Source organism: Chenopodium album, chromosome 26, assembly GCF_948465745.1.
Source record: "Chenopodium album chromosome 26, dcCheAlbu1.1, whole genome shotgun sequence".
Classification (NCBI taxonomy): Eukaryota; Viridiplantae; Streptophyta; class Magnoliopsida; order Caryophyllales; family Amaranthaceae; genus Chenopodium; species Chenopodium album.
The window spans coordinates 4,269,929-4,342,017 of record NC_137859.1 but is presented as its reverse complement, the minus strand read 5'-3'; the positions used below and the strand labels follow the sequence as shown (position 1 = coordinate 4,342,017).

The window sequence follows — 72,089 nt, the reverse complement described above, 5'->3', positions numbered from 1 at the left end:
CATCTTCTGCGACTGACCAAATACGACTAGCTTTAGCGAGTCGTTGGTTGGAACCCACCGGCATTCTTTGAGTCGACGGAGGGTATTGAGGTGTCTCAGGCACATTTTCTTCTTGGCTATCATCGTACTGAGAGTTACTTCCTTGGTAAACAGGAGGTGATTGCTCGTTATCAGTGTTTTCAGTTGGAATTTGTGGAGGTGTTTGTTGTTGTGGAGGATTTTGCAGAGAGGTGTTGCTCATTCTTTGTAGGAAAAGTTGAAATTGAGGTTGATTCATGAAATTCTCATCAAAATCATTACAATTTTGAGAAAAAAGTGAGTAAAAGGGGTTATTGGGATCCATATCTATTTTTTTTTTTATTAATTTCAATAACTAACACAATAATAACAATAATAATAAGAATAACACAAATAATAATAATAATAATAATAATAATAATAATATTAATAACAAAAATAATAATAACAACAATAATAATATTAATAACAATACTACTAAAATAATAACAATAATAATTATACTTCCAATAATAATAATAATAATAATAACAATAATAATTATAATAATAATAATAATAATAATATTAATAATAATAATAATAATAATAATAATATTAATAGGATGACTAATTAGGAGGGAGAAATTGAGAGAAAATGTAAATACAACAAATTTATGTGAATTTTGGAAATATGAAAATATAGGCAAAATGGGTCTCTATTTGTAGAGAATTTTTTTTTCTAGCCGTTGGTAAATTTTTTTTTTTTTTTAAATTTTAAAAGCCCAAAATAACGGTTACAAAAATATAACCGTTGCAATAATCAGGAATTTCCTGATTGGTGGAAGCCCCTGACAGGACACGTGTCAGCGCCTGATTGGGCGTGCTGACGCGCCTGTGAGGGCTGGCAATAGTATTTTTTTTTGCTTTTCCCACCCTCAAAACGCTGCGTTTTGAGGTTAAGCGCAGCACACGCTTCCTCAAAACGGTGCGTTTTGAGGCGGGCTGAGCAAAAAAAAGGGCTGCAAATAGCGACGCACGTGGGGCCCACTTTTCCTTGGTCAGTTTTTAATTTTGCCCAAACTTTGATCATTTCTTGTTTTGCCCATGGGCATTTTCTATTTAGCCCATTGTTGGGATCCAATATTTTTGCCCAAAAACCCAAAAACTCCCCATGGGCAAAAAAAATGCCCACTAGTGGCAATGCTCTTAGTGAAGTGAACTATAATTCCACCCTTTTAGCATGAAAAATTGCAAGTTGTTGTAGGCTTGTAGCCTTATCAACAAGAGTAACAAAATAATAATAAAAAAAAAAAATCTCCAAGATTAATAACCTCAATTACGAGATATTTATTAAAAAAAGGATTTCTGGAACAAAATACTCCACTTTGTACCAGTGAAAATTTGCAATGTAAAACACAATAAATTTATGAATAATTTAGCAGAAAAATTTCACAACCATGTATGTATATGAATAAAAAAAAATATACTTTGCCATGAGCTTTATTTTGCCCTTCACATACATGCGATGACATGAAACAATACACTTTAATTCAAAAGGACGTACGATAAACAACTAATAATCGAAACAACAAAATTTTGATATTTACCATTAAACTTCATGGAAAAGCAAAAATAACTTCACATTGTAATTTTATACAAATACTTGCACAGTTGCACATATAATAAAAGAAAAAACCATAATTCGAATGTATTTTCATCCCATTCCCATGTAAATGCCTTATTCTATATACCAAATTACTCGTACCATTTAACAATCCACTAATTGTGGTGCTTATGCCTAACCTTACGGTATCAAAACTTGGCAAGCACACACCTAATCAAACCATCAACAAATCCAACACAACACCTTCTAAAAATCCAATCCAATCCAATCCAATCCAATCCAATTACGGAGTACCAACAATACCATTGACGTTCGACCACTGGTACATTCATACTAGAAGGGGCTTGTCCTGAATCTGATACATTTCAACACGAACAAATAATCAAACGTCATACTCGTACCATCGTGCCATTCGTGTATAGTCAATCTTTCCATGCAATCGTGCACCCCAAAACCCAATCAATCTAATTCAATTCAGTTCAACTCAATTCGACGAATTCAAAGCAAAGTATCATTGATCATGATCACAAACAACATGATCATCATCATCATCATCATCATATCTTTGAGAAGGGCTTCTCCAAAAACCCGTATTACTAAAACGGTCCCACATCTGTTTATCCAACTCAACCGCTGATCCATCCGTCGAAACTTTAATCATCTCAAAAGCCTTCCAATCAAAATCCGACACTTCATCCACATAATTCTTATTGTGCGACTCACCTACACTAGAACCCCCCTCTTTCGCTTCAACCAACACCCTTTTCTTCTTCTTCTTCATCAACAATTTTTGTCGTTTCTTCCGCCACATCCGACGGCAGATAGACGCCGGTACTTTATAAACGGCCAAGATTAAACACTCCATCAAAACGCAAGGACAACAACATGATACGACAACGCAGTTCGCCGCTGTTCCTCCGGCGACTTCTCCGACGTTCGATAACGACTTTTTCCGGGTTCTCGCCGGTGGTTCCGCCGGAGTTAGGGTTCCGGCGGGAGGAGATAAATGGCGATTTTGAGGCATTATTTGTGTTGATCGTAAAAGAATTCGACCCGTCATTCGTAAGAAGAAAAAAGAAAAATGGTGGAAAAAAAGAGGAGAGAGAAAATGGAAAAGGGAAGAAAAGAAAAGAAAAGACGGCAAATATCTGGCGTGAATGTGATTATATAGAATTTTGGGATTTTGGGTTTTCCTGTGATTTTGGGTGAAAAGAAGTTACTTTGATTAATTGAATTTTAAATTTTAATTAGTAATGAAATTGGATTTTAATTGGGTTGCTTTCTTTGTATTTGACCAGTGTTAAAGTGATTAGTTTTTTTGGGCAAGTATTAGGGTGACGTGTGGCAAAGAAACGGTTTATGCCCGTTGTTGATTGTTTGGGTTGATTATTTTGGGGATATAAGATGGTGGATAACGACGTGTCTATGCCAGTTGGCATCACCGGAGGACTGTTTTACTCTTTCCATTTTTATTTGTTTTACTCATTGAGAACAATCCCATTGTGTTTTTAATACGACAAATGATCGTATTTAGTTCACCTCGTATTTACTTATTTCAGTAAAAATAAGTTTAAATTAGAAAAAATAAGTTCAGAAGCAGATCGTCGTATTATGTGCAGTTTTTAATCGCTAAATATCTTTTATTTAATGATGAAAAATTATGAAAATCACATATTAATAAAATACACATTTTAATAAAATACACGGCATTACTACGAATCTAACAAGACCCCACTTGATATATTTTTTCCGTATAGATTATCGTATATCTAAGTTTAAAGTTTGGTCAGATATGACATTTAGATCAGATCAGATTAGATAAGCAAAAATAAGGTGAACCAAACAAGCCTTTAAGCACCTATTTTTACTAATTTTTTTACGGAGTAAAGCGTTGTTCTTATGGGCAGGCAGAGCATATTTCAACCAAACAGATTTCACTCAGAGAAGCACAATAAAACAGATTTCACTCCGCGGAACAAAGCAGTGCAAATTTTAACAAAGCTGAACAGCTTTAAAGAACAAGGCCTGATACCAACATACATGAAGTAACAAATATGTTGTGGGACTAATCATAATGTATACTCCGTATTTTATTAAAATAAGATAATTTTTACAAGAAGGTGATATTTTGTAATATGAGCATTTATTGATAAGGGTCAAACATATATTATAACATGGATAAAAAGTGCCAATGGATCACATTAAAAAGGAATAGGATTTTGGTGTAAGTTTGTAACCGTGCAATTAATTAACTTTTGTTGCTAAGTTTGACTCTTGTTATGAGGTTTTTAATTATCATGATTCTTTAATAAAAGTGAGCCAATATAGGTCTATGGTATGTGGTACTTATTATAAAGGCGTGATGTATGAGTCAAGTGTCACCTAATCTCAAGTACAAGACATATAAACTTATGCCTCAAACTTTATTTAATTAATGCTCTATTCATCTAACCTTATTCATAATTATAAAGACTCACCAGAATACATTCAATTTAAGGGCCTGTTTATAAAATATTCATTTCAGTTCAGCTGAGTTCAGTTTAGTCAATGAGAACAGGCCCTAAGGGTGTGTTCTATTCACCTGATTTTCACTGATCTGAACTTATCTTAACTTATCTGAACTTATCTGAACTTACCTGAACTTATTTGAACTTATCTGAACTTATTAGACCTTATTAAAACTTATTTTAGATGTAATTTGTACTTGGTTAACCCTTATTAAAACTTATTAGACCTGATCTGAACTTATCTGAACTTAACTGAACTTATCTGAACTTATTACACCTGAAATAAGTGAAAATAAGGTGAACAGAACAGACCCTAAGTGTAGTGCAACTGTGCAAGGAGCACTCATTGCATAAACTGATAAACTACGTCATTTACATAAGCTCTAAGTGTAGTGCAAGGAGCACTCAGTACATAAATTACATAAACACTCAGTAGTAATTAGGCGAATATTACACACACTAATGAAAGAGGAATCGGACCTTGTTAATTGTTATGAGTACTTATCTTTATACTAATATAAGCCAAGCCTATAAGGCATATTCAAGAATCATTTACCAAATTAAATAGCTTAACCAAATCTTACTTTCAATTAGCGTTGCTAAACACTTGACAATATCCCATTTCAATAATTGCACAATGCTTTAGAAATTAGTAGAACCTACAAAATAAAATACTCAAAACTCAAATAATGATTATAAATTCATAGTAACTAGCCTTTTGGCCCGTACAATGTACGGGTTGTTACTTGGGTTAATCATATTCATAGTAGGTATGCTTTTATACAAAGTAATTGTTTCATTTCTAAAACTTAAAAGAAAAAATAGTGAGAACATGAAGGAATTTAGTTAGATATATATACATGAAAGAATGTGGGATATGAAATGACATATTAATTTAAATTATATTTAAAGTCTAGGATATGAAATGACATATTAATTTAAATTATATTTAAAGTCTAGGATATGAAAAGACAATTTTTATAAAAATTCATATGTTTATGTAATGTATACTAATTAATTGAACATTATTTTATTATGGTGAAAATGAAACACTTTATTTTCTTACTTGAATTTGCAAGTTGCATTAAGATTTAAATATACATATTAAGAGAGGTGTCATGTGGCATATAGGGTGATGAGTGACTTGTGAATTGTGATGCCATGTGTCATATGAAAAATTTGTGGTTTGTGTTTTTAAATACTAAGTATAGATTCACCAATCAAGTATACCATAAAATAAAATTATTTACAACAATTTGTATATACACTTTTTTATCCCCAATTAGTGGCGGCCCACCATTCAAGAGCACTTCCACACCAATCTTACGGTGAACACAACCGCACATAATTACATCACCCCAAGATTCCCAACCAAATTTTTCCACCAAAAAAAAAAAAAAAAAAAACTCAAGAAAATCTTTGAGAAGAACTTCTCCAGAAACCAGTATCATGAAACTGTTCCCACATCTTTCGTTCCAATTCCACTGTTGATCCATCAACCGAAACTTTGATCATCTCAAATTCCTTCTTATAAACCTCTGAAAATTCATCAACAAATCCAGTCTTATAGTACACCTCACTCACACCAGATCCTACCTCTTTCGCATCTTCTAGAAGCCCTTTCTTCATCTTCTTCCTCTTCATCATCTTTCGCCGCCGTCGCAGCATCCGACGGCAGAGATTCACCGGAACTTTATAGACGGCTAGGATTATGAACTCCACCAGAATACATGGACAACAGCAGCAAACAGCGACGCAATTCGCCGTCGTAACTCCGGCAACTTCTCCGACATTTGACGACGATTTTTTCGGAGAAGTTAGGGTTTCGGTGAGAAGCGGTTGATGCCGAGATGACGCCATTGTTGATGATTTGATCACGATTTGACCGGTCATAAGAGAGAGAATTTGACGAACAAGATGAATTAATACTTCAATTTCCAATAAAAATGGTGGATTATTGAGAAGAATTGAGAGAAAATTGATGAAGAAGTGAATAAAATTGAAGTAATAGCAGGAAGAATAATAAAGAGTATTTGGGGAGAGAGAAAAAGGGGGGAAGAGGTGAATATATATAGTCCACTCCGAGCGGGTGCCTTTACTTTCGGTTATTAATTAATAATTAATTTATCGTTTAACTTTTATCACTACTGCTCTACTACTGTTGGTGTTGGTAGATTTTTTTTTGGATTTAAAAAATATCGGGGGTTTAAGTTATTCTGTGGTTAAGATTCTTTTGATCTTAAATTTTTTATTTTTTATCTCTCCGTCCCTTTTTAAAAAATTATATAAATATATCTTAATTTTTCCAATAGGTGAAGAATCAAAGTAGGACTCCGTATAAAGAAATAAAAGAATGAATGAATAGAGATAATATTTTATTTCTCAAAAAAAAAGAAAAAAAGAATAGGGATAAAAAGATTAGAACAAATTAAAAATGATATCATAAATTTGTAAATTTGATTTGATTTGATTTGAGTAAAAAAACTGATAGTATATCTTAGAGCATGTTAAGGTACCATATTAGTTTGAGTTTTATTTATTTATTTAATTTTTTTTTGATTTTTTTTTTATTTATTTATTGGTTTAAGATTGATGAAATGGAAAATTAATTGTAAAATTGGTTGCGATGTGCAGCATGTGGTCATTTGAAGAGCTCCACTTAGTCTCCGGCCTCCACGTAAATAAAGGGTATTGTTGTATCAGGTGCAAAGAGTGGTGACTGCATTGTGGACATTTTCGGTTTGAAATCCATGATTAGATAATGTTAGGGCCTATAATTAGTGTTTATATTGTATAGTTAACGGGCCTATTTCTTGAGCCCTAATCTCTTGTATAAATACGCTACTCTACACTCTAATGAAACTACGGAAATTATTTCGTGACATGGTATCGGAGCCAAAATCATTCTAATCCCTAAAATTAATTTCTATTTTCTAAACTCTAATCCCTAAATTAATTTCTATTATAATCTCTACACAATCAATTTCTGAATTTTTTTTTTTTTTTTTCCAATCAATTTGATCGATCAATCAGATTGTTCCCCAGTCAATTTCTGAAATTTTGGGTTTTCCCCAATTTGATTTCTCTTTGCTGTTCTATTGCTTCTTCTTGTTCAATCATGGCAATTGACAATAAGATGATGTCTTCCTCTACTTCTATCGCATACACTGATGCTCTGCCCTCTACTTCACTACACAAGCAACGACGCAAATTAAATTTGTATTGCACTCATTGCTATCGAACGGGTCACGTTTTTGATAATTGCTTTCTTGTTCATGGCCTACCCGAATGGTGGATGAACACATATGGACGCTCGGCTGCTTCTCTGCCTCCTATTGCCCTGCCTGCCACTACTCTTCCTTTCCCTAATGCTGCGCCTCTTCTTCCTGCTGCTGGGCAGCCTTCTTTGCTGCAACCAGAACAGTCCGCGACCAGGCTGCGGGCTACTGCCTCCAGCCGCGACCTGGCTGCGGACCTTGCTGCCCAGCAGGTTTCGGCTACGCCACACACTTGTGGCTCCTTCCTCTTCTACACACTCGCTGCTCCACGCTTCTAACAAACCTCCTGCTACTCTTGCTCATGCGACAGCGGCAACTACTCTTCCCACTGAATTTTTGACAATCAATCAGTGTGGTGATTATTTCTCTTTTTCTTGGATTATTGACACGGGTGCTTCTCATCACGTGACGGGTGATGAGTCCTCTCTTTGTGATGTTCAAATTATTCTACCATGCCCGGTTAGTCTTCCCGATGGAGCTCAAGCAATCGCTACAAAGGAGGGCCGCGTCTTTCTAGCGGACGGGATTACTCTTGAACATGATCAATCCTCGGGGAGATTAATTGGAGGCGGTGAACGGATAGATGGACTATATTATTTCCGGCGTCTCCCAAAAGTATGTGCACTCCCGGGTCCGGAGATTTCTACATTTGAGTTGTGGCATTGTCGTTTGGGGCACCCGTCGGAAAAAATTGTCAAATTGCTTCCTGCTATTCGAGGTACTACTGGTACTAAGTGTTTACATAAATCTTGTGAAATTTGTCCTCTTGCTAAACAGACCCGAGCCAGTTTTCCTGATAGTGATAGTCGTGCTAGTCGTATTCTTGAAATGATTCATTGTGATTTGTGGGGACCATATAACACGACTTCTACTTGTGGTGCTCATTATTTCTTGACGATTGTTGATGATTTTTCACGTGGTGTTTGGGACAAAACTGAAGTTTATTCTTCTTTTTGCTCTTTCTTTGCTATGGTTAAGTGTCAATTTGATGTCCATGTTAAATGTGTACGGAGTGACAATGGCACAGAGTTTAAACCCATGATCCCATATTTTACTAAAAATGGCATTCTCTTCCAAACCTCTTGTGTTGGCACACCTCAACAAAATGGTCGGGTAGAGCGTAAACACCAACATATATTGAATGTGAGTCGTGCTTTGATGTTTCAAGGTAATTTGCCGATTACTTTTTGGGGTGAGTGTGTCCTTGGGGCGGTTTTTTTGATTAATCGTACTCCTTCAACTTTGCTAGCTAATAAAACCCCATATGAAATTCTCTTTGACAAAGAACCTGATTTTGATGCTCTGAGGGTGTTTGGTTGTCTTTGCTTTTCTCATAACCAAAAAGCTAAGGGTGACAAATTTGCACCTAGGAGTAGGAAGTGTGTGTTTGTGGGTTATCCTCATGGCAAGAAGGGTTGGAAGTTGTATGATTTGGAAACTGGTGAAATTTTTGTCTCACGTGATGTCAAGTTCTATGAGAATGAATTCCCCTTTGTGTTTCCTAGTGATTCTCTTGATGCTAATGTGGATACCGAGGGTGTGTCACATGACAATGTGGTAGTTGATCATGATTTTTTGGATGATTTGGAAAATGTGTTGGAGGTCGGTGAATCCTCTATAGACCCCGAGTCACCACACGCACCGAGCACCCCTGCCACCGCTTGTGATGCCGCTACCACTACATGTGCTGCCCCCCATGCTCCTCACACTACTGCACCTTCTGTGCCCTCTACTACTGCTTCTGCCTCGGAGGCTGCTGTGAGTCTCTCCTCTGAATCATCTCTTGATCTTGATCGTGGTCAACGACATAGACATCCTCCGGGTTGGCATCGGGATTATGTTGCACATACTATTTCTGTTCCGAGTCCATCTATCACTCCTGGTTCACCGTCTACTCCATGCTCCTCAGGTACTCCCTATCCTTTAGCACATTTTGTGAATTGTGATAAATTTTCTGTGCGACACCGTGTATTTATTGCAGCTGTTGATACGATGGTTGAGCCTCGTAATTTCAAGGAGGCAATGCAAGATGAGGGGTGGAAAGCGGCTATGCAAACAGAAATTGATGCATTAGAAAAAAATGGCACTTGGGTAATGGAAAAATTGCCTCCGGGTAAGAAAGCTCTTGGGTGTCGATGGGTTTACAAGGTCAAACTTAATTCTGATGGCACACTCGAGAGATTGAAGGCTCGTCTGGTTATCTTTGGTAATCATCAGGCTGAGGGTATTGATTACAATGAGACTTTTGCTCCCGTTGCTAAAATGGTCACTGTTCGTGCTTTTCTTGCTGTAGCTGCTGCAAAGAATTGGGAATTGCATCAGATGGATGTCCACAATGCATTTCTACATGGTGATCTTGATGAAGAAGTTTATATGAAGCTTCCCCCTGGATTTCATGGCTCTCAACCTGGTATGGTGTGTCGTCTTCTGAAGTCGTTGTATGGTCTTCGACAAGCACCTCGTTGTTGGTATTCTAAATTGGCCGCCTCTCTGAAACGGTACGGATTTGTGCAATCGTACTCTGACTATTCTCTTTTTACTCTGCAATCTGGGTCTATACAACTGAGTGTTCTGGTGTATGTTGATGATTTGATAATTTCTGGTAATGATTCTTCTGCGATTTCAGCATTCAAGTCATACTTGAGTGACTGTTTTCATATGAAAGATTTGGGTGTTTTGAAGTATTTTCTTGGTGTTGAGGTTGCTCATAGTCCGGAAGGCATATTTTTATGTCAACGGAAATATACACTTGACATTATTGCAGAGTCTGGTTTGCTAGGTGCTCGTCCGGCAGGTACTCCTATTGAGCAGAATCATACTCTGGCGAAATCAGAGTCCTCTTTCTTTTCTGATCCAGAGCAGTATCGACGGCTTGTGGGCTGTTTGATTTATTTGTCTTTTACTAGACCGGATTTGGCATACGCGGTGCATATTTTGTCTCAGTTTATGCAACAACCACGACAGGATCATTGGGAAGCGGCTCTTCGTACAGTGCGGTACTTGAAGGGATGTCCGGGTCAGGGAATTCTTTTGAGTTCCGATTGTGATTTACATATTACAGGTTGGTGCGATTCAGATTGGGCGGGTTGTCCCTTGTCGCGTCGTTCCATCACTGGATGGTTGGTATTTCTTGGTGCTTCTCCTGTATCCTGGAAGACTAAGAAACAGGAGACTGTGGCCAAGTCTTCTTCAGAGGCCGAGTTTCGCTCAATGTCTAAAACTACTGATGAGTTGAAATGGTTGAAGGCTCTTCTTCTGAGTTTGGGTGTCTCGCATCCCCGTGCTATGAGTTTGTTTTGTGATAATCAATCTGCTTTGTACATTGCGAAGAATCCGGTTTTCCATGAGCGTACAAAGCACATTGAGGTGGATTGTTATTATCTTCGTGATGCGATTCAGGATGGTATCATTAGTCCGTCTTATGTGAAGACTACGGATCAATTGGCGGATATATTCACCAAGGCTTTGAGTAAAAGCCAATTCATGTATTTACTTGGCAAGTTGGGCATTTGTGACTTGCATGCTCCAACTTGAGGGGGGGTGTTAGGGCCTATAATTAGTGTTTATATTGTATAGTTAACGGGCCTATTTCTTGAGCCCTAATCTCTTGTATAAATACGCTACTCTACACTCTAATGAAACTACGGAAATTATTTCGTGACAGATAATTTTGTATAATGGTATGATAATCTTAAAATTGGCCTTTATTCTAGTATTATACTTATCGTTTTTATATTGAAATATTTTTTGTTTACAAAAGTTTAACGAATAAACAAACTATTACAATCTATAAAAAGTTTGCTCTAATATATAAAGGAGTCTTACTAGCTTCTCTTTACAATGAGAACACAAATTAAACTATAATTTGATATTGAGTGTTGAATCTTGACGGTTTAAAACTTATGTCATTTACATGTGAACATGATTTCGAAATACCACACGTAAAAATATTATAAACTAAATTAAAGCATATTGATACTCCATATTGCAGCTTGATTATATATTTCGAAATACTAGAAAAAACTAGAATCTTTAATTTGTAAAAGTATAAACCATGTCAAAAATAGTATGATGTGTTGTTTGAATTACAATACACCATTGAGTTAATTGGAATTCTTAGTAGGATTAGGTTACAAGAACTATTAATTACTAAGGGTTCGTTTGGCATCGTTGTGGTTTTCTGTTTTTTGGTTTTTTGTTTTTTAGAAGTATATTATATATGTCACACAATGAATTAAAAAATATATAGACTTATTAAAATCATGATAATTTTGAAAACTGACAACAAAAAAGTGGAAACACCTTTTTCTTGTTTCCTGTTTTTGGTTTTCAAAAAAACAGAAAACTGAAAACCAAAAATGATGCCAAACAAGACCTAAATTATCAAACATTGATTTGAGAAGCATCAAGGAAATGATGAGGAAGTATGAAGAGGTTGGTGGAATAGAAAGAGTGGGGTATTAATGTATAACAGTAAGAAGAAGAAAATGATCGAAGGTGCAAGTAGTAGTAGTAACATAGATGGATCCACGTAAGTAAAGAGAAGTGGTACATATCTGGAAGGTCTGTTGGTAAGATGTTTGGGTTGACTAGATTGGATTTTGGCTTGATTCGTGTGGTGGTGGTCAGTCCTACTCATGTTTTCAGGGACAGGTCTAATCATCCATCTCCCTCATTTCATTTTACCTATCTATTGTTCCTTTGACATCTGCCACCTGTCATTTTACTTCTTGTCCATCAAATTTTTTTTACAAAATTATTGAAAGAAAATATCAATATACGGGTCTGTTCTCATTGACTGAACTCAGCTGAACTGAACTGAGCTGAACTGAACTGAACTCAGCTGAATTGAACTGAACTGAACTGAATATTTTATAAGAGAAGGAAATTAGGAGCTGAACTGAACTGAATTGAGCTGAACTGAACTGAACTGAACTGAACTCAGCTGAATTGAACCAAACCGAACTGAACTGAACTGAATTTCAACGTAAGAAAACAGGCCCTAAGTAGAGATGAATGTGGGTCAAGTCGGGTCCATAAGCTTTGGTTGGATTAGGTCCGGTTTGGTGGTTCGGCTAAGCCCACTCGATAGTGAGTGACGTCTAATGATTATATTTTCAAAAGGGTGGCTCAAGTACGAGCAAAGCTCACGTGTCACCGGAATTGTGTCATTATACAAGTATAATTTTGTTTAGAATCATAAGCCAATTGAACTTATTTTGGTGTGTCAAGCTATTGTGAATGTGTGTTGTGGTTTGTGCTGAGTTTTACAAACCAAGCACGACCTAATGCCATTTTTACAAACTAGCCGAGATTATATTATGAAAGAAACTTAAAGTTGAACCTAATCGATAATAATTCTTGTACATGGATTTATTAAAAACTTGGAATGAAGTGTGCCAAATATAGATTTAACTTATCTCATGACCTCATATTTAAGATCGATAAAAAAATTAAACCTAGCCTTAATTATATTCGTATTGTTTAAAATTAACTCGACCATGACATAAAATATTAAATAACACGTTAAGCCTCTCAAAAGAAAGTCATTAAGCATGCATTATAGAGAATCAAAGTTTTATTTTTTATTTTTTATTTTTTTTAAACAGAAGGAGTAATGTTATATGACAACAGGATTAATTAAAAGACACCACTCAAACTAATGCTATCTTTCTTTTTCTTTAATTTGGCATTCGTAGTCGTAGTTGTTAATTACTTGAATGGCGGAAGTACACACTAACACAGCGTCCACTTATCTAGAGTACAAATTCAGCCACGAAAATAAAAAGAAGTTAATCCTAAATTAAATAATTAACCGCCAAATTTAATACTGAAAGTAGCTAGTTTGAGAGCTATCCGAGTGGTATTTAAATTGCTGAAAATAACAAATCAATTTTTTTCTTGAAAAAAAATATTTGAATGGACTGTATTTTTTTTACACTTTGGGAATTTCTGTAATGAGCTTTCAAAGCAAATACTTTGTGAGTCGTGATAATGAGAGAAGCATAAAATTATTGAATAGTATGAATACTAGGTTCAAATATTATATTGGTAATACGAATTATTTGTTTTTATTTATTTTATCATAATACAATGTACTAATATATTACGGAGTATTGTATAATTTTGCATTACATGTACCATGGGAGTAACTAATAATAAGGTCTTGTTGTATTGGTATTGTCGTATTGGTTAGGTCTTTAAACTTAGCTTGCTTGTATATAGGTCACAAGTTCTCACTACCGAGTATAAATATTTTGTAATGCTCTTGAGGCTCTTTCATACAAAAAAGTAAAATAAAATTAAATAATGATGCGTACACAACTAATATATGCTAGTAGATAAATGATTGTACCTTCTTGTACATGTAATAAAATTAAAGCAATTACCCAATGCCTACATAAGCAATTAATCATTATACATTTTTAATTATCAGTTTATCACAACTTTTATCATACGCCAATATGTTATATTTTACAAAAATTAAAAAACCCGTTACCATTTCAGGTAGTAAATATACATGACACAAACACGAAACACCTACCTATGCAAACCTGCAACGTGTGTGTACAAATTAAATTGATATACGGCGTACTAATCTTTGATTAGAGTATAATATATAATTAGTAATACTAATAAATAATAGTAGCTCCTAATCATTGAGGGGGTTCATCTACATCGCGTAAAAGCTTTGTTATGAGATGAGATCATCGCCAGAAATCTAGATGTTGACAACATAACAACACATACAAGCTTATATATACATATACATTATACAGAATATATACAATTCATTCATAGATTGAATTATGATTTTATTGGATAATATAATGCATGCCGATTGCCGACTATGATAAATTATATACGCAGTATATATTAATAGATAAATATATCAACAGTATTCCAATAATGTATCAAGTAGTTAGGATATAATTTGTACTTCTATACATTAATAATTGTTCAATAATTATATAGACAATTATATTTCTATCTTTTTCAATAGAGTGTCAATCAAGAAATAACTTAATACGAAGGAACGAAGTACCTTGTTTATTTTGACCAATTAATAAAAGAAGAGATAATATATACGAATACTCGAATTACATACAAATTTACATATAAATCAAGTTACGCTAAGACTAAAAATACTTAAATTATATGAGAAATATTGAATAATAATCAAGACTATTACCAACATGACAAATATTTCTACAAGTCTAACTTTAGATCAGATTATAAATCAGTAGACTCCGTACAATGTACTTGGTATATACCTTGTTTTTCAAGTTTAAAAATTTTGGACTACTATTGAAATTCACTCCTTTAAGTAACTAGTCAATATAGTTTTGGAAAGCTCTTTGGCTTTTCTCTTACTATTATTATAATGTAATCATAATTAGATGAATATAATAAAGCAAATTGAAATTTATTCTGATTTTCTATTAATATACCTAGAATTATTCATATACAATAATACAAGTACGTATATTCTTTTGAGTATTTTTCGTCCCCCTAACCTTGTGCAAATATCCTTTCCAAAAATAAAAAAGCTTCAAATTTCCTCCTTAATTAATTTGTATTAGGGTTAATAATTCTTCTAATTAGTACATAACATGACATGCATATTGACATGCATATGGAATTATGGAGTACCAAGAAAACATATATATTCTCGTACTCTCCATACTTAGATACTCCTTTCGACCCTAAATAGAAACTCAAATTTTCTTGGACACGGGGTCACTGATATGAATTATAGTCGGATTAGAGTTGACTAAAAAGAAATTAGTGAATAATATTAATAATAGGCAATGTTCTTATAAGTTATAGGTCTTATAAATAAGCATATAATTTCATACATCAAGGAATATTAATGTCACCCTAGCAATCTCAACCAGTCGAAATAAAAATGATAATGGAAAAATTGATACATGTCACAATCTTATTAAAAATAAGCAAAGCTGATTAGTATAAAATATGTTTGAGCAAACTTTTTATAAATTAGAAAAGCATAAGACCTAATCATTTTTCTACGAGGAGCGGAAAGAGCAATTACAAATAAAATTAATATACTTAAAGTAGTAATTTACAAGAATGCTGAGGCCAAGCAAATATTTAAATTTCTATGGATAATACTTACAAAATAATGTCAACTACCACTAAAAATATTCTTAATTATTAATACAAGTAATAATAATTTTTTTAAAAAAAGTCACAATCAAATCCAGGTCAGTAAGGTAATTTTCAAGATGGCTGCATATAGTAAGTGGGGAAGTATATGCTTTGAAATGCCAAAATTCTAATTTGATTGCGTTTGCAAGTCGCATTTGGCCGGCCTATAAAGCCAAAGGTGCTCCTTATCAATGAATATTACTTGTACTTTGCAAATTAGCTAGTGATACCAAAAGTTGGATGGACCATTGTAACTAAGATACAAGAATTTAATTTATTAATCGATTGTCTAGTGGGTGCCTTTAGGGCCATAGAAAAATACGATGTATCGACTTTATTGTCAAATTAAATGAATAACTCAATTTAAAACGAGAGTAAATATGTGAATGGTAAACTCGAGTGTGATGCTTTGAAGCTTGTAACAACAATTTAGTGTGAATGAGAAGGAGCTGCACCTGTGTTCTTGTTCTATGAGGAGGTGCTTAGTGCTAGAAATGCTTTTAGTACTTTTAAATGTAGTCATGTAAGGTGAGGGTACTGTGATTGCTAATTGTGTTACTCGGTGGGAAACTATCTTTAATTCAGAACATATTTGTATGAACGTTTTCTCCCAAAATCTTTTTGACTTTGACAGATTTTGATTAATGCATAAAATCCGCTTGTGTTTTTAAAGAAGAACCTTTAAGTCTTTGGAGGCACACGTACATTAGAAAACTCCTTAATAAAATGATTACATATATTTTTCTTTAGAAGAATATTGATAGATGAGATTTAAATTTAATTACACCGGTTGTAAGAGAATAAACTATGATAAATTTATGTGCATGATCATAAGGGAAAAATACATTAGTATGTTATGTAACATAGTGCAAAAAATCATTTCCACTATGTCAATGACAATAATGCATAGTAATATATCATTATGCATCAAACAAATAACGTATAGAGTCATTAAAAAAAAACCCTAAAGGGAGTGACTAAACTAAAGTAAGCTTCTATGTTCAATGAAAAGGAAGTAAGTTTTTGCAAACAAATGAAAATTTAATTTGCTTAAATTGGAACTAATGGAAGTAATATTACTCAAAGAGTCAAGGATCACAATGACTCTAATATATCATCAGAGGTCATATAATATAATATATTAATTTATATCATTGTATGGGCTTACTTATGGACAAAACAAGCATGAAACTAAGCTACTTGTATAATTATTTACTTACAAATATTTTATCATAAAAAATAAAATAAAAATGACGTGTTACAAGGACAATACTTTTAAGTCATTGTGAGTTTGTGACCCTTGACTTGAGTAATAAACACGGCCTTGGATTAGAATATACGAGGTATAATACAAGTATAACACTAGTATATGTCTTAGCTTGAACATACTTTATTACTTCGTATTACAAGTACTTTCAAATTTAGAATTTCGGTAGTATTGAAAGAGACAATCTTTTGATTAGCAATTAGTGCAAGCTTTGTAGATAAATTACATATTCATAGATATTCACTCTCTTTTTCAAGATTTCAACAATTGAAATAATGGTCACATCCATTAAGAAGCAAATCTACCATTAGATTAAATAGCTAACATTGGTCATTTAGTGTTTGATTATCTTAATATTGTTTCTTATAATAACGCGACATTATTATTGTTTTCGATATATAAGGTTTCCTCTTGTGAGAATGTATTCCTAATCTCCTCTTTTCCTTAACCCAAAAAAAAAAAAAAAAAAAAAAAAAAAACCTTTCAACTTTGACTACATATATTACGAGTAATAAATATACTTCGTAGTATGAAATACTTATTTTTAATGACTATTGATTCTATAGCAATTTTTTCTTCCGCAGGTTGATCGTGGTTTTGAGATGAGGTAGTGAATGGTGAGAGAGTAGTTAATTAGTAATATGAGCATATAGAGTACAAATATTATCAGCTCGATTCTAAGTAAATAACTCAACCAAAAAAATTTTGTTAGATTGATGACTTCGTTGTTTTAATGTATACAAACCGTAACAAGAAACTAGGACAGCCAAGTATACAAAGATAAATTTTATTACATAATTTTCATAGACAAGTCAAGTCAATGGCAATATATTATCAACTAACTACAACTTTGAGTTGGGGTAAAAAGAAAAATGTGCAGACAAACTAGAACTCTAGAAGATCGGAAAATTGTGAAACAGAACACTACAACAGTAGTGCAGTCTACAGTAACACGAAGGCTGGATAGGCTAGGGGCCGGTTTTTTTAGACCCATCGAAAAATTTATACCCCAAAACTTCTTAAAAGAAAGTATCAGGGGTTCCAACAAATAAAAGAATTCCTCACATTAGCTAACATTACATAAGTTAACCATCTTTTCTTAAAGATTTACACACCCCTTGAACACCATAGGTTTGGCCCTGGATTTTCTGATTTCGGCAAGTACAAGCGGTTATATCAGGAGATTTAGCTAACTGTACTGAAAAATCACCTACCAATGAAGCCAAAAAAGTGAAGGATGACAGCCAGAATTAGCATGCATACAGCTATAATCATTCCCGGTCTTCCCAGTAGCCAGTTCTTTGTCTTCTTTGCACCTTCTACTCCTCTTTGAATTCTATCAGCCCACCGCATCTAAAAATGATAGAAGGTAGAAATGTCAATAGAGAAAAATCAGGCAGTGATATCAGATTGAACTTGAGCATGAAACATAATAAGTATTATGGTAGTAAATAATGCGAGTAAAAAACAATTATCCAACCACAAAATGAAAAGGTTGAGCAAAAATAAGTCCCCAATCCAAATTCTGAACTATAGACCAAGATTCCTCCAAGAAAAAAGCAGGCAGGGTGACTAATTGAGTTAAACATTCAGGTAATTTTTGAAGCAAACGAGGGTAGTAAAATTATAGTTCCATTTGTTCATGAGTAAATGAGACTACAAGCGAGATTCTACAGCTATATAGATCAGCCAACTATTCTTTCCAAATAATTGAATTGATAGCAAATCTTCAAATTTAAGCAACAAAATCTTGGTGTGCATTTTGAAGTTGATAGCATGACGAGACCTCTATGAGATAATGTTATACTTAGGCGAGTGGTTAAGAGTAGCTTAAGACAGAGTCCATAGAAACAGAAAGTACCATTTTATCTAGGTCTTCAGGGGACAATGACGACATGGCTTCTTGAGCTTTTGCAGCATCTTCTTTAGAAAGCTTGAGTCCAAATTGCTCACTCATGCTGGCCATCATATCGGGGCTCATGTTTTTCATCATCGATGAGAACATCTAATAGGTGCCAAAACAAAAACGGAATTCATCAGCAATATTGAGGCATAGCACATCTCAAAATTGTAAATCAGCAATGCACTTTTAAATTCAAAATAGACAGAATTAGCAGCTAGCTCACTTGTCGCATGGCAGGATCCTTCATTTGATTTCTCATCTGTTCTTGCATATCACTCATTGATGCAGGCATACTTGATTGGAAAGTACTTCCAGGATTAGAATACGAGCCAGATATACTGTTCCTCTCACTAATACCATTATTTCTATCAACAGGAACATCCCGAGTTGCAGTGAACTTTGAGCCAGACTCTGAACTCGATCTGCCACTTGATGAACCTGATGAGCTGGGAACTGAATCCTGCTTCAAAGAAGAAGCCATCTCAAACATCCTTTGAACTTCCTCCGGTGACATTTTACCCATCATATCACTTGCTGTTTTCAGCATTTCGGGTGACAAACTTGGAGGAACTGAGCCCGGTCCAAAGTTACCATTAAAGGGTGAATTATCACCCTTAAATGAGGAGGCCATTTTCATCATATTTTGGAGTTCCTCAGGAGACATTCGGCCAATCATATTTGATGCTGTCTTCAGCATGTCAGCAGGAACCTCTCCATTGTTTCCCATATTCATTCTGGCTAGAACCTCAGGATCAGTTTCGGAAATGAAATTCTGGAAGGATCTGCAGACAAGCAAGAGAACATAGACAAACCACTTTATTATCTGTAACATTGGAAGTCTTTATCCGGTCCTTTCACATTCAAGCAATACAGTAGCGGGACATTGAAAATTATAACTTCAAATTATATTATTTCTCCATCAGAGACCACAATTATAAATCATTATGAAATGCAAGAGCATAATTGTTTGAAATTTAATTCAGGTCATGACCAAGGAAAAGTATCGATTGCCAACAATAGATTTGCAATTCTAAACCTGCTTAGCATAGTGAATTCTATATTATGTTGCTTCAAAAAATACAGAGTAAAAGATATCTATAAGTAATACTAAAACAATACTTCCATTTGATTTTGCTTATTTTAATGTACTTTGTATATACATGTAGTATATATACATAGTATTTTTTTTTTTTTTTTATATTTTACCTTCATCAATATTGAGTTTATCCCTTTTACTATGAGTACTATATTTATGTATATAAATTTGCCTCATAAAATCTAAAAAAAAAAAATATGTATATAAACTTGTACAATCTTCATTACGAATACTATAGCACGATATATGAGTTGAAAAACTCATTTTCGGCAACTACTTTAAGTACTGACAGAGAAAAGAGATGTTTGTTTCGTGGCAGTTCTAAGTTTCTAACCACCACCCCCCCCCCCCCCAAAAAAAAAAAAAAGAAAAAGAAAAATTTATGAAACTTGCCTGATTGTATCGGGATCATCTTTCATTGCCTGCAAACATTCTGATTCTGTTGTTGGTCTCTTACTAACAGTTTCTGACTCATATTTAGAACGCCCACTGCTTTCCTCAGGGTGAGTAACTGAACAATCTTGAGAAGCTCTCTTACCATTTGCAACTGTCATAGCCTCAACTTCTTCAGTAATTTCTTCAATTACCAATCCTGTAAAGACCCATCGATATAAATGATTCAACTTTAAAAGGCTAAATGACACCAAAAGCAACATATTTTGTTACACTAACTACTCATGAAATATTATACCTGTAGAAGTTCGTGTGACACCTTCTTTTCCTAGACTTTCTTTGACCTCCCTGTAAACAAGGAGAAAAACCTCATTTCAGGCATGCTTCTTGCTCAATGGTTAAATTTATTAAAAAATTTTATCAGTTTGCATGATGACAGAAAACCTAACAAAAGCTAGGAAATTAGCTATAAATTTTCTAGATCTTGACAAAGCATCACACTTGAAACAGTTTGCACTGACAAACATAATAAACAAATAATGCTTAGTTAAAATCAACATCATAATAGAAAAAAAAAAAAAAAAACCCAATATACCTTAAAACTTCAGCAATGGTGTCATCACCAGGGGTAACTTCAAGTGCCCTAGTCAGGTCAGAAGCAGCAACCTAGAAAAAAAAAATATATATATATATAAATGACTACACACATGGAGTACGTTGAAACCCTTATACAACAACTCATGGCTATAGACGATATATACACCAAAAAAAATATTTACCTCTAATTGACCTAATTCTTTGTATGCTTGACCCCTGCGGTACAAGGCCTTTACATTCTTTTCATCATAGGCCAGAACCTGAAAAAGAAAAACAAAAAAAACAGCAAAATTCATCATCTCTCTATCCTAGTCTAGCTAAAAATAATGGGGAGGGGAAAAGAGGTGCACATAGCTGGTAATATCCTTCCTACATTGCAAAATTGAGTAATATGGGGGTCTGGTCATAACAATAATGGTTTTAAAACAAACCTCACTGCCTTCTTTGACACACTCATGAAATTGCCTTGTTTTCAAATAACATGACATCAGATTAAGTGAGCATGCTTTTTGCAATGCTCTACTTCTGGCAACTGGAGCCCCTTGTAGGTTGTTCTTTGCCTGCAGATAAAGATGCCAGCTGATGATGTTCACTAACAAAATCTATCTAAACAATAAAGAAAACAAATATAATACTCACCCGCAAGTATTTCTGTGCAGCATCATTATATTTTCCCTGTTTGTGAAGGTCATTTCCCTGGAAAGATTGTAAAGGTTATCAGCACAAGCAAACTAGGTAGTTACATAATTTAAATTTTTCATTTTTATTTTTTGAAAAAAATCACTAATTTAATAAAGTGTTTAATTAATGAACAAGAAAGCTCTATCTTTCCTTATAAAAAATGAAAAAGAAAGCTCAATTTACTGAAAAGCTCCAAAAATTGATGTAGGAGTATAACATGACTTGATTGGTCATATGAAATTCCTTATGCTAGAAGAAGATTGTAAAGCATCAGATAAATAACGCATTAAACAGGCCAGGCAAGTGAGTTATTTTAGCTTGTGACTATTACATTGACAAAGATGCAAGTTTGTATGCAAAGTAATTTTATTAAGCAAGACAAGGGAATTATGGAGTAGTAAGCAGTTTCAACTAACAGAGCAGCTGAAGAAAACCATGTCCATGTAACAGTTATCTTTATGTATTAACTAGGTGCTAAATCAAGATCTTAATTTGACAAACTAATAATTTCAATTTGCATGAGTACGTACGAAGCCACAATCTACAACAAGTTTACACTGGCCACGCAAAAATACTTTTTTTTTTTTTTTTCCCACATCATTTTCAAGAATGGTCCATATTAACAACATGCATGACATGATTGGCATCAACTTACCTGTTTCTTTAGTATTTCAGCTGCATTTAACTCGTAGTTTAACTGAGCATCAGCACGTGCACGCATTGATGCAATTTCTTCCGGGGATGAATTAGCCATCTTCTCACCAATCTGAGCCATTTCTTCAGGACGTACATTCTTCATTTGCTCTGCAGCCATCGTTAGGTCCTCTGGCCTCATATTCTTCATACCCTCCGAAGCCATCTTAAGCAACTCCGGATTAGACATCATCTAAAACACCATAAACACATATCACTAAATCAGCACCACACAATGATCTAAATGAGACATGCTTTAATTTTATAGCCTAGATTACATCCAACTCGGAATCGCCTCCCAACACTAATCGTCAATCACCTAATTCTATAGAAAGTCGAAAACCAGTAGCACTTCGAAACCGTTTTCTCCAATTATTACAACAACTAATCATCACTCACCTATTCACTTAATTTAGACTAATATTTGCTTCTCATTGCAGAGCTCAAATCCTCAGTTCCACATTAGTACAATACGAATTAAGGATCAATTGCAAAAGATAGAATCTCAACTAATATTTAGTTTATTAACAAATTCACAATCAGTAGAACACCCTCAATTAAACCCCCAAATTGAAACTTTATAGGCAAAAAACAATAATTGAGGAATCAGCAACACTGCTAATTTCAAGTTGAAGCAATAATTACATATGCTAATTTCAAATTGAAGCAAAAATTACATCTTAAAAGCCAAAAAAAAATTCCATGATCATCGAAAAATTAAAATTCACAAAACATAATTAAGAACAATCAACAAAATCTACAACAACAAAGAAAGAAAGGTGAAATTAAATAAAAGGAGAACCTGCTGTTGGATCTTAGCCATCTCATCAGGAGACATGCGACTCATCTGTTCTTGAGCAATCCGAAACAACTCAGGATCCATCATTCCGTTAAACATCTCGCAAAATCCTTCGATTAATTAGGGTTTCCAAATCAATAAGTTACAATTGAGATCAAATCGAAGCAGAAATTCGTAGAATCTAGGGTTAAATTAATTGCGATGGATGAAAATTGGGGAGAGAGAATTAAACAGTTGGGGGAATTTGGTGATAATTGTGAAGTTCAATGGAGGAAAGAGGTGAAGAATTAGAATTTATTATAATTTAAATTTTGTTCCAAATAAATAAGGTGGGTCGCCAAGACGCCTACCAAACTTGATTTAGGACTAGGACTCTTACAGAGAAACACGGTCATAGGGTCATAGGGAGCATAGTCGAAAAAGTACAATTCACAAGTGTACCCTTGATCTCATATCTATTGTCCCGGATTAATAGTCACGTACTCACATGACTACCGCATAACTTATATACGTAGACACGTAGTTGTATAGATACACGGCTTGTAAACTAGTGTTGATACTATATTGATATAATTTGTAATACTAGAGGTGTAAATTCGGTGTGTTGTTGGGTTGATAAAGTCGAATCTGTTTGCATAATCGTTCATTAGCAATAAGTTCTCAACAATTTGCATCCTAATCATAATTTGTGATTTTTAGGCCAATAGAGCAATGTCTCAAGCTTTAATGTCTGAATGAAATGTGACACTCGTAGTATTAGACGAATGCATTGAAGCTTGAGACATTGCGCTATTAGCCCAAAACCACATATTATGACTGGATGCAGATTATAGGGAACTTGTTTGTTGAAAAACGAGTATGTAATGCTCCATGTAATCGACACTTGTATTATAATTAGCCTCAATCTCATTTAACCTTTTTAAATTTTTTTTTTATTGATGTAAAAGTTAACTTAACTCGGTATAATTTCATTCATTACAAACACGTACATTGCACGAACTGGGGAAAAAACCGACTTTATGACTAAAGTAGTAGCCGTGGGCACCAAGGATTAGGGATTGCCGTGGCCAAAGCATCGATTAAAATCGGTGCCGTGACATTTTGCAGTTGTTCTTTCTATTATTGCAAAACCCCCCAAAACTTTTCCGATTTCAACTGACCCACCATTTCTTTACTTCCGGCATCAAAATATTTGTCTCTTCTAAATCCCCAATTTCTCAAATTGTTCATCGGAAAAAATGGAATTAGGGTTTGCTCAAGAACAAGTGAGGAACATCTGCATCCTTGCACATGTCGACCATGGAAAGACTACTCTTGCTGATCATCTAATTGCGTCTTCTGCTGGAGGAGTTTTGCATCCTAAACAAGCAGGTAAGATGAAATTCATGGATTATTTAGATGAAGAACAACGTAGAGCAATCACCATGAAAAGTTCTTCAATTGCTCTTAAATACAATAATCATTCTATTAATTTGATTGATTCTCCTGGTCATATGGATTTTTGTAGTGAAGTTTCGACCGCCGCTCGATTGAGTGATGGTGCGTTAGTTTTGGTTGATGCTGTTGAAGGTGTTCATATTCAAACTCATGCTGTTTTAAGGCAAGCTTGGGTTGAGAAGCTAACACCTTGTTTGGTTTTGAATAAGATTGATAGGTTAATTTGTGAATTGAAGTTAACTCCAATGGAAGCTTATAATAGGTTATTGACTATAGTTCATGAAGTAAATAGTATAGTGAGTGCATATAAATCAGAGAAATATTTGTCAGATGTAGATTCTATACTTACTGGCTCATCTAGTGAAATGGGTGTTGATGAAATTCATGAATTGATTGAGGATGATGAAGAAGACATGTTTCAACCTCAAAAGGGAAATGTGGCTTTTGTTTGTGCTTTGGATGGATGGGGGTTTACTGTAGGGGAGTTTGCCGAGTTTTATGCCGAACAGTTTAAGTTAAAAACGGCGGCGATGAAGAAGGCTTTATGGGGTCCTTGGTATTGTCATCCTAAAACAGGGAAGATAGTGGGGAGGAAAGGGTTGGGTGAAGGGAGTACAGCTCAACCTATGTTTGTCCAGTGTGTACTGAAACCGTTGTGGCAGTTTTATCAAGGGGTTCTTGAGCCTGATGGTGATAAGGGGATAATTGAGAAGGTGATGAAGAGGTTTAAGTTAGTAGTGCCAGACCGTGAAAAGAATAATAAGGATCCTAAGATTGTTCTTCAAGCTATTATGAGTCGTTGGCTTCCGCTCTCAGAGGCCATATTGTCCATGGTTATAAGATGTATGCCGGATCCAGTTACTGCTCAGGCATACCGAGTTTCACGTTTGCTTCCAAAGAGAGAAGTTGTGGATGAAGTAGCTAAATCTGAGGTGTTCTCAGAGGCTGAATATGTGAGGAAGTGTGTTGAAACTTGTGCTGCTAGTTCTGAAGCACCTACTGTTGCTTTTGTTGCTAAGATGTTTGCTGTCCCTACGAAGATGATTCCTCATAAGGGTCCAGATGGGGACATTTTGAATGATTTCACTGATGAAAATGGGAACAACACAGAATCAGATGAATGTTTTCTTGCATTTGCTAGAATTTTTAGTGGAACCCTTATTGCTGGGCAGAAAATCTATGTTCTTTCAGCTTTGTATGATCCACTGAAAGGAGAAGCAACACAGAAGCATTTGCAGGAAGCAGAATTGCAGTCATTGTATCTGATGATGGGTCAGGGTCTTACACCTGTTGCATCTGCCACAGCAGGGAATGTGGTAGCTATACGAGGACTGGGGCATCATATCTTAAAAAGTGCAACACTTTCATCGACAAAGAATTGTTGGCCTTTCTCAAGCTTGATGTTTCAGGTTTCACCTATGCTTAAAGTTGCCATTGAGCCCTCTGATCCAGCAGATATGGGTGCACTCATGAAGGGCTTGAGGCTCCTGAATCGCGCCGATCCGTTTGTGGAAGTTTCAGTCTCGTCTAGGGGAGAACATGTGCTTGCTGCTGCTGGAGAGGTTCATCTTGAGAGATGTATTAAGGATTTGAAGGAAAGATTTGCCAAGGTGAGCCTGGAAGTGTCTCCACCACTTGTCTCCTACAAAGAGACTATTGAGGGTGAAGGGCCTAATCCATTAGATAATCTTAAAATCTTGTCTGGAAACACAGATTATGTTGAAAAGACAACTTCTAACGGAAGATGCACTGTTAGAGTGCAAGTCATGAAGCTTCCAAATGCTCTAACGAAGCTGCTTAATGAAAATTCTGACACGCTTGGGGAAATCATTAGTGGTAAACTTGGTCAGACTTATAAGAAGTTGGAGTCACAGATAGGCTCTGTTGCTGAAGATGATGAACCTCTCGAAGCATTTAGGAAACGCATAAGGGATGCTGTGGAGAGCGATATTGTTTCTGCTATTCCGGAAAATGAAACTGATAAGATTCAAAAGTGTAAAGTTTTGTGGGATCAGCTTCTTGAGAGGATCTGGGCTTTGGGTCCTGGGCAAGTTGGCCCTAATTTGCTTTTTACCCCAGATTCTATAGGAAAAAGTACTGAAGATGCCATAATTGTGCCTGGATTCTCCCATGTGTCTGCAAAACTAGGTTTTGTAGATGATACTAGAAATTCCGATAGTGCCGTGGAGGCAAATTCTGCGCTTTATGCTGAAGCTGCTAGTCTGGCAAGTAGTGTGGTGTCTGGATTTCAAATTGCAACTTCAGCTGGTCCTTTGTGTGATGAGCCTATGTGGGGTTTGGCATTTGTTGTTGAGGCTTACATTTCATCAACAGCTATTCAATCAAGTGATCCTGAAAATTCTCAACAACTAATGGAGCAGTATGGAATGTTTACTGGTCAGGTGATGACTGCAGTAAAAGAGGCTTGCAGAGCTGCTGTACTTCAGAGAAAACCTCGTCTTGTTGAAGCTATGTACTTTTGTGAACTAAACACCCCAGTTGATTATCTGGGTTCCATGTATGGTGTGCTTGCTCGTAGGAGAGCCCGAGTAGTGAAGGAAGAAATGCAAGAAAGTTCCCCTTTGTTCACTGTGCATGCTTATTTGCCAGTTGCTGAAAGCTTTGGGTTTGCTGATGAGCTTAGGAAATGGACTTCTGGGTCATCAAGTGCACTTCTTGTTCTTAGTCACTGGGAACAGCTTATGGAGGATCCTTTTTTTGTTCCTAAGACAGAGGAAGAGATTGAAGAGTTTGGAGACGGTTCTAGTGTTGTTCAGAATACAGCCAGAAAGCTTATTGATGCTGTGAGGCGAAGGAAAGGACTACCTGTAGAGGAAAAAGTAGTTCAGCATGCAACCAAGCAGAGGACCCTTGCTCGGAAGGTGTAGAATTTTCTGCTTTTGTAGTGTCATCATTTTTGTAAGAGGTGGAAAAATTGCATTTTGTCTTTTCAACTACTTCATTGTACGGAGTAATGATCAATTCTCTCATTTTGTTGAATACGAGTTCATTTTTTGTTACAAGAGCTAATATTTGAATGTTTTTGAGGCCAGAAGTTCTATATGTAAGTTTTCAATGTGAATGAGAAAAATGTGTGTTTTGTGAATTGTGATAGTTTCATTTATGACACCATCTGGTTTCTTCAATGGTAAGCTTGACAATCTGAGATTCTTAAATACATTGTGAATCTGAGATTGTTACTATAAAGTAATGAATTAATACATTGATAATCAATTTAACTGAAGTTATAAAGCATTGGTATGTGAATTGTGAAGCATAAATTGTTAAATACGCCAACTATTGAAGATTTGAATGATGGATTAATCATTGCATTCGTCATTTACTTTCTGAATTGCGAGTTTCAGTACAACATGAATCTTGGACTTTTAACATAGTACATACAGCAAGCATGGTAAAGCAAAATTTAAGCTGCTTCAGTATTTTGGAGGTCATGAATTCCTATGGAGACTGGCTGACAAAACAACTTGACAGTCAGCTGGCTTTTCGGCTAAGAGTAATGTATTAGCTTCTAGAATTGATTTCTGAATATCTTCAAGTTCTTGTCGCATTTTTTCCGACGGAAGGCCTGTTTGGTATTGCTCTCTGTACAAGAGTTGGGTTGCTCTCTTAACTGCAACTTCTCTTTCGCTTTCAAATATAGCTAATTTTAATGACAATGTGTACATATCTTCTTCAAGTATCATTAGCTCTTCTTCTCTGAAATTATCTTCAAAGATACACTGCTGGTATTCAACTATCATGCCATCAATCTCAGGCTTCCCATTCTCTTTCATCTCCAAAAGTAACTCCTTTTCATTAGTGACATTTTGAAGGGCAAGTTCCATTTCTTGCACCAATTTCGTAGTCTTCTGCATCTCTAAATTTCTAACTTGGATTTCACTATCCAGCTTTTGGCCCTTCTTGTTCAAATCATCAACCTGCTTCTTGATAACACCAAGTTTTTCCTGGGTCTGCTTGATTTCGTTATGCAATTTGGTTTTTTCTTCCTCAGATTTGAGCAAATCAGTTGCCTTGCTGCAGATCAGAGCTGGAGCTTCGGATCTCTCAATGTTATCAATGGCCAAGAGAACTCTTTGACTTTCTTGTCTTTGGTTTTCCTCCTCAAGTTTAGATTTGAGGCGCCACAGGTTGTTTCTTAGTTCCACTTCAGTTTCTTGGATCTCTCTTCTTTTTGCATTGATTTCATCGCTTTGAACCTGAAGACAGACTAGATTTTCCTTTTGTTGGCCCAAGGATGACATTGAGTCATGCACTCTTGCCTTTGCTCTATCTTCTCTTTGTTCGAAGTAAGCAATAGATGAAGATATACTTGATACAGAAACTTTAAGTGCTGCAAGCTTTTTAAATACAAGGGCACTCCTATCCTGCGTCTCTGATGAGAGAGGAATTAGGGATCCAATCTCCTGTTGCTTGAACTGCAAGAGAACCTTTAACACATCAATCTCCCTAGAGACTGCATCAACTAGAAGTACTTCTTTCTCAATGGTTTCAAATTCACTGACAGCATGGGCCGAATTTGAAAGCCTTTCTCGGGCCTTCTCCAGCTCCTTCTTTACAAGGACAAGTTCCTCTTCTGTTATTGTCTCGGAATAAGTTCTGAAATGCACCCTAGTATCTAGATCATCCTGAGAATCACCAGGACATTTCAAGACATTACTCTCATTAGTCTCATACTGGCCCTGAACACATGTTCCAAAAGAATTTCCCTCCATGATAGGACGCTGTTCATGAATATTGATTTCATCCAACCCCGCATCCATCTGAATTTCAGTTGTAAGTGGAGTGGGTGGACACTGGCCACATATATTCTGCACATTCCATTTAGACGTGTCAGCTTCCTCTAAGACCACTGTGTCAGCAGACAGAATTTGCTGGTCTTTCATGCCACTGCTGCTTTCAGTAAAACATTCAGAAGACTCTTCTGCAAATTTTCCTCCATCAACCTCAACAAGCTTTTCTGGGAACTCGAATTCTCCTCTCTCTGCAGTATTGTTGTGCACAGCAGATGAAAGCAATCTTTTAATATCATCTCTCTCTTGCATTGCTTTCTCATACAAACTCATCAGTTTCTCATTTTCATCGTGCATTTCTGCAAGTTGATGCTCTAAATCCTCCAGCCTTTTAATTTCGGCGTCTTTTATATGAGAAATAGCACCAGATCCAGTATTTTGGCCTTCATCAGCATCACCTTGAGCATCTAAATTATTGACTTCATTGGTCTCTGCAGCTGCCCTTTCATACAAATCTATCAACTTACTATTGTCCTCGAGTAAAACCTTGATCTTAGCTCGTAGTTCATCATTCTCCTTAGCTAGTATAATAGCCATTTCATGTGCTTCAGCTTCTCTTTGACTTGCTGCTGCGATGACATCAACCATGGCTTTGAGCTCCTGCTGGTCATTGTTGTTCATATCATTCGTTGTAGTCGAAGTAGCATCAACTTGCATTTGGTGGCTTTCTTCTTTTGTGTTTAGGGAAGATCTAACTTCATGCAACTCTGCCTCCAAATCCTTGATGTGCCTGCAAGATGTGAAATTTTGGTTAGCCTCTCATGTGACAAAAACATAATTGAATTCTGCAAAATGCACTCGTCAGAATTCTATTTCTGCTTGGTTTTGAATAGCCTATAACGAACTATTTAATACTTTGTATTCTTCCAAAAACCAGTCACCTTTGGCAGAAAGGAAGGGGCTGATTCCATTCCATTTCTAAGTTGTGGCAATTATTAAAAGGTATTAGTGAGTTTGATCTTCAGGCATATAATATCAATAAGACCAAAGAAGATTATAGACAATCACCTTTCCAATTTTTCCTTCGCCTCCACAAAGGAGTTGAGTTTCTTACGAAGAGAATCTATTTCTGCTTGGTTTTGAATAGCCTATGAAAAAAAGAAGTTGACCATCAGCCAATGAAGAAGCGAAAAGCTTTTAGAGCAATGAAGTCAGAAAAATCTGGAATCAAACTACAGTGAAAAAAATGATATAAAAGGCACTCCAGTGACCTGCACTCGCAGAAATTCGTTTTCCTCTTTGATTGATGATTGCCAAGGTGATGCAGATTCCTGAATCAATAGACCAGCAACAGGGATGAGGTTTATAAAATTAGTTTGAATTCAGATCATCAATTGTATATACATTTTAAATCTTTTTTTCCATTTGTTTATGAAAATACCAAAAACCTCTATTACAAGGTTATATTATATCCCATCATGTTATTGCTGAAGACTACTGTTAAGAAGAAATTGAACATTGTAGATGCAAAATACTAATAAAAAGTGGTTATAAAGCAAACATTCAGATACATTACTCCAAATTTTGAACATGAGATGATTTAAAACACAAAAGTAATAGTTAAAAATTGCCTAATGGAACAGATCACATGAGTATGACATCCTACCTTGTTAGAGTTGAGCTGGTCCAAATCGCTTGGACTGTCTGTCAGCAAACAAGGACTCCTTTTCTGCTAATGCATGTCACGCTTTGTAAGTCGCAAGTGAAGTAAACTTAACATGATGAAAAAAACTAAATAAAAATCATATAAGGCACCTGAGCATTGGATGGTTCTGATTCATGCATAAGCTTCCAATCAAGTGCTTCAAGTAACTGCACATTGTTTAAAAAATTGTAGTCAAGCCTGCTAGTCATTTTCAAGAAGGATAGAGAATGAAATGAGAGTGATCAATTAATTAAAGACCTTGTTCTGCAAGGTATTAATCTGTTCGATCATTCTTTCTCTTTCACCTTCCTCACAGAAAGACTGTAATCTGTCGAGCAACACACATATTAGCTGTCAGCCTAAAGTATATGTAGTGATTTCTTGAAACATATAAACAGGATTGCAATTATCTCTTTTTTGACTTAATACTCTTCTGTGGCTACCCACATTACGCATACGGTTTAGTATCTGCTAAATTCATTGTAGAAGTCTGGGGTGGGGAAAGGGCCGTTAAAAGTTCAAGAGCTTGATGACAATATGACATCACAAGCACATGATGGCTGGAAGGACATACCTTCTAATTTCTTCTTTCAAACGCAGATTTTCCATCGCAAATCTTGTCACCTCCTGATTCTTATTAACTTGAGCACGCAAGACCTCGATCTCTTTCAAGTGTTCCTCTTTTTCCTTTAACAAGTGGGTCTCTGCAGAGATCTTACCAGAGGCAACAGCTTCTAATCTTTTAATCCCTGCTTCTCTGAACCTGAGCCTCATTTTCAGGCCTTGTATTTCATCTTGTCTTTGTTTTGCCTAATCAAAGTTCAAAGTTCAATGATGAGGTAACATCATGAGGTAATTACCAACATCATGAGGTATGGAATTGACAAGTTAAATCACACTTTTGTGAAAACATAGAAGATATCATATTAAAAGTTTTATGCTGATGTTTAAAGCACTTGGATTTAGCACAGTAGCTAATCACTAAAGATTATTTGCACAGAATTGGGACTGGGGCACTGAGAGTGACAAGAAATCAATTCAATCGATTGACAGGCAACTGAGACAGCATGGATAGCATGCCACTATGCCAGCACAATATTACACAATAAATAATGTTCATATTTCACAAACTTGAAATTCCCTAATGGACATAATTAGATAACAGAGGTCTCACTAGATGGTTCTGCACATTATGTTTGCTGGGAATTAGTAAGATTAAGTTGCCAGAAAGGTCATGGGTCTACAGTAAATCGCTTCTGTGTAATCCAAGGGTAAACCCATCTGACTCTTTCTCCTACCTGCTCTAGCAAATATTTGCTAGAATAGAAATCCATGCACTCGATTGGCAGGCAACAGAGACAGAATGGATAGCATGCCAGCACAGTATTACACTACTTAGAGGGGCTGAATAGATGAATATGCTACAATGTATAAAGCACAAATAAAAATAGCCTAGTGTTTTCAACATACAAGGAACAGTTAATTGGCAATATAGCATATAGGGTTCTTTTGCTACATACCAGCTGCATAGCTGCCTGGTTTTCAGCAGTGAGTGCTTGCAATGCCATGTCTTTATCCTTTTCCCTCCTAAATGCCCCAACAAGAGCAACCTCAATTTCTTTCTTCTGAAGAATACCATCAAACTTGGTAAGAGGAAACTTGACGCAAAAATGTGCAGTGTACAGCATATTGAAGCAACAAAAGCACAAACCTGGGACAGTCTTTTATTAGAGGTCAGGGGAGTTACAGAACCATTAAGACCTTCCCACTTGAAAGCCCCAGGTGATCCTAGAAAACCCAATGCCATGGCATCATTATCCTGATTTCCAGCTCCTCCATTTTGTAAACTACGCAGATGTGACACTTCTTTCTGCACCATGATAAATCAGATGAGTACAGACAAGGTTCATACAATTTAACTTCTTTATGATATCCAATACTAATCCAACAACAACTTAACAATATTCTTCTGAAAAATATTTTAAACATAAAGACAGAAATTATACTAACGTACACAAAATAAAAAGATTAGTACAAATTCAAGTGAGAATTGAGATTGTTTGGCAACAAGACTTTTGCATTTTTGCACAACCTATAAAATATGTGTCTGTTCATATAATCTTATGCTTCTCTAAGAATAAATTCTCTATTGTATTAGTTCTTGGGAAGATATAAAATAGAGGTACCTTCAATTGCTGAATTTGCATTCTCATGGCAAGGACATCACCAGAAGCATCTTCGTTTACAATGGCCTGATAGATTGAACAAATGGATATAATACTATATTTAATGAACATGAAACTTACCAGTTAATAATTTTTAGAGAATGGTACTTAAAGGCACATATCTAAAGAAAACCAACTTAGCCAAACATAAAGTAGAATCACACTTCCTGATAACATACATTGTTCTTTATAAATTTAGCACGCTGAGCGAACTTCAGGGTGCTAAGAGTCTCCAGTGAGCAGCTGCAAGAAGACGAAAAGTTATATTAAGGAATACAGTTCAAAACACAAAAAAATCTACCTTCTATATTTTGGAACTCGGGATAAAGAAAAACAGGAAATAATCTGTATCTGCTTAAGAAATATTATAAACTCCGCCTTCACCTCAAAATAGAAGAGAAAAATACGAGATTGCTAAAAAACACTACCATGTGTGGGATCTAGAAACTAAATATTTTTCCTGGTTCAGATTTCCAATACACTATAGATGAAAGTGATGGTTAAAAAGAAAAGGGATGCAGGAAGCACTAACCAGCTGGATGGACTTATATTAGCAATTATAGTGGTTTTCGCATTCCCTCCAAGTGAGTCCTGAATTCCAAAGTACAGCTCAAGTCAGACTTGCAAAAAGGATTCCTCGGCAGCTTAAGGAGCAAACAAATGTATTACAAAATACCTGAAGTAAAAAGGTTAATTTTGAATCTCGATATGGCACATGATGAGATTTTCCATTGGATATGCTCACGAGGTTCATTATCACGAGTCTGAAGCATTATAAAAAGTAAGGACAATCAAGAGATAAATACTTTACTGTGAGCTACTGCTGTATAGTTTAATTGAAAGAAGGAAAAACAGACCCTAAAGTTGACAGTGACTTATTGATATTTGTGGCTTCTTTAAGGCGATCACCTTCTGCACCAGAACTCTTTTGCCTGTAATGATCATATTGGTGAGGCTAAGACTTGAAATAGATAGCAGTACAACACTCAGCGAGAAGATTAGATCCTAGAACAATAATTTCTCTCTTTCTATTTTCTTTCTTTTGTATTAGTCTAGTACTAGCAATGAGTAGCAAATTATGATTTTACCTTTCAGAGCCTGCTAAATCTACAAGATTAAGTCGAGCGAAGCGATGATGTGTTACACCTTGGGATTCCCACTGCAGTTTCACCACCATTCATTAAGCACTTAAATTCAAAATTTGAAAATTCTGCACTTATAAAAGAGCTGTTTTTTTTTTTTTTTTTACACATCCTAGACTTAAAGGGAAAATACTTACAGTACTCTCAATAACACAGGTGAATACACTGTGAGAACGACTACTTGCACGATTCATGTTAGTGGCAGCCACCTTTCTGTTTGCAGCACCCTGACAACCATTAACATTCCTGCATTAGGCACTTTTATATAGAATTCATAAGAAACAGGCACCGATTAAGATTGTCATATTTACCAGTCAAAAGTTCATATAGTAGTTTTGAAGATGACAAGTGGAATCATCACATAATTTTACTAGTTGATACGTATTATTCCTAGTCATTCTAGAGACTCCTAGTTAATTTGCAACCTTGTCACAAAATATTTGTAAAGTTTATTATTGTAACTCATTCAGGAGGCCCCTAGTAAAGAGGCATTTTTTAAGAGGTCAAAAATCATGTCAAGGGTTGAGAATACTTGAGACTGGCTCCTTAAGTTTTAGACTATTGCAAAGAACGAAAGATTATCTCTCACCATGCAAACTTAATTATGCTTGTACAGTCTAATCAAGGTCTTCTGTAGGTTGAGTATGTGTTTAGTTAGGTAGATCAATACCTGAAGAAGCTGTTGCATAACATCTCGAGCACTTGTGACCTCTAACTCAGTTAGGTTTTCAACATGAATGCCTTTCTTCATGTCTTCTCTAATCTGAAAAATGAGGAGCATAAGCTTTGAAAGGAAGCCACTGGACAAAAAAAATATGACAATTTATACTTTAATAATCATCAACCCAGAGACTCGATCCTACCGTCCTACTGATAAGCACAACAAAGAGAAACAAGCTTATGACCTCACTGCTACAATGCTCATTATGGGCTCTATACACAAAAAAAAAAAAAAAAAAAAAAAAAAAAAGGGAGAGATTTCATAGCTTGCAATTCACATGATCCTTACCTGTAAGTTCGTTGAGGAAGGGTTTAAAAGATCAAGGATTAGTTCGTTGTAGATCTCCAAGAATGAGCATTTACAAGTAAAACGGTACTTTTCTTCTCTTCGAGCCTCTTTTTCCTGTGATATTACAATATTATTGTTTATGCATTACATTCCACTAAAAGTAAAGAAACAACATCACAAATGGAATTTGAAGTAGTATATACTATAATCAGATTTATCTAGCAACTACATGGACTAATGTCACTAATCTATATAAAGAGTGAAGCAAGCATATATAGGCATCTAGATGTACACTAATCCTAAGTCTGAGAAAGAATTAAACAGCAATGTTTTTTTAATTGTTGCAAGTAATCTATAATTTAAAACAGATACACATAACTTTTGACTTTATCTAATTCAAAATCAGTGCTAAATTGTCACAGCCATTGCAACTCAAACAGAAGAATCTATACTGGAAGAAATTAAGTAATAAATACTCAAACCACAATTTGCTCACAATATCTTTATGAGAAGAAAATACCTTTTGGATCCTAGAAAAGAGATGCTCAAACACTCTAGGTGTCATTCCACAATCAACACTATGTCGTCGAGTACCACCTTCAATATCTCCCAACATTGTGTGTGTTTTCCCACTTCCAGTCTGCCAAAAGGACATACAACATTACAGAGCCTTTAAAAAGAATAAGTAGAGCAGAACATTGCAACTTCAGTCGAGAACAAAAACACAAATAACTCTGTTTCCCAGAAGACAAAACTACATAGGAGTGCACTTGCCTTTTTTATTTTTGGCCTTCACAAATAAAAAGCCTTAGCATTAAAAAAAAATACATAATAATCATTTCAAACTCTAAAACTGGTAGCTTAATGAAATACATATTTTCATATTCTATTGGACATTAAAGTAATATAACATTAAGCGCAAGCCACAAGCCTCTTACATGCATAAATCAATACACGATAGATGAAAAATAAGACGAATTGTATGTAAACACAATAGGCATCGTCAGGCATGATGGCTTACTTGTCCATAAGCAAACATACAGCTATTGTATCCTGCCACACAATTTTCAACCATAGGCACTCCAGCCACTTTAAAAAGCTTTTCCTGCTCAATCACATGAACGGAATTCATCAGCAATCGTACACTCGTACAGCTAGGGTCATTAAACATGAGCAGGTGAAGGTTGAATAATTACAGTACTATACAATATGAAAGAGGTATAAGACCTGTGTAACATTTTCATCTGCAACAACATCGAATGTAAATCGTGATTCAGGATGTCCGGTCCACGTAATACTCTGAGAACTTTCTTGCCTGACACACCTATTTTGGCCTTGCACTGATATCTCAGAATTGTTGAGAGGGCGAAGTCTAATAATAACCTGCTCATTCAAGTTGCAACATCAACAATTTAATGTTAGTCAATCTTAGGAAAGACAGCACACTTTGCATAAAACTCAATCATCATCTGCAATTCGCAAACTCGAAAACTTAAATCCGAAGCATATTAACTGCTTCAATTTTTATTATGCAAAAGCAGACCATGATAATTCCAAGTAAAAATTATGCTCAACTAAATTTGAAAAGTAATAAATCATCAAGTAACAAAGACTAAATCAATTCATCGATTCACTTTAATTTTTCTTTTAATTGAGCTCACTTTGCAGTTTGCACCATTAATTCAAAGTTCAAACCCTAATTCAATCATAATTTCTCGCATTCATTCCACAAATTCACTATCACAACTTCAACTAAAAATAAAAAACCCTAGATTTTCGAAAAACCCTAGATTTTCGAAAAACACAACAAAAAAAAACTAAAAATCAATTTGAATAATATGAATTGAAATCAAACCTGAACATTGTGATCTTTCCAGAAAGAAGGATCTTCGGGCAAATCAAAGCTTCGAACTACTAACGCATTATTAGCAGAATCGCGAAATTCTTCTCTATCATTGAAATTTCGAACAGTTGAAGACTGCAACAAGTTATCGCGAGACATTGATTTGGCGATGCTCGGAGTAGCCCGAGCTGACTCGGGCGGGTCATGGAATCCAGTCCGAGTCTTCACTGAACTCGGTGTTTCGGAGAAGAAGGGAATCTTGAACATCAGTAATGGCGTAATTAGGGTTTCTGAGTGAGGAGAGAGAGTGGAAGATTGTGGAAGAAAGCAAAAATGGCTGACAATTTTGAATGAAAAGGAATGGAGGATCTGAATCTAACGGTCAAATAGAGGGGTTTTGTTTTTGAAAATTTTGAATTGGGGACTGTGGAGCGGAGCCAATTTGAAAGTTATTTCCATGACTATTTTGCCCTCGGTCTTTTTTTATTCGAAATATATTGCATCAATGACTCAATGTTGCCTAGACTTAAGAATGGCTCTAAGCTGTGCTTCGTGCCAACCACGAATGTCTTGTGGTACACTTGACCCAACCCACTAGCTACTTGTCGTGTCGTAGTTTTTGAAAAGGCAAATTAAGTATTGTCGAGCTTATGTATTTACTGAGTCGTGTTGTTTGAATTTCACTTATTTTGTTATGTTAGGTTGTGCCTTGTCACGGTTTTTCAACAAAAATGTGACCTGAGCCGACCCGACACAGTATCATCTTAGGTTAATCTAATAGGAGTTTACAATGTGGTGTTATATTGATAAAGTAGGATTTCCAATGATATGGATGGTTTTGACACTCTTCTTTATAGCACAAGTGATTGATGTTGTGGATAGAATAACATGAGAAGGTCTTTTATACTGTTGTGATTTTTGTCTCAATTTATACTGTGAACAACAACAAAGTATTACACATTAGAGGATCCAATCTCTTTTAATCTGTAATACAAAGTGAGTAGATGCATAGTTAATACTTCGTTTAATTTATGGAGCAACAAGATCGATAGCCTTGGTGTGTAAGAGAAAAATTGATGAGCTACAAGATCAAGCCTTGGTGTGTAAGAGAATTAGCATGTACGAGTGATACGGCTGAATGGAAATGATTTCAGCACTCTTCTTGGCCTCCAGGGGAGCACATATGCTCGATATTGTGCACATTACAGGTTACGGAGGGTGCAGGCACAGAAAATCTTAAATGAATACTCCTTAGATTTTATCTCTCCTAAGAAACTAGATAAAATTTGTTAGCAACTATGGATAAATATCAAACAAATTGTGACTGATAACTATCATAAACAAACAGTGATTTAAAACAACATGAACTGCATATGACTTGACTTCCAGAATTGAAGAAGCTGCAATATGCCAAAGGTGTGTATGAAAAACAATTTTGACAATAGTGGCATTGAGCAATCCCCAAACTACAGATTTTTTTTTTTTTTTTTTTGAGGAACCCAAACTGCAGAAATTGAATGAAGAAAAGTAAGCAGAAGCGCATCTCACAAAATTGCAAGTGATGCATAGAATTTGACTATAATGTGCAAATTTGTTAATATAAAAATTTACAAGCGAGCAACAATCTTCCTCCGAATCTTATGATATCTTATAATGGGAAAACCGGAATAGGTTACAGTAAGAATATAGAATTCACAGCAAACATTACATTCTTGCCAAGAGCAGATGCAGATACCAGCTTTATACACCTCATAGCCTCTTGGAATATCCAGATCCTGCACATTTCTTGCATAGTACCATCCCTGAAAAGAAAAAAGATACAAAGATTAGGTTCAGACTGTAATCTTCAAACACTGTTGTGCTTTAGCAGCTAAAGATAATCTGCATTGAAGATATTTGATGACCTATGTGGCTATTCTCAGAGTCTCAGACACAGATCTTGTGTTGGGAGGGCAAATATAGTGTAAGGCACACCACGACTCAAAACTTCGGACATGGCCACTTTTCTAGAATTAGACTTAAAGCATGCATAAAACACTTGCCTAATTTTTCCAAAACTGTTTTCACGAGTTTCCATATTACAATACACACACATTAGAAGTTTGATTGATCCGTGAACTTCTGTTGTTTTTTTTATCTCAAGTCAATATCTGAGCATACATCGCATAATTATCTCCTCTTTCCATAGCTTTTAAATCTTTCCTCCACAACTTTGCAGTTTAAGGATGAGATGAACTTATATAGCACAAGGCTGCATACTTGAAGAAGAGGCCCGAAAAACTCCATCAAAAAGTCTACACTGAAATGGCTGGTGATGCTCCCATATTCCCTGGTCTACAGTGTTTGGAATAGATACTCTATCCTTAAACACAATATTAACAGGCTCATTATGCTAGGCGGGTGATAGACCAAGGACAGGCTTTTAAAGATTGGTGTAAATGCTGATTAACTATGCTCTGTCTGTGGTTCAGCTCCAGAGGCTCGTATTCATTTGTATGCAGATTGTATATACAGTGAAAATTGTCCTCCATATTAAAGCAGTGTAAGAGTGGCTATCAATTGTTCACTTAAAAAAAAATCCCAACCAATTGTTCACGTGGACAAGAAAGAACTTCAAATGCTCTAAAAACCAAAAGAGAGTACAGCTGCAATAGCAACTGGCAAACTAGGAATAACTTTGAGGAATAATGTTTTTGAGAGTCTTGAGACTGATGCAAAGGGCATACAGGATATAAATAAATAGAATTTTTTTTTTTTTTTTATATATATATCTATATTAGAAACATATTAAGTTGTTAAGTCCATCAGGATAGAAAGCTGTTTGAGAGTTTGTGAAGGAGATGGATTGATGTGTTTTACACTTATACCTACTGCTGTTTGGGGAGTTCTACCTAGAACTCTTGAGGGTTTTTCAGCTACAGTATGGCCAAGGTTTATTGATATTTCGACAGGAGAATTTCTTGCCAAATATTAGAACCATACTACGTATTACTATTGTGTTTGAGTGTAATTGAAGTGTCAAGTAAAGATTTCATACCCTTAATAGAGAATCAAGTGTCAGACACTGTTATGTAATGTAACACAAACTGAAGATTTGAAGTAGCATAGTCAAATAACATATTCTGTATAAAAAAAAAAAAAAAAGAGGTCAAATAACATATTGGCTAACTACCACCTAATCTAAATCCTCTCTATGAAACAGTAACAATGACGAATGTATGTGAAGTTGTAGCATTGTGAATCAATACCTGCACCCTTGCAGACTTTGCAATCAATCTGTCCTTTATCTGTCTTCATTTTTCCGTCATTGCAAAATACGCATTTTGTACCCCCTGTATATCAAGAGGCAAATCTTTTTCAAACACTACTGGTTCATTGTAAAAATGCTTCGACTATTTTTGAAGTTTTCAAACTTTTGAGTGCCACAAAGACTCAATCAAGTTCTCAGTTAACAGATAGAAATGTAGAAAAGCATAAAACATCAACCTCCCATTTGCATACAGAAAATGTTTCTAATGCAAATTGCAAAACAAATGTGCAAATCCTAAAATCTTCAATCACCAACACTACACATGCTTTCACTTTTATAGTGTACTTCTTCAGAATAGTTAGTAAAAATAAAACTTAAGATAGGTGTGGAGAATGAAGATAAGCGCATACCATTTCCTGCACATCGATCACAAGGAACAGGATCGCCCTGCAAAAGCCTATCAGTTATTCACCCATCAACACTTATATCTAGAACAGAAAAATGCTCCAGTCAGTACCAACATTGAACAACAGTATTCAAACTCCACTAAATTGCTTGAACTAGTTGGGATTATTACTTTATCAAAATGTTATCCTTTGGAGGTCGGCTCCATTAATAAATTGACCAAATCAACAATCTTTACTTTGCATTTCAATCAAACACAGCTCCTAAAGTAGTTCTAACTACGAAGTTCAAGGACTCGAGATTAAGGTTGTGCACACTCTTGACTACCCAAGACTCCCACCCCACCAACTACCAGATACATGTATGGTGGTTGATGCTTGCAGCAACATTACTAATTGATTGGAAATACAATTACATTAACCAACTAATCACAAAATGATATTGTTCTTACAAAATATTACTACACAAATTAGAAGCAATATTGAAATCAATCACCTGATTTATTACCCTAATATTAAATAAAATAAAGAAAAAGGTACAATTCGATTAGTTAATTACAACTAAAAGAATTACAACAAAATTCATACTTCTAATTATTTACTTATTTCTTCCACAAGCTTTCATCAACTGTTTATGTCAAATTCAAACTCTTTGTTGGGTATTTCTTGACCAAAATAAAGTGCCAAGGATCCGACATGGGTACTTAAGGCGAAATGAAAAGGCAATACCAAATTCATATTGCAAATAATTCAATGGCAATACAATCAAATCAAAAATCCCATTATAAAATTCAGCTCAAAAGTAGTAAAATTAAGGAATTACCTTAAGGCCAAGGAAGAGAGAGAGAGTAATTGCAAGCAAGACGCTGACAGTAACCAAGAAAGTCTGGGTATCAGGAGGTCTGTCGAAAAGAGCAAGCATGAAAATCGGAGGAATTACGAGATTTTGCCGGGAATTTTTGAAAATGGGATTTCGACAAGATTTATTTTTGAATTTGGGAAATTTGGAGTTTTTGTTGGGAATGGAAGAGGAGAGAGAAATTTGGAAGAAAGAATGAGAATGAAAATGGAGACGATGATGTTGATGAGAAAGAGGGTAGCAGCTGTGGTTCAGTGACACCGCCATGGATAAGATCATAAGACACACTACATTTACGGGGTGTTTGGTACTACGGGCTACAAAGGGGAAGATATAATATGCTTTTTACTCGGGTTTGTTTGATTCACCTTATTTTTCCTTATTTGATTTGACTTGGTCTGTTCTGCTCTGAATGTCAGATTTAACAGTGATTTTCATAATTTTTTCACTACGAAATTAAAGATATCTAACGATAAAAAAAAAACAGCACATAAAACAATAATCTGATCTAAACTTATTTTTTCTGATCTGAACTAATAACTTGTAAACATAAGGTGAACTAAACAAAACCTTACTCCCTCCGTTCCAGAATACATTAAACGTTGAATTTTTTTCACTATTTAATTATTTATGTATTTTTTATTTTTTGAGTTTGCCCCATCCGGTATTTAATTATTTATGCATTAACTTTTGACCATATCCTCATTCTTTTTAAACTTGGGCACATAAAACCCTAACGGTGGGTAACCCATTGGACACATGCCCACACCAGCCCAATTAGGTCTTCAATCTTCATCTAAGCCATAATTGGAATGAACAAACAATAATTTATAAAACAAATAATGATAATATAACTGGAGTAAACAGGAAAATTACAGTACATCAATAAAACTTGTACAAAAACAAAAAAAAAAAAAAAAAAAAAAAACCTTGTACTCCGTAACAATTCTAACTACTCATGAGTCATGACTAAAGTTTTTGGTTGAGGCCCAGGAATATGTTTTATACTCTATCAGACACTAATAACAACAATAAAGGTGAAATTTTTGCTAAGAAGAAATGCTACAATTATCAAAATTCTGGACAATTTCTTGATACCCCCATTCCACAGAAACTAATAAACCATACGTCGATGATGAATTCAACCCGTTGATTATCTGTTGCTCTTTGAGATCTTTAGTATCACAATCTCGAGGCTTAAATGATACCTTACCCTTTAGTATTTCAACACATTCACCCTTAACAAAAACATTCAAATCAACTTTTAAAATAAGTGAAGCAATAATTGATGGCACAGCAATCACAGATTTTCTCAAAGGTAGTTCATCACCACCCTTTACCAACACTGACTTGCTCTTTTCATAAAGAATACTTTGAAAGTAGTCCTTCTCATATTTGGTGGAGTAATTGTAGTTGCTATACCTACCATTAATACTCCCATAAACACGACATTCGCCTCCATTCTCAGGTGTCGATACTGTAAATTTTACTCTAGCTTGTATAGCATCCTGAAATATCGTGTAATATGCGGCCGCGTAACCGTGTTTACCCGGAACTATGGAGCACAAACGTCTATTATACTCAGGCAGAATCCTTTCACTGTATTCCAAAAATCCTCTGCTGATTTGATGACCTTTAGTATCCTCCAAATCACAAAACATACCAAAATTAGGAGCCGTGATACAATGTTGAGCTAGGTGCGGATATAAGATGCCAACTTCCAACTCGTTTACACTAAAGCAATTCTTGATTTCAGTCATCTCATATGCATCCATTTCTCCGGTGAGACTCGAAACATCACCAAAGTCATCAAAAGAACAAATGGAAACACAAAATATCTCCACAAGCTCTTCGGGGCAAGATTTTGTGAGCCTGAATAATTAAAATTAGATCAAATTAGTGTACCAATTTTGTCTTGAATAAGTCTAGTGTACAACGGCTGTACATTAATTTTTTATACAAACGTGATTAGATTAATATGATTAATACATTATCAGTTTTTTTTGTAAGATAAACTTTATTAATAGAAAAGGTAACCTTAAAGTTATTTTAATTAATTTTAACTCGTTTTATAATAAATTAATGTACACCCGCCTATGGAAAATTCGTGCTTTATTAACATGTATGTGTAAAGAAAAATATTCAGAATTCAAACAACGCGTAGATATCTAAATTTCCACTTACCATTTTCGATCGCACAATGGTTGTAGCCGTGGTTGAATATAAACACTAGTGTCATTGGATGTCACCTCCATAAGCTGTAGCCAAAGGAATAATAAAGATTAGATCAAAATAAAGGAACAACAATAAAACATACTAACATGCTTCTTATGTTCAAAACTAACCTCTTCTTCCCAATCTAATAATTCTTCACTTTCACTATCACTATCACTAGGAGAATCATCCCACTCTCGTAGATAATTTTCTGGTAGCTTATCAAAAGCATGATTCCAAGTCACACTTACTAACATCCGACATTTTTGGCCAACAATTTCCTTTTCATATTCCTCCACAATACAATAACGTGTATCCTCTGGAATGAATTCCAATTCACTCACAATCGTCGTCTCTTCACCATCAAATTTCAACTCGGCTAAGATTTGTAATGGCGCGTATACTGGCACAGCTAACACACACAACTCAGTAGGAACCCCAAATTTTAAATTTAAAGACCCGTCAAAAAGCTCGTGGAATACTTTCCTATTCCTAAGTATAATCGATGCTCCAAGTTTCAATTTCACTTTCTCGGAATCAATTTGATCGCTTCCAACACTAAGAAAAGTAATGGTTATACAAGCAAGTATTGCACAATGAAATATTGTGTAACCCATTTCAAGGGAACTTTCAAGCCTACGTGTAGTGTGTTCGACATTGTAATTGAGGGTGCAATGTTGCACAATGTCGTAATCAACTTCCCGAGAGAAATTTAAAAACTTCCGATCGTTAAAGAATACAACATCTCGGATCCTATCGATAAGTAAAATATGTAACCGGAGGTTTTTGGGAAGACATCTAGGGATACCTAATTGAGATTTTTGAAGAATGACCGATAAATCATCTTTCAAAATCACGGTTTTGGCGTGTTTATGATCTAACTGGAAGAGGGTAAATATGTTTCCCTTGTCATCAACCAACCTAGTACGACCATATAATTCAATAACACAACTAGAAGCGAGTCCTTGAACATCATCATTATCATATCCCTTTTTCATATCCATATCTAGAAACAAGTCCCTGGAGATTTTGATAGACGACAACTCGAACAAAGGTGATGCTAGAATGTGAGGATTACGAGGCTCACAATAATCCGATTCCAGTATTTTTTTAGCACGTTCAGCATACCAAGGATCCGTATCATCTTCCGCAATACTTTTCATGAAATCGACATATTCTGGGTGCTCAACATCTATCCATTTCTTCCTACTCGTAGACATTGTATATGCGGAAAACTTGAGAATTCAGTCTGTATTTTCACCAAAAACAAAATTTAAAAAAAAAAATAAAAAAAAAATATTAGGGAGAAATATTGATCAATCAAGAATTAAAAGAAAAAAACGAAACGAGCTCTAACAAATAGTTGTTAGACATAAACCGCCTTTTCTATGGGAATTTTTTAAACCGACCTTTTATTTTTGTGTATATATGAACCGACCTTGGCGCACAAGATTGAAATTGGGAAAATACTCCTTGACTCAATATGTTCGACTTAAAAACTCATTATGTTTGACTTTATAGCCTTAATTATATAATCTTTTTTTTTTTTGAAGCATTTATATAAATCTTATTAGGATATCTTTTCCTAGTTATTAGCTTCCTATTTCTAAAATTACCATAAGATAGAGTTGTGGTAGGAATAGGAAACGTGAGACATATATAGGATTTGTGTGCCTTAGCTGCCAAATCAATATAAGATTATATATTTGTGTGCCTTAGCTGCCAAATCAATATAAGATAATTTATTCATCTATTCTTTAAGAAAATGTCCATTCTCATAGTTTAATCCTAAGGCAAATTTGATTCGAATATCAAATTAAGTCTCTAGAAACAAAATCGAATTTAGAAATTATAATCAACAGCACAATAATCAAGTTTAAAAGAACACTAAATTGATTATACTTAGAATTAAATTAACGAAAAACCCTAGACTATGATACTGATATTCAATGATTACAACCATTATATTATTACTTCGGACGCACGTTAAAAGGAAGATGGAAATATAATGGAGGACGTAGAGTGCGCTTCAATCGCCTTATTAAAACTATGTTTGATTTACGATTCACATTATTATATTCATCGTAATCTAATTATTTATTTTAGACAAATTAGGTCATGCATGGTCTTTCAAATTATTCCATGTAATAGAGATAAGAGTATTATACTTCCTCCGTTTTCTTTTACTTGCAACACACCTTTTAAGCACACAATTTTAGGAGATGATTAGTGAGGGTAAACGAGCGATTTTATCAATATAATTTTTACACGAAAATTAGGATAGGGTTAAGTATCACTTGTAAAAATTATAATAAAAATTTTGTCCGTTTACATTACATAAACTCGACATAAAAACACGTGCCACAAGGCTGAGTTGCAAGTAAAAGAAAATGGAGGAAGTATAAATTTATTTGTCATACAAAAAATAATTCAATAAAAGCAAAAATATTTTTTTTTTTACGAGAAAAATATTTTGTTAATATTATTATCTCACAAAAATAAAAGATCTTATTATGTTAATTTTATAGTTTATACTACAAAAGTTATTATTTTTCTAGTAATAAATTTATGTTACAAAAAAAACTTACTCGTATATTATAATGTATTAAATTAATCTTTTCTTTAAAGAAAATTAATCATATTAGCGTTTATAGTATGCAATCAATTAATCATGAAGTCATTTAGACAATTAGTACACAAGTATCAATTGTTGAAGAGAGATTGAGGAAAAGTTGTTTTACGCAGGTACAAAGTGTAGTTGTATGGAAAAAATTGATGATGTTTATCAAAACCCACCATGCTTTTATGTAACAGCGATGTGGCGAATCTTGTTGGCTCCTTTTAAAATACAGTGGGTTTTTGGTCCCCCAAGCCACACGGTGCGGCAGGGTGCCACGTCAGTTCCCCCTCAAGTAACCCATAAAGAACCCCTGTAGTAAGTAGTAACCCCACTCAAGTAACCCCTACCCCTCAAGTAACCCCTAACCCTGTAAGTAACCTTTCAAGTAACCCCACTGAAATAACCCTTAAATAACTCATCTAGTAACCCTTTAAGTAACCTCTCTAATAACTCTTTTAGTAACCCCTAACAAAGTAAATAACCCCTAATAAGTAATAACCCGTAACCAAGTAACTAATCCCTAACACAAAAGTAACCCCTAATAGAATATGCTCTGTTTTATCACATTTATTCAATTTCTTCAAAGTCCTATTTATGACGGCAGATTTACGAGGCAATGCAGGACGTGCCAATTGCCAATTGGTGGTGATGAGGACCTAATTACATTGCACAATACAGACTTTTTTTTTTTTTTTTAAACAATAATACAAACTTTTTTGAATGACAAGAAGCACCTAATTAGAATTTATTTGACGACATTTCTAACTATTTAAACGCCCTCAGACTAACGTTCTTCTTCGCTCATCACACAAACAGATCTTAATCGTCGACCTTTATTTCTCGATAGTTTGTTTTTCACTCTCCTAAAATTCTTGATTATCGAACCCTAGATAAAAGCTTCAATGTCTGCGAAAATGGCGGCGACTAACGTTCCAATTGTTGCAACTGGAGAGCAAGAGATTAAAGAAGATGGATCCCTAAAATGAGAAAATCTGGAAATTGGGATTTTAAAGAAGATGAATTGAATAACAGAAGAAAAGAGGAGAGAGAAATTCAATAGGTAGCTCCGTGCTGGATGGTGGATACCAGATCAAATTGGGCTGGAAAACTCCTTTTTGAGAAGTATGTAAAAAACAAACCCAACCCAACCCCTTTTAACAAAGGCTCCCACATTTGGTCTGCCATAGGAAAAGGATGGGAGCTCTTCAAACATAGTTTGATGTGGGAACCTGGGAATGGAGAGAAAATCACTTTTTGGGAAGATAAGTGGCTACATCATGAGACTCCAAGAACTTTGATTGTGGGACCTTTAACACTCTCTTCACAATATAAATCCCTCAGTGCAATACTTAGTGATAGAGAACAGTTAGAAGGTGAGCTAGGCTTTGTATTTCCAGAGGATATCAGGGCTCGAATTAACAGTGTTCAATTATCTGACTGTGAAGATTTTAATTTCACAAGTTGGACAAAAAGAGGGAAGTTTGATAGTGCTGCTGCAAAGGCTTGGATAATAAACTCAGATCTTACCACCCCTTGCATTGAGTACCATTGGAGATGTGTATGGGAGGTGCATACCCTGCCTAAAATCAAACTGTTCCTATGGCAACTGTTATGGGATAGACTTCCCACTGCAAGGAACTTGTATAATAGACACTGCAAACCCACACCATATTGTGCTTTTTGCCCTGCAAACATTGAAACCCTTACCCATTTGTTCATTGACTGCCCAAGAGCTATGGAATTCTGGACTGAGCTTAAGCCACCTCCCTCTACATTTGACTCACAGCTAGATACCTTCCCAAATTGGCTATCTAGGAACCTGAAAGACAAACTTCTAAGCCACCACAATATCCCTTGGCACATCACCTTCACCTTTGCTTTGTGGTTCATCTGGAAGAGGAGAAACTCCTGGATATTCTCACACTCAAATTCCCCTGTTCAAAAATCTACATCCCAATGCACTTGGGCTGCTGCTGAATGGTACTTTTCCAGTGTTAGTTCAGCCAGAACAGAGCCTAAGCCTATTGCCTGGGATCCCCCCCCCCCAAAACTTCATTAAAATAAATGTGGATGCATCATACATCAACCACTCCAAACAAGTGGGCTGTGCAGGTGTTGCTAGAGATGACAAGGGTATATGGATAGAAGGTTTCAAATGGAAAGGTTTCTCACCTTCAGCACAAGATGCAGAACTACAGGCAATCTCCCTTGCATTAAAATGGATCAGGAACAATGGATGGGATAGATGCCAAATTGAAACAGACTGCAGGAACATAGTGCTTGATCTAAATGACACAAGCAATAGTGTCCTAACCCCACCATTGCTTGAATGCAGGGCGCAGCTTCTTCAACTGCCTGAGGTCCAACTATACTATGGAGAAAGAGGGAAGAACAGAGTTGCTGACATCATGGCAAAGGAGGCACGGAAGGAGGCAACTGAACGGAACCAGCTTTTTGTTTTACAAAGTCCCCCTCCTTATTGTATAAACTACCTAGATTCTGACTGTATCTCTCTAGATGATCGTGCTTCTGATCAGACTGTACTTTTGTTCTCTCACAGTGAGAGATCGCCTTTTGTAAACTTAACTACCTCCTTAATTATTAACTAAGTTCCTTTTCTACCTCAAAAAAAAAAAAAAAAAAAGAGGAGAGAGAAAGAGAAGAACGTGAACAAAAAAATAAACAAAATTTGTGGCTCGCTACGTATTAAAGTTTGTGTTTAAAATAATAACTAGTGATTGACCCGGGCGTTGCCCCTACTGTTGTATACATACAATCAATAAATTTTTTAGAAAGCTTTTCAAAACTGCAATGGTCATTATCAAACCAAAATTGAGTTATTCTTTAAATATAGTTTTTTTATTTTTTAATTGAACCTTGTGGTTTGCACTTACTTCCTCCATTTTTTTTAAGTGATAATGGAGTATTAAAAAATTGTTAAAGAAAGATAATGGGGTTAATAGTTTATTGAAAAGTAATATAAGTGAGAGGAAAAATATAATAAAAAAAAAGTAGTAGTGGGTTTGGGTGGGGATCATGAGAGGAGAGAGATATAATATTTTAATGTATTGTTTTGCCAAAAAAGGAAATGTATCACTTAAAAAAATACGGCCGGAAATGGAAAATGTATCACTTAAAAAAACACGTAGGGAGTATATAAATGTTTTTCAATTGGTCTTGTATGGACCCGGTTTACAATAAATTATTGTAGACCCAAAATTTGACACTTCTAAATAATATAATCACATTCTGGATGATATAATCACTATTTTATTGTGAGTCATATTTTGAATTATATAATCTCATATTAATCCATTTAATGAGATTATATAATTATCTTTAGGATGATAAAATTTAAAAATCATCTTTTTTTGAATGATGTAAGTTACTATTTGATACTTTTTATAATGATAAATTCACTTTTTAAGTGATACATTTACATAACAATTTCAGGATGATATAATCACTTTTGTAGTAATATAATCACATTTCGTATGATATAATCACATTCGTATGGTATAATAAAGGTTGGGTCTACAATAAGTTATTGTAGACCGGGTCTATTTTAGTCTTTTTTTTCTATACAAATAACATAGTTGATATTGGATGGTTAAATAGTAATATGTGTAGTAAGAGGTTTATGAATGCTTTTTAATATGCGGAGTACGAAGTAGGGAATAAAGAGTGAAGTAGGAAATAAATATGTATTTTATTTTTTTGTAATAATTAAACCATATGGTTTAAAATTATATATATTTCTTTTTCATAATTATAATGTGTTTGATAATTATTAGCTTAGATGGCTAAAAGGTAACGTGGCGTAATATGAAAGAGGCTACGTGGCGCATAGACGTTTTTATAAACGCCTTTTAATCAATTAAAAATACTACTAAAAGCGAATCTAAAAACACACTTGTCAATATATTATTAAATAATTTCCCGCCAAAAGTACCTTCTAAAAAAATTGTTGTTATGTAAGGAAAAAATAAATTATATCTAAATGTGACATAATTTGTTTTATACTTAGTATAAAATATAAATCTTTTCCTAAAAGATTAAACTATCCATTATAAGTTTAATTATAATTATTACATGTATTTTAAATGTTTTCTCTTACATGCTTTTATTTTTAATACACTCTATAATTTCTAATACTCAATTTATTATATAAAAAAATTTATAATAAAATTGTCAAAAATATTTAACAACCGTGCATTGCATGAGATTTAACCTAGTATATTAATATAGATAATAATTACTATTTTCCATTTTCTTATATAGCTTTGTTTTCAAATGTGAATTTTCATATTGCCTAACATGATGCGTAAAAATATCATATAAATGGAAATAAAATCTTCAATGACCTTGTTAGATAATAGATAATGTACTTTGGGAATCTTATAAATATGTAAAGGTAATTTGTATAATCTAGCATGACGTCTTGCTAAATACATACCCACAAAACATACTTATGCATGCATATCATTTTTTTGTTCCAAGATAGTGGGAAGTTTTTGTTTCAAGATAGTGGGAAGAAGTGTAGTCGCATAAATTTACAAAAAAAAAAAAAAAAAAATTAGGTATTGTTTTGAAATAGTATGAGAAGGATGGAAAATTTTCATTGAGGAAAGCTTAAGAAACAGTTATATAATTTGGAAGGACAAGATCTTTTTTTTTCATCAATACAGTTAAATGGTGGTAAATAGTTCAGTAACTTCAGTTGATTGGTTCAACACAATACATACTTTGATCTGGTGGCAAATCTATTTGTAAATTAGGGATGCATGTAATGCAATTGAAGTGGTAAAATTTCTACATTTTGTCTAGTAAGCTGTGACAAATAGCTATATACAACTTAAAAGGGGATACATATGCAACTTGGGAGGCAAACTATAATTGTAGTGTGACGGGCGATGCCGCAAAGTTGAATAAATTAGGGTCTGAAAGTGTACTTACTGCCATGTCTCTTTTACATCTAGATTCTTCCTCTAATCGTGCAAAATGTTTATCACTTCATGCTATTACACATAACATTTGTGAAGCTAACAGATTTTCGATTGCTGAGAAATGGGTTGAAAAAGGATGAAATCGTTGTAGATGATCAATTGCTGGCTATATATATCTTTGAAAAGTGGTCTATATTTAGTAAAATCTTATTATCGCTTTCTACATATGAGTAATTGAACAATAAAGAATGAAAAATACTTGAAAATATGGCATCAAAACAAATGACGAATTGATTTGTCTTATGAAAATTGTAAAGATGGAGAACCCTAGATCAAGAGTTAAAGGAGAACGGATGAACAATGTGCCAATAATACATCTCACTTGGTACGAAACATTATAACAAGTCATTTTTTTATTTCACGTAATTTGTTAATTTTTTTTTTTTTGAAACAAACTAATTTGTTAATGTGGTTATATTAAATTATAGAATACTGAATTTTGCTTGAAATATAGTTAAAATATTATTTATAATTATTGATATAATATTTGCACTATATAAAGTTTCATATATTTTATTTTTAAAAATATTATCGTCAATATTAAACAACATTATTTTTAAAACTATTATCGTTAATATAAAAATAATTGTTTCTTAAAAATATATATTTACAACTATAAGCGTTATAATATCTACCATTATTAAAATTTGCATTGAAAAGGTATAAAACAGAGAATTATTAGATCAAATATATGTAATATAAATTATTGTTAAAATATAAAAAGTACTAATACAAAGTTACAATAAATTAAATATCAAATATTGATAAAAATATGAAGTCATTGTTTAGAAATTAGTTTTTCATTTGAAGACTTAATTGATTTAAATATTGGTTTGATAAGAAATTTAATAGTAATTTATTTATTGATTCTTAAAGTCACTACTTTTAAAGATGATCCACAAATTGGTTATATAATTAGATTTTCGGTAGGTTAATAAAATACGAATATTATAACAAATTCATCTAGAACCTTTTTAGTTATGTCGCCACTTTAGTTGTGCACTTGTGCTGACACATTTCAAAAAATCTATTAGTCTATTGTTGAGATTCCATTTTATGGTCGCATTTGTCGAAATTGAATATGTAACTGAACTTTTGTAAATTTATGTTCTTTAAAATGAAAGTTTTTCGTAGACTTGTCATTGATGGATAGACTTGTCATTGATTTCATTTCTATAATTTGTATGCAATCTCTTTCTATTTCTTTAATATATTGATGTAAATAAATATCTTTTGTATTCAAACATAATATTGAGTTGATAGAAGCGCACTCCACGTTTTTCATCTATACTAATATATTAAAAGGCGTTTCTAACGATGTCTCTGTGCTACGTAGACCCCTCATTACGCCGCGTCATATAATCAATTCCTCAAATGCGCCATATCACCCACTATACTCTTCAATATGCAACATCACCTACGTATGTAACTAACAAGTTCATGTTATTTCAACTAATAAGCTACAAGAAAAATATAGACGATAAAGTTCAATTCGAACACTTAATCTCTTAGAAGAAGAATTATTGTTTAACAATCTAGGCTAATTATCACTTATGTCCTAATCTTGCACACAAATAAATTAATATTATTTACAAAAGTATTGAAAACACATGCAAATTATAAAATGCCTTTTAAAAATCTAACAATTGCACAACTATAAAAGTAGCAACCCGAGACATCACTCGGGCCATACACTAGTTTTTCTTTTACTGATAGTGATCGAAAAAGTTGCACCTAATTGACCCGTTATCCAATTCAAAAACAATAAACATGCACTTTCTATCTATCTATCTATAAATTATCAAAAACAACAACCTAGCGCTGAGATTATCACTTTTAAAATTGTACACATGTCCAACTGTTGTTAAAAATTTTCCCGCCTAAATCAATTGCTGACATTATAATCTTATTTATTTTTTTACCTTAAATTACAACAATATTTTTGTAAGACTATTATTATTATTATTATTATTATTATTATTATTATTATTATTATTATTATTATTATTATTATTATTATTATTATTATTATTATTATTATTATTATTATTATATACTCCATTTTTATACTATGAATATATGAGTGACTATCCGGCTTCAAAATATAATTACTCTAGGTTATAAAGTACCTCGTGATGCATAGTTTGCTTAAGTTTTTACTCTTCTTTAAAATTAATAAGATCTAAATATTATTGCAAATGGCAATTAAGGGTTATGCTTCTATAATTTATCTCATATGAGGGACATATATAAAATATATATTTATTTCAATAATTTTTTTTTTTATGTCGTACATCACACGGGGCTTATCTAGGTTCTCAATAAGAAAGAAGCTTAATAAGCCATTTGCCTCCATTGGAAAGGACCATACGAGTGATACGACTATCATTATAAAGATTTCCTAAATCATAGTACTAACATTGTTATTTTTACCTAAATCTACTCGATTAGAGTTCTAGAAGACAAAATGTGTGTGATTTAATCAAATACAGTAATTAAGTATATTACATTCATAAGTTTCTTTAGATGGTAAAGTGTATATGAGAGTGAGGCATATTTTAAGTGATTAGTTCGATTAATCGATTCTCATCACCCGTCTTTATAATTATAAACACTACTCCGTATGGAGTAAAAAAATATATATATGTATATATATATATATATATATATATATATATATATATATATATATATATATATATATATAAACACTATGGAGTAAAAAAAAAAAAAAAAAAAAAATTGAGTCGATTGAAGCGCACTCCACGTTCTCCATTGCGCTGCGTCGCCTTCTGTATATCTCATTGAAGTTGCTTCCGAGGTAAGATACTGGTTGTAATCATCGATTTATTAATTTCATAATCTAGGGTTTAATGTCAATTTAATTTTCAGTATACTTAATTTAGGGTTCTTCTAAACTCCGATTGATGAACAATTATTTATAATTACTAAATTCAATTATGTTCCTATTGCAGTAAATTATGAACTTGATTTGATAGTTGAATCAACATTGCATAATTATGAAATTGAAATTGGACCTTTCTTCCTTAAAATCAAAGAGCCTAATTATATTCGATTTTTCTTTAATTTGAACTATGAAATTGGTACCTTTTTTAATGTTTGGATAAATCATGAAACATTAATTTTCATATTTTAAGGTCTAAAAGTGAAATTACAGATTGAATTCTCAAGTGGTCCACTCCCATATTCAATGTCTACAAGTGAATTTGCTAATTTGATTGGAGAGATTGCACAAGATACAAATGAGGATCCTGAATTTGCTAATAAAACATCGGGATCAGATGATAGCGTGCCTTTTATTCACGTTAGAGCATCACCTTTGTTCGAGTTATCATCTATCAAAATCTCCAGGGACTCGTTTATAGTAATGGATATGAAAAGGGGATTTGATAATGTTGTGGATACTTGTGTAATTGAATTATATGGTCATATTAGGTTGGTCGACGACAAGGGAAATGTATTTACCCTCTTCAAGTTGGATCATCAACATGCCAAAACCGTGATTTTGGAAGATAGTTTTTCGCTCATTCTTCAGAAATCTCAATTCGGTACCCCTCGATGTCTTCCTAAAAACCTCAAGTTACATATTTTACTCAAAGATAGGATTCGAGATGTTGTATTCTTTGACGGTTGGAAATTTTTAGATTTCACTCATGAAGTTCACTATGACATTTTGCAACGTATCATCCTTGATTACAATGTCGAACGCACTACACAGAAATCTCCTAGGCTTGAAAGTTCCCTTGAAATGGGTTTCACAGTATATCATTGTGCAAGACTTGCTTATATAGGTGTTACCTTACGTAGTGTTGGAAGTGATAATCAAATTGATTCCGAGGAAGTAAAATTAAAACTTCAAGCATCAATCCAGCTCAAGAATAGGAAAGTATGTCATGATCTTTTTGACGAGTCTTTGAGTTTAAAAATTGGGAATCCCACTGAATTGTGTGTGTTAGCGGTGCCAGCATACTCGCTATTAGAAATCCAAGCCAATTTGAAATTCGATGATGATGAGGATATTGTTAGTCAATTGGAAGTCGATGCTAGGGATACAACTTGTCATGCTGTGAATGAAATGGAAATTGTGGGTCAAAAATGCCGGATGTTGCTGTGGGTGACTTGGAAGCATGCATTTGATAAGCTTCCTGAAAACTATCTACGAGAGTGGGATGATGCTCCTTCGTCTAGTGATACTGAAAATGAAGAACTAGATTGGGAAGACGCGGTTAGTGATGAGAAGCATTCACATAAGAAGCCCTCACATAAGAAGCCCTTCCCATCAAGTTTTGAAAAGAGATTGTCTCGCTCTACACAAGAGAGCCTTGATGTGGGTTTTCTTCTTGTTCCGTTATTACTTTGTTACTTTTTTATTGGATCTGGTCTTAATTATTCTTTTGGCTACAGCTCGCAGAGGTGAAATCTGATGAAATTGGTTATTTTATTCAACCACAGCTGCAATCATTGTGCAAACGTAGATGGTAAGTAGAAATTGGTTATTTTTTGATGTCATTTTGGTATTTTACTGTACTTAATTTTGCATTTTTATAAAAAAAAAAAAAAAAAAAAAAAAAAAAATCAGTGTTGGACTTGTGTGGTGGTTATTGAATTCTAAATATTTCTCTTTACATATACTCCATTTCATGTTGTTTTTTCTGTTTATAATAATTTTCTAAGACATTTGGCTAAAGTTGGAAGAACAATGTGAAATTTCACAAGTGTAATTCTTTACTTTGTTGAAACAATAAAATAAAATTTTGAAAACTTATTATAGAATCATTTTTCTTATCTTCTATTATCTTATAAAGTTATAATGCATTGTATTATAAGAGTAGAACTGTATGATTACGTTATGTGATTGAATAATTTGTTTACTTAATACTTAGGAGATGCGAGTTCAAACCCTTTTTATAATGAATATATAAGAGTTAATTTTATAGGTATTTACTTGTAGCGTAAATGAGATTCTTAGTGGAAACTAAGTCTTTTTTTTATTATTATTTAGTAAAAGAATATAGTATTGTTTACAGACAAAAAAAAAGAGTTAACATTAGCAGTTTTGTATTTTTTTTTTTTTTGTTTTTTTAAATGCAAAGAGTTTGGTTATTATTAGAATTTGGCCTCTTTGAACTTAGCAATACTACCGTGGGCCTCCTAATTTTGTCTAAGGCATTTGTAAAATTGAGTAAGGAGACAAAGAGACCTGTTAATAGAAAAAGGCGGTCTCGTTGCTAAAACCCCTAATTACAGTAGCAGTTCTAAAGCTATAACCGCTATTGTTGTGAGCGGTTCTAAGCTAAACCAAATCAAAAGAAATGACACCGATCTTACGTGAATTGTATTTAGGGAATTTGTTTCTAAACCGACGCACAAAGGGAATTTTTTTCGTTTTAGCAATATTGTAGGAAATTGCTCATGTCTTACATAAACCCTTTTTTTGTGTTTCATGGCATATCTTGTACCCTCTCTATCCCTATCTGTTTGCTGAACTTGCAGATATGATACATTTTGGTATGATTTTTTACTTTTGGCTAATACAATGGATATAATATTGGACTAGCATATGCACAATCAAATTACTTTTGATCTAGTGGTCACACGCTAATTAAATCCTTTATGATCTGATGCAAAGTCAGCCATATTTTTTCTTTTTATGAGTATTTTATGTTTTTCTATTGAAATTGGATCCTTTTCCATAATATCTTTACTTGTATCTATAAAAACATATTGTAGCGGGAGCTTGTCTTAAAGAATTTAAACATGTTGTATATATTAAAATATAAATCAATAAAATTATTTAAAATTATCTTTATCTAAAAATAATATGTTCAAATTTTGCTTACATGACAGTATGGGCAGCATGACTATGCTTAGTTATTGTAGTTTAAGACACCACACTATGAAAATTTACACCAACTTGTGCATTATGTGTTAGTTACATGATAGATGGAATGTTTGATTTGGGATTATTGTAAATTTAACTTTGATTCCTTCTCAGGGTCACATGTTCTGGTCCCGGAGATCTTGTGGAGTTATTCTGTGTTTCTATTTGCTCTTTTGATGGTGCTTTAAGCATCGCTGGAGAAATTGATGTGTATAGGGTGGGGACCTTGAAGTGCTTTAGTTTAAAAGAGATTAAAGCTGGCATTTTATATCCGCGTTTAACTTGTGACTGCTTGCTGCCAACATTTGCTATGACTTTTGATTTGAAGGATGCTAAAGGCCACCAGATCAGCGAAGGATATTTGGAATATAATGATACAAGAGTTGTGCGTTGGTATAACAGACGTGTGTGTTCTGTAATTCCTGGTAAGCATGGTTATGCGGCTGCATATTATACGATTTTTCAGGATGCAGTCCAGGCTAGAGTGAAGTTTACACTGATGCCTGCAAATGGAGTTGAATACTATGTTAGTGGGAGTATTAATGGTAGATATAGCAACTACAGTTACTCCTCCAAATATGAGAAACTAATCAATTATGACTGCCATTCACTAATCTCTTCCATCTTCACCTCAAGAGTCATCCCTCCAAATCTCAATAAAACAGTAATCTGCTTAGTTCCAAAAATTCGAAACCCAACAAAAATCACCAGTTATAGGCCCATTAGCCTTGTAAATACTTGCTACAAATTTGTGTCAAAGATCCTTGTTCAGCGAATTAGGCCCCATCTGAATTCAATCATCTCACCCAACCAAAACAGTTTCCTCCCCGGCCGTGGAACTGATATCAATTTTGTCATAGCATCTGAGATCATCCATGCCATGGGGAAGAAAAAGAAGGGTAGAAAAGGTGTCTTTGCCCTTAAAATCGATCTTGAGAAGGCGTATGATCGCCTTGAATGGCCATTTATACGCCACTGCCTCCTCTACTTCAACTTCTCTTTGGATACCATTGAACTCATCATGAGCTGTGTCACATCCGTCTCTTCCTCTATCCTAATCAATGGCCGCCTCTCTCAACCCTTTACCCCATCAAGAGGCTTGCGTCAAGGCGACCCCCTTTCCCCATACCTATTCATAATTTGCTTGGAATACCTCTCGAGGATGATCCATGAGGAATGTGAAAAAAAGAGTTGGAACCCATTTAGATTTAGGGGAGGGAAAACATCCATATCCCACCTTTTGTTTGCGGACGATGTCATCCTATTTGGCCAGACAAACAAAAAAACCCTTCTCTCCTTGAAAAAAACCCTCTCAGATTTCTTCAAAATCTCGGGGCAAAAAATGAATGATCAAAAGAGCTCCATCTTCTTCTCTCCGAACACCCCTACATCCTCAATTGATGATTTTGAACAAGAACTGAATGTTACAGCAACCTCAGATCTTGGCAAGTATCTAGGATTCCCTCTCTCTTCAAAAAAACCAAGCAAAAAGACTCTCCAGTTCTTAGTAGATAAAATAGGTGCCAAACTTGCGTCTTGGAAGAGCAAAACCCTCACCAAAGCTGGTCGTAACATCCTCATCCAGTCTACCCTGCACACAATCCCAAGATATTTTATGCAAACCCTGTATTTCCCAGCTCAAATCTGTAAAACGCTTGACTCCAACTGCTCAAGATTTTTTTGGGGGAACTATGATGAATCTAGGAAGATAGCATGGCTATCTTGGGAAAAAATTTGCAAGCCAAAAGACCATGGGGGCCTGGGTTTCCTTAAACATGAGCACCTCAACCTAGTGTCTCTTTCCAAGCTTTGTTGGTCTATCTATAATAACAAGGGATGGGCAGCAAATATCTTAAGAGAAATCTACATAGATAACAAGGATAACCCCACCCCATTTAACAAGGGGTCATATATTTGGGTGGGTGTGGGAAAGGCTTGGAAATTATTCCAGAAAAGCCTTGCTTGGGAGGTGGGAGATGGCAGCTCTATAAATCTTTGGGATGAGAACTGGTTAACAAACCTCCCCCTTAGACTTTTCCTTTATGGTCCCATCAATTTCCATGCTACTAAACTCACTTTATATGAGATCAGATTTGCCTCTAAACCACATCTCGAGGATCTCCTTTCATTCCAACTAAGTGACAACCTCTTTAACCTTATCCATTCTATCCCTTTCTCAAATACACTAGATTCTCACTTCTCCACCTGGACTTACAAAGCCAAATTCGACTCTAAAAAAGCAAGAGCATCTCTACTTGACAGCTTGGGTGAATCCCGTCCTCCTCCGGATTTCAAATGGGACTTAATTTGGGGCTGCCATACCCATCCCAAAATAAAGTCTTTCTTGTGGCTACTTGTATGGGATCGCATACCTCACAAGTTCAACTTAAACAAAAGAATCCCTTCTGTCTCTCCAAATTGCCCTTTCTGCCCAAATACTCATGAAACATCAGCCCATCTCTTCATCCTTTGTCCAAGAGCCCAGCAATTTTGGGACCTTCTTCCCTGTCCTGCTACCATTAATTTCTCTGGCTCCTGGACTAACTGGTTGTCACAGAATCTCACTCTTTCAGCAGACTCTTCCCATGGAATTCCATGGAAAATGATTTTTTGTTTTGCTCTTTGGCACCTTTGGCTTAGAAGGAATGCTTGGACTTTCTCCAAACAAAACACCCCCCTAATCTCATCAGTCAACCAGTGCATCTGGGCTGCTTCAGAGTCTTACTACTGTAAACCAACCTCTGAAAGTCTTAAGCCCTCGGCTAAGCACTGGCTTCCTCCCCCCCCAAACTGTCTCAAAATCAATTGTGATGCCTCGTTCCTTCCTCACTCTAAGGAAGCGGGGTGTGCTGTAGTGTGTAGAAATAGCATGGGTGATTGGGTGACTGGTCTGGTCTGGAAAGGTTATCTTCCTACTAGCCACGATGCTGAGTTAAAAGCTCTGGAAATGGCTCTAACTCTAATCAGAGATAAACATTGGAACAATGTCATTCTTTGTACGGATGCTAAAAGGGCAGTTGAAGAGATCAAGGCAAATGAGTTTATCCCTAACTCTCCAGCATTAATCAAATCATGCAGGGACCTGCAAATGGACCTCCAAGTGGATATGCGCTATGAAGGGAGAGGCAGCAACGAGGTTGCAGATGTGCTAGCAAAGGATGCAAGGAAGAATTTAGAGGCGATGCACCAGATTTGTATTTTGATCAACCCTCCTCTAATTTGTAATGATGCTTTTGTGAGAGATAAAACTCTAAGCACTGAGAACTTGTCTTTTAATTGTGCTGGTGATGTCCCAGCTGCACATTGCTGTAACTTAACTCTTAACTAATTATGCATCCTATTCTTCAAAAAAAAAAAAAAAAAAAAAAAATATGAGAAGGATTACTTTCAAAGTATTCTTTATGAAAAGGGCAAGTCAGTGTTGGTTAAGGGTGGTGATGGATTACCTTTGAAAAAATCTGTGATTCCTGTGCCATCAATTGCTTCACTTGTTTTAAAAGTTGATTTGAATGTTTTAGTTGATGGTGAGCGTATTGAAACACTAAAGGGTAAGGTAATATTTAAGCCTCGAGATCCCAATGAGCAACAAACATTCAGCGGGTTGAATTCATCATCATCAACGTTTAGCTTATCAGTTTCTGTGGTGTGGGGGTATCCCGAATTTGTCCGGAAGTTTGATAGTTGTAGCATTTCTTCTTAGCAAAAGTATCACTTATTATTATTATTATTATTATTATTATTATTATTAGTGTCTTCTTCTTTGTAACAACTTAAGTTAGCTTTGACTTGTTACAAGTATTATTTATGTTATTATGCACTTATGATTTTCATGTTTTCTTAGGTTGGATTATTGATGGTGCTATTTAATAGGCATTTTCTTTTTGCTTTCATTACTAGCTCTGGTGACAAGGCCAATGGAATGTTCTAATCAAAATAAATTTAATGTGAAAGGTAAGATTAATTGGAACTGTACTAATAGCATAATATAAATGAGAATTATAAATTATAAACATACTCAAAACCAATTAATACAAAAGATAAAAACAAACTTTGAGCATGCATATGTCCAATGTAAATTCCAAGGAAGTTTCATAGGTCCAATAATGTAAATTCCAAAAGAAGTTCCACTTCCCACGAAACATGGGGAATTCACTTACCAAACTAAAATTAACCTCTTTTAATATTTTTGCCTGGCAGATTTGTTTCAAAGAAAAACAAAAAACAAAAAGCGACATTAGGTTTTCTTCAAAAAAAAAAAAAAAAAAAAAAATCACAATCTGGTTTTTTTTTAACAAAAAACTTTAAAAGATTTTTTTTTCCAAAATGGTGCTTTTTTATTTTAATTTTTTACAATTTTCCTTTTAATTTTTAACATGTGTCAAATGTACATAAATTAAGTTTTTTTTTTTTTTCACTCGAGTCCTACACTCCTACTCCACAATTTTACGTTGTGCGGGCCTTTGCCACTCTTGCTCCCTAAAAAAAAACATCATTATTTTCTAAGAGGTGGTTTGGTTGGATTTATTTGGAATGGGTTGAAACTTGAAATAGAGTTACAAATCATTCCATTTAGTTTATTTGTTTAAGAGCATCTCCAATTGTTTAATTGTAAGGACTTGCTTGCAATATAAATAAATTTCTAGCTACATGCTTACCATTGGAGAACAAAATATTGAGCAACATGCAAGCTACATGCTTGATTGAAAAAGAGACAATAAACTCCACTTATATTTTTATTTTTTATTTTTTTTGAAACAACTCCACTTATATTGTAACATGTGTATAATTATTTATTCATTTGTTAAAATTTATTTTTTACAAACTAAAAAATATTATAGCTTACCATTGGAACACTTTGTTGCTAAAAAGTATTGTAGCTTAAAAATTAATGTAGAAAAGCAAGCTACAAAGTATTGTAGCTTGCCATTGGAGATTTGGAGACGCTCAAGGTTTTAAGTTGTTCTAATTCCCCTTTACCCCATGTAATCTCATATCCACTCGGCCACCCCTCCCCCTAAATTCACAATTCATTAAGAATAGAATTTATTTCAACAATAACACCAAGTAAGTAAATAACTTTGTGATAGAGTATAAAACATATTCCTGGGCCTCAACCAAACGGGCTCTCGTGTGAGGGGGCGTGATAGAGTATAAAACATCTTCCTGGGCCTCAACCATCAGTTTAAGCTTTTGGTTGAGATGGTCCTCTAACATGGTATCGAAGCCATCGTGACACAAAGGTCACGGGTTCGAATCTCATCCACCCCCCACTTTCAAGTGGAATATTAAGCGCAGGGTATGAGGAGGGCCCATGCTGCATCCACACTTCTAACCCAACAGGCTCTCGTGTGAGGGGGCGTGATAGAGTATAAAACATATTCCTGGGTCTCAACCAAAAGCTTAAGCTAATGGTTGAGGCCCAGGAATATGTTCTAGCCCAAACGGGCTCTCGTGTGAGGGGGCGTGATAGAGTATAAAACATATTCCTGGGCCTTAACCATTAGCTTAAGCTTTTGGTTGAGTTGGTCCACTAACACTTTGGACTAATATGAGATTTCATTCCAATTTGATGAATCAAACACCCCCTAAGTTCCACTACAATCCAACAAAAAGTACCTCTCTCCCACGGTTCGTTCTCGATCAAAGCGCACTCATCGTTCTCCATTGAGGCGCCTTCTCATATTTCTATCTTCCATTCCATTGAAGCTGCTTCCTAGGTAAGATAATGGTTGCATTCATCAAATTATTCTATCCCTCTTGTTTGCTTCATTTGACTTTTTACAATATTCAAGATGTGTATTAAAACGTATCCATTTTTTAAGTGTAAATCTATAAACTTAATACATGTAAAAATTATAATAACTTGATACAGAAGTTGTTCTTTTGGAGTTGTATATGAAGTTGGCTTTGTGTCATTAAGTTTTCCCAACTTGGTTATATGTGATTGTGGGTTATTAGTTTTTGTAAACATGAACTTGCAAATATGATACATTTTGGTATGATAATTTTTTTTGGCTAATATAATGGATATAATATTGAACTAGCCATATGCGCAATCAAATTACTTTTTATCTAGTGGTAACACGCTAATTAAATCCGTTGATCTGATGCAAAGTAGGCCATATTTTTTCTTTGTGTATATTTCATGTTATTCTATTGATATTGAATCCTTTATCCATGAATTTTTACTTGTAATCCAGAAATATATCAATTAGAATGTTTTGACATTATCTTTATCTAAAATAATATGTTCAAATTTTGCTTACATGACAATATGGGCAGCATGACTATGCTTAGTTATTGTAGTATAAGACGGCAACACTATGTATAATTAATTACACCAACTTGGGTTGTTTGATTTGAGATTGTAAATTTAATTTTGTTAATGTGGTTATATTAAATTATAGAATACTGAATTTTACTTGAAATATAATTAAAATATTATTTATTATTATTGATATAATATTTGCACTATATAAAGTTTCATATATTTTATTTTTAAAAATATTATCGTCAATATTAAACAACATTATTAATAACAAATAGTTGTTAGACATAAACCGCCTTTTCTTTGGGAATTAATTAAACTGACCTTTTATTTTTGTGTATATATGAAATTATGAACCAACCTTGGCGCACAAGATTGAAATTGGGAAAATACTCCTTGGCACACAAGAATATAAGACTTAATATGTTCGACTTAAAAACTCATTATGATTGACTTTATAGCCTTAATTATAATTTTTTTTTTGAAGCTTTATATAATCTTATTAGGATATCTTTTCCTAGTTATTAGCTTCCTATTTATAAAATTACCATAAGATAGAGTTATGGACTTGTGGTAGGAATAGGAAACGTGAGATATAAGATTTGTGTGCCTTAGCTGCCAAATCAATACTACGTATAAGATAAGATTATATATAGGTAAGAACCCTTTTTTATATAAGAACCCTTTTTTATGTAAGAATACCATATGTTCTAAACTTTTTCTTGCTTATGTTCTAAACTTTTCTACTTATGTTCCAATTTTTTTCCAATGTTCTAAATTGTTTTTTAGATTATGTTCAAAATTATTTTTTTTTTCAGCTTATGTTCAAAAAAATTTCCTATGTTCTAAATTTTTTTTTCAGCTTATGTTCTATATTCGTTTTTTCAGCTTATGTTCAAAAAAAAATTTTATGTTCTAAATTATTTTTTTAGCTTATGTTCCAAAACTTTTCCTATATTCCAAATTTTTTCAACTTATGTTCCAAATTATTTTCAATGTTCTAAATTATTTTTTAGATTATGTTCTAAATTTGTTCCTATGTTCTAAATTAATTTTTCAGCTTATGTTCCTATGTTCTAAATTAATTTTTCAGCTTATGTTCTAAATTTTTTCCTATGTTCTAAATTATTTTTTCAGCTTATGATATTAATTTTTACCTATGCTATAAATCATTTATGTTCTAAATTATTTTTCTTATGTTCTAACGTGTTTTGTTGCTTATGTTCTAAATTTTGCTATCTTCGAAATTATTTTTCTTATGTTCTAAAATTTTCTGCTTATGTTCTAAATTTTTTTGCTTATGTTTTAAAATTTTACATATGTTCTAAATTTTTTTTCCATGTTATAAACTTTTTTTCTATGTTCTAAATACGAAATTCTCAAAATTACAGAAATGCCATTACTAAAGGATCATTTTAGATGGTTAGATCAAAACTAATAAAGGGCTGAGATTGGTTCTTATATAAGATTAGGCTAAGTCCCGTGCCATGCACGGTGTTAATAAAATTTTACAACAAATAAATTATAAATAATGGTGTAAATTCAACATTAATTTATCTTAAAAACTTATTTGTAACAAAATAACTTGAATTTTAGTTTATACCAATACCAAATACGTAAAGGTTGGATTGTATAATAAATATACATGTATACTATAACATAATGATTTTGTTCTTATATACGTGTAATTTCAAAATTATACAAAGTACGCTACCAAATGGTTTTTCTTTTTTAATTAAAATAAATTTTATTATCAAATGATAAAAGTTGGAGAAAAAAAAATTGATGTTGATAATATTATAATAATCTTGAAAAATATTATATTACAATACCTTATTTTAATCTATCTATGTTAATATTTTTGTAGCTAAAAATTTCCTAGTTATAAAATATATGTATGATTTTTTTAATATAATCAGATTAAATATGTTGTTAAAATGGAAATAACTATTATGGCAATAAAAAAATAAAAAATAAAATAAAATAAAAGGAATGAAAAAAAGGCGGGAAATTTTTTAACCAGGAAATGACAAGTGTCATTCCAGGTTTCGCCTTTAGTATAGGTTTATAGATTGGGTTCTTATATAGAGGAGGGTTCTTACATGAGCCTTCCTCTATATATATATATATATATATATATATATATATATATATATATATATATATATATATATATATATATATGAAAGAAATATAAGATTATTTATTTGTGTGCGTTAGCTGCCAAATCAATATAAGAAAAGGGCCAATCTCATAGTTTAATCCTAAGGCAAATTTGATTCGAATATCAAATTAAGGCCCTGTTTGATTCACCTTAAAAAAATAACATTAAGTAAAAATAATTTCAGTTCAGTAAAATTCAGTTCAGTTCAGTAAAAATAATTTTAGTTCAGTAAAAATAAGTTCAGTTCAGTAAAAATAAGTTCAGTTCAGTAAAATTCAGTTTTCTTAAAGAAGAATTATAATAGAAAATCAGTAAAAAATAATTTCAGTTCAGTAAAAATAATTTCAGTTCAGTAAAATTAAGGTCAGTTCAGTAAAAATAATTTCAGTTCAGCAAAATTAAGGTGGATCAAACAGGGCTTAAGTCTCCAGAAACAAATTCGGATTAGAAATTATAATCAACAGGACAATAATCAAGTTTAGAAGAACTCTAAATTGAGTATACTTAGGGCCTGTTCATATTTACTTAATTTCAGTTCAGTTCAGTTCAGTTCAGCTCCAATCAGTTCAGTTCAGTTCAATTCAGTTCAGCTCTTAATTTCCCTCTCTCATAAAATATTTATTTCAGCTCAATTCAGTTCAGTTCAGCTCCAATCAATTCAGTTCAGTTCAGCTCCAATCAGTTCAGTTCAGCTCAGTAAATGTGAACAGGCCCTTAGTGATAGATATTATATTTAGGATAATATTTGTCGCAGATTAGGATATATTAAATGTATATTTTGTATGTTTATCGTATCTAGAATTCCTAACGTGATTAGGCCTAGCGCTGTAAACTCTTTATATTTGATCAATGGTACACACTCCAGATTAAGGAGTTTTTCCGAAATCTAACGTGGTATCACAGCCTAGGTTTTAGATCTCAATTTTTTTATTTTTTTTTTCCAATTTCTTGGTAATTAAATTAGCGAAAAACCCTAGACTATGATACTAATATTCAATTATTACAATCATTATATTGAGGAGGCCCCCATTACTCATACCCTGGATATTACAATAATGCCCCAAAGAGAAACATTCTTTGTTTCTCATGAAGAGTAACAGGGAATTACCCCATTATATTACCTCGGACGCAGGTTAAAAGGAAGATGGAAATATAATGGAGAACGCAGAGTGCGCTTCAATCACCTTTATTAAAACTATGTTTGATTTACAATTCACCTTATTATATATATTCATCCTAATCTAGCTAATTATTTATTTTAGACCAAACTAGGTCATGCATGGTCTTTCAAATTATTTTTTTTTTTTTTTTTTTGGTGAGAATGGTCTTTCAAATTATTCCATGTACAAAAGATAAGAGTATTATATAAATTAATTTGTCATATAAAAAATAATTCAATAAAAATTCAAAAATATCTTGTTCACATCCCTTTTGTTAATATTATTATCTCACAAAAATAAAAGATCATATTACGTTAATTTTATAGTTTATACTAAAGTTATTATTTTTCTAATAATAAATTTTATGTTGCAAAAAACTTATATTACTCGTATATTATAATGTATTAAATTAATCATATTAGCGTTCATAGTATGCAATCAATTAATCATGAATATATCCCGTCAAAAAAAGAAAAAAAATTAATCATGAATCTATAAGAAGTTACATATTGATTTCAATAAAATTAACGTACATCCTGTATGGGATGTATGGATGCTGTCAACATCGTTAAGATTTGCTCGCTAATATAAGTTACGTTGTTAGTTCTCCATTATTACGCATATCGACTTATTCTCAATAGCGGCTTTAGGGCCTGTTCACATTTACTTAATTTCAGTTCGGCTCTAATCAGTTCAGTTCAGCTTCAATCAGTTCAGTTCAGTTCAGCTCCTAATTTCCCTCTCTCATAAAATATTCATTTCAGCTCAGTTCAGTTCAGCTCCAATTAGTTCAGTTAATGTGAACAAACCCCTAATCATAGCCACGTGGAAAGCTGCTTATGGCCATGTATGCACTTGTTGCCTACTAAGTTAACTTGCCACCTATGGTTGTTTTCTAATAAATACCCAAGCATATTTCATAATTATGGTACGTACGATCTTTATCTCTGAAACTCTCTCTCTCTCTTAAACACTTTCTTATTCTTCTCATCTGAGCGATTATCCTCGAATATTCCCCCGGGTTAGCTAATTTGCATTGACAGTGCAGGTACTTAATTGGCCAATAAACCTTTACGGATCCCAAGAGTCAAGTTACCAGAGCACATACACCCGGAACACTAACTAGGGAATATTAGAGTTTGATATTTCTATTGTCTATATATATTGTAATGTGGCTTAATATTATCAAGGGGAAAATACAATGAGAAATACAGAGACATATTTCCCCCAAAATTTAACATCACTGCCCTCGCACCACCGCAATGACAATTGTCGACTTAGAGTTTGTGGGTTGGGGTTTAGGTGGGTGGTAGTTTCGTGTGGACTTTTCGTGGTGGGTGATGGCTTTAGAGGTGGCCAATTTCAGGAGGGGTTGTTGCGGTGAAAGGGAGACAGAGAGGGGGTGTTTAGTTGTTGTGGATGGAGAGTTTTCGGATTGGTGGTGGAAGCCATGAAAGATGAATGAAGGTAAAGAGAGAGAAATAAAATGGTTGAAGAGTGTGAACATGATGTACCGTGGTTAAATTTAATGGTTATTTAACAATTTTAGTGTAGTAAGGTTACGGATGTAAGTTTTTAATAATAGAGGGCTACCGATAGTCTAAATAAAAATTGACTACCATTAAAAACCACATAAAAAAATACAATTTAGTTTTACCACCTAATCCTAACTCTGGTCAAAATTTCCTTAAAAATAAGCAAAAACATAAGGGTTATTACTAAAAATTTCCCATCAATCAATATACTATATACTAAAGTTTTCACCAAGTTATTCCAGTAGTACACGTGTCGCGTCCAATTAAAAAAATTTCGCGCCAAAAACCTTTATTTTATTTTTTCCTCAATAAAAAAATAAGATAATTGATAAAAAAAAGAGATTATATATACATCCTAAATTATAAAACAATTCTCAAATTTATTTAATGAATAAAATATTAGATATATATCTCAAAAAAAAAAAAAAATCCTGTCATTGACTGAACTCAGCTGAACTGAACTGAACTGAACTAAACTAAACTGAAATGAATATTTCATAAGAGAAGGAAATTGAGAGCTGAACTGAACTGAATTGAACTGAATTGAATATTTTATAAGAGAAGGAAATTGAGAGCTGAACTGAACTAAATTGAATTGAACTGAACTGAACTGAACTGAACTGAACTGAACTGAATTTCAACGTAAGAGAACAGGCCCTAAATGTATACGAAATCTATAAATAAATACAAACTTATAGTAATATATAAATATAATTTTTTCCCTGTACATATATACTCCCTCCGCCCACGATTATCTGCAACATTTACCATAAATGGGTGCTCTCTATTTTCTGCAACAAAATTTTTTCTTTCCATTTTTAGTAAATTTTAATCAGTAAAATGACTACCTTACCATTACTTTATTTTTTTTTAACTTTGTCTAACATCTTATAATTACACATACTTACCCACTAATTACCACCATATCTCAACCACTTTGCCCCCCTACCACTAGCCCAGAACACCAGCCCTACCGTACCTCAGCCACTTCGCCGCCCCTACCACCATCCCAGATCGCCAGACGAGCCTAGAGCACCAACTATACTCCGACCAGACCCCAAATTGTCCAAACGATTCTCCGACCACACTCCATATCGGCGCGCCATTCTCCGACCAGACCCAACCGCGGCCAGACCCCAGATCTCCTCGCCATTTTCCGTCGCCATTTCGGTGGTTTGAGTTCGTGGGTTTCGTGGTGGCCATCGTGGTGGCTGGTGGGTATCGACGATCTGGGGCCGTGGGTTTCATGGTGGCCATCGTGGTGGGTTTCGTGGTGGTCATCGTGGTGGGTTTCGCTGGTCTTGGGCCTTGGGTTCGGTGGTCTGGGTTTCGCTGGTCTAGGGTTCGGTGGGTTTCGTGGTGGGTTTCGGTGGTGGCGTGGCTGTTGGTGGTTCGTGGGGTTGCGATGGTGTTGGTGGTTTGTGGGGTTGCGTGGCTGTTGGTGGTTTGTGGGGTACGGTAGCAGTCGTGAGTGGTGGTGTTTTTTTTAATTAAGGTTAATTATCCCTTCTCTCTTCTCCTAATTTTCAATAACCTTGTTTAAGAAGTTTTGCCTAGGAGTCCGCAAAAAGTGGGTTTGGTACAGATAATTGTTTGCGGAGGGAGTATAAAATATCAAGAACAACGGGAGTGCGCACATCATGGAGTTATGGTGTTGTTTTTTCCCTCCAAATCTCCTCCTCCTTTTTTTTAACTATTTTCTTTTGTGTGAATATTTGATATACAAATATAATAATATTATTCTAAGTATTTTATACTCTCTCCATCTCTTTAGTAGAGCCTCATTTCTAGCATTAATTACTCACATAATAAAGAGAAATGAGACTCTTATAAAGAGACGAAGGGAGTATTATCTTTATGACGAATATATTCATTTTTATTTATGTTCATAATATTTCCATACACATTTACCTAAAAATCCAACACCTTTTTAATTATCTCTAAAAAAAAAGTATTATTAGATTTTGCCAAAAATAAGTAGTAATAAATTGATTCATATACCAGTAGTTTATATTAAAACCATTTAGCTAATGGTGTAGTAGTGATTGGGACTGCACTTGGTAGGGAGGACGATGTGTTTGATCCCTAGCTCGCAACAGTATATGAAAGGACACTGAAACATAACCACCTAGAACCGATTTTCGAATCTGGATTAGCCTGTGTAATTAAGGTGGAATACCCAAAAAAAACTATTTCTTTAAATTTTTCTAATGTTCCAATTCTTCCAGGGTTTGATTGTCGATTACTATTTCGATTTTTAATTTCTCAATCCTCAATCTAGAATTTCAGTAATTCTTCTTTCTTTCCTAATTTTTTTTTTATCGTGGTTTCATTTTTATTTTTTTAAAAAGTTTTCCTTAATTGTAAACTAGTTTTATTTAACTTTAATCTTTATCATGTAATGTAACACAACATAAATCACAATTCAATAAGAAAAATTTAGATTCTAACACTCGAAAATGGTTTTTATTTTTTTTAACATACACCAAAAAAAAAAAAAAAAAAAAACCAACACAAATTTTATTATTTAAAAAAATAGATTTTACCTCCACTTAACAAATTCCGTCTAATAATTCGTTAAGTAGAGTCCATACTGCCATGAATAACCTAGTTGTATATTTATTACTAGTAAAAAAATTGTAGAATGTCAATCAAAATCATAACTAACATTGGACTCACAAGTTTATCAAGTCGGGTTAGAGGTTACTCAATTTGAGCTCGTTAGTATCACGAGTCCAGCCAACTTGAACCGAATTTTGGCCAAGTCAAGTTAGAGTTGACCAAGTTTTGACCAAGGAAAGAATGAACTCTTACTCTTACCTTTCCCCTCCTCAACCTTCTTAGGCTGCCACCACCATCACCACCACCACCACCACCACCACCGCCACAACACCTTTTTCTTTTCCTTTCCAGTCGCAGAATTTTCTCTCTCTTCTACCCCTAAGATTTTCTTTCTCTTCTACCTCTGTTTGATCCAGTGAGGCAAATCCGGCGAAAATTGGAGTTCCGCTTTAGTGAGGAACAAAGCAAAATTTGTTTTCATGGGTATTTTTCTTGATGTTTTCTATGAATTTGAACTGGGTTTTCCATTTTTTCCATTTCAAGAGCATTAATGGGGGTATGTGGGTAGCTTAGATTTGACCCAGAAAGATTAGTTTATTGTACTAATCATTTTTTATCTGGGTTTTTTTTGGGTTTTTGCAAGGATTCAATTAAATTGAATTGCGAGGTTTGTCGGAAGCGGCTTCGATTTTTTGGGTTATTTTAGTTTTTTCAATTAGAAATGTGAACCAATTTACGTGTTTTTTTTCTTGCATTTATGCCTAAATTAATGGAAGCTTAAATCCTCAAGAATTGTTATGGGTAGCTGTAGAAATTTAGTGCTGGGTAAATGTTACATTTAAGTTCATTTTCTAGATCCTTTAAATGTCTAAGAATTGTTATTGGGTACTGGGCAGTTCAAGAAATAAATTGTATAAAAATCGTCAATGTAGGTCATATGTGGGAATGTGTGATGATTCTAATTGTTTCAATTATTAGCATGATAGGGAAGAGTTGTTAATTCGGAATATGCGCGTAGCTTCCG

At 34.2% G+C, this 72,089-nt stretch overlaps 4 protein-coding genes and 1 pseudogene across 7 annotated transcripts; 1 reads left to right on the top strand and 4 right to left on the bottom strand.

Moving 5' to 3' along the window:
- Window positions 1-5,537: 5,537 nt before the first annotated feature.
- Window positions 5,538-5,990, bottom strand: LOC145616204 (uncharacterized). The gene has a single exon (XM_081670897.1). It carries the CDS (start codon window positions 5,988-5,990, stop codon window positions 5,538-5,540), a length of 453 nt encoding a protein of 150 aa, XP_081527023.1.
- An 11,628-nt stretch (window positions 5,991-17,618) lies between these two features.
- Window positions 17,619-23,344, bottom strand: LOC145616312 (outer envelope protein 61-like). The gene is made up of 11 exons (XM_081671011.1): window positions 23,013-23,344; window positions 22,173-22,403; window positions 21,476-21,532; window positions 21,268-21,396; window positions 21,019-21,096; window positions 20,835-20,905; window positions 20,538-20,587; window positions 20,240-20,438; window positions 18,974-19,532; window positions 18,709-18,852; window positions 17,619-18,200 (listed from the first exon to the last, which is right to left on the bottom strand). The coding sequence occupies exons 1-11, from the start codon at window positions 23,106-23,108 to the stop codon at window positions 18,054-18,056; spliced, it is 1,761 nt and encodes a 586-aa protein (XP_081527137.1). The 5' UTR covers window positions 23,109-23,344; the 3' UTR covers window positions 17,619-18,053.
- A 685-nt stretch (window positions 23,345-24,029) lies between these two features.
- On the top strand, window positions 24,030-27,552 carry LOC145616311 (uncharacterized; annotated as a pseudogene). Of its 2 annotated transcripts, XR_014107628.1 has the most exons (2): window positions 24,243-24,380; window positions 24,517-27,552. The product of XR_014107628.1 is annotated as an uncharacterized LOC145616311, transcript variant X2 (transcript). The 2 variants fall into 2 exon arrangements; XR_014107627.1 differs by having other exon boundaries at window positions 24,030-27,552.
- Window positions 27,553-27,807: 255 nt separating this feature from the next.
- LOC145616430 (kinesin-like protein KIN-12E) lies at window positions 27,808-37,446 on the bottom strand. The gene is made up of 22 exons (XM_081671144.1): window positions 37,134-37,446; window positions 36,506-36,661; window positions 36,300-36,383; window positions 35,799-35,918; window positions 35,279-35,392; window positions 34,940-35,032; window positions 34,407-34,496; window positions 34,216-34,286; window positions 33,985-34,059; window positions 33,804-33,891; window positions 33,660-33,718; window positions 33,307-33,370; window positions 33,089-33,154; window positions 32,614-32,772; window positions 32,423-32,527; window positions 31,477-31,712; window positions 31,161-31,230; window positions 31,013-31,069; window positions 30,864-30,926; window positions 30,469-30,528; window positions 30,266-30,345; window positions 27,808-29,987 (listed from the first exon to the last, which is right to left on the bottom strand). Exons 1-22 carry the CDS (start codon window positions 37,386-37,388, stop codon window positions 27,896-27,898), a joined length of 4,257 nt encoding a protein of 1,418 aa, XP_081527270.1. The 5' UTR covers window positions 37,389-37,446; the 3' UTR covers window positions 27,808-27,895.
- Window positions 37,447-38,539: 1,093 nt separating this feature from the next.
- LOC145617926 (uncharacterized) lies at window positions 38,540-41,954 on the bottom strand. 2 transcript variants are annotated; one of them, XM_081672698.1, is made up of 5 exons: window positions 41,599-41,954; window positions 40,782-40,818; window positions 40,370-40,453; window positions 38,830-38,923; window positions 38,540-38,587 (listed from the first exon to the last, which is right to left on the bottom strand). In XM_081672698.1, the coding sequence occupies exons 1-4, from the start codon at window positions 41,911-41,913 to the stop codon at window positions 38,871-38,873; spliced, it is 489 nt and encodes a 162-aa protein (XP_081528824.1). In that variant the 5' UTR covers window positions 41,914-41,954; the 3' UTR covers window positions 38,540-38,587; window positions 38,830-38,870. The 2 variants fall into 2 exon arrangements, with proteins under 2 accessions (XP_081528824.1, XP_081528822.1); XM_081672696.1 differs by lacking the exon at window positions 38,540-38,587 and having other exon boundaries at window positions 38,645-38,923.
- Window positions 41,955-72,089: the final 30,135 nt, after the last annotated feature.

Coding starts and splice junctions, on each gene's coding strand:
- LOC145616312 (XM_081671011.1), bottom strand. CDS start 23,108: ATGTTTAACGGAATGATGGATCCTGAGTTGTTTCGGATTGCTCAAGAA. Junction 20,588..20,834: donor ACCATTGCTGAAGTTTTAAG/GTATATTGGGTT, acceptor CCTTGTTTACAG/GGAGGTCAAAGAAAGTCTAG. Junction 18,201..18,708: donor CTGAAGACCTAGATAAAATG/GTACTTTCTGTT, acceptor TATCATTTTTAG/ATGCGGTGGGCTGATAGAAT.
- LOC145616430 (XM_081671144.1), bottom strand. CDS start 37,388: ATGTTCAAGATTCCCTTCTTCTCCGAAACACCGAGTTCAGTGAAGACT. Junction 34,287..34,406: donor CCTGTGTTATTGAGAGTACT/GTAAGTATTTTC, acceptor GTGAAACTGCAG/TGGGAATCCCAAGGTGTAAC. Junction 32,773..33,088: donor TGCAAATTCAGCAATTGAAG/GTACCTCTATTT, acceptor ATCATGGTGCAG/AAAGAAGTGTCACATCTGCG.
- LOC145616204 (XM_081670897.1), bottom strand. CDS start 5,990: ATGGCGTCATCTCGGCATCAACCGCTTCTCACCGAAACCCTAACTTCT.
- LOC145617926 (XM_081672698.1), bottom strand. CDS start 41,913: ATGATCTTATCCATGGCGGTGTCACTGAACCACAGCTGCTACCCTCTT. Junction 40,454..40,781: donor TGATCGATGTGCAGGAAATG/GTATGCGCTTAT, acceptor CTTGATATACAG/GGGGTACAAAATGCGTATTT. Junction 38,924..40,369: donor CAAAGTCTGCAAGGGTGCAG/GTATTGATTCAC, acceptor TTTTCTTTTCAG/GGATGGTACTATGCAAGAAA.